Genomic DNA, 66,184 nt, shown 5'->3' with positions numbered 1-66,184 from the left:
CTGAACTACTCTACTTACTCTGTACACTGTTATGCGGTGATCCTCGACATCACCAGTCGTTATTGGATAATTACTCACCTGGCGTAAAAGTCACTTCGTAACAGTCGGGACTTTGAGTGTAATTACCAATATTCCACGGCATCAAAAGTAAATTGTACAAGTAATTTTAGTTTTATATACATTTCTTATTCACTTTTTTTTAATGCTATACAGAATTTTATATATACATATTTTGTTGATATTTATTACAAAAAATAAAGTATTCACAGAGTTGCCAGGTTAATTCCAAAAAAGAATACGAAAGTGAACCAAGTTGGTACGTATGTATTTCATTGCTATTGTAATTGACATATCGCCGCCTTAGCTCCATAAAGTATCAAGTTGAAAACCAGTCGGGACCATAAAACATATATATAACCGAACTCGAGTTCAAAGACAAATAAACCGTTACAACGCATGTAACCACGGGGTGAAAGAAATGTGTCATACGTCAAAGTGAAAATCATATTATGTTCGAAAATTTGTTAAAATTGACACTTTTGACGTGTTTTCGACGTCCGTGTCTGAGATGTGTCAAATTTAACAGTTGACAACCCTTATGTGACCTTTCGTGACCTATGAGGTCTAAATGGAGGTCACCATTGAATTCGGGGTTAAATTTCCTGCTAAATTGACATAGATATGCCCCATGACTTTTAGATGAGGTCAAAATAAAGGTCACCATTGAAATCAGCGTCAAATTTCCTCTTAAATTTACATATATATGCCCTATGACTTTTAGATGACCTCGGAGGTCAAAATAAAGGTCACCATTGAAATCAGCGTCAAATTTCCTCTTAAATTTACATATAAAGGGTGTTAATAAAGTCCGATCCCATTTTTCCTATAAAAAAGTGAAGGCTAGTATAAAAAAAACTACCCGTGATACTTACAAAAAATGTTCGACATATTTACCTTAGTATTTGGTCTTGTTACCATTTACTTTAACCATGCCCTCAACTCTTTGTTTAAGGCTCTGTGCTAATTTTTCCAATGTGTCTGTGGGAATCGAATTCCATACATCTTGAACTTTTTTTACTAGCTCTTCCCTCGTCCGGGGTTGTGGTTCTTTGTATACATTTTCCTTAAGTATGGACCACAGGTTCTCCAGGGGATTCAAATCTGGGCTGTTTCCGGGCCACACCCCCTTGCTCCAGACCGTTGAAACTTGCGTCTTGATGAGACTCAAACTCGCTTTTGCTGTATGGGCTGTAGCACCATCCTGCATGAAAACTATTTTTCTTTCATTCGGAAATATTTCCTTGTTCCCCATGCTATCGAAATAGATAGGTAATATTTTTTCCATATAATACTTTGCATTGACTGTTTGGCCTTTTGGTATGATATGTAGAGGAGTCACGCCACGTGCACAAAATCCACCCGCTACCATAACTTTAAGCCCGAATTTTGGGACTGCTCTTGATGGTACATCCGATTTGTTTTCTGTCCTGTAACGAACATTTTGTTGGTTCAATTTTGGATATAGCTCAATAATAGATTCGTCAGTCCAAAGGATGTGACTGCGCAATTCTTCACCAAGTCTTTTTTCACTCAAATGGCCACTTTTCTGAAGGAGTTCTCCAAATTTCAGACGGTCATCGATATTTTTTTGTGACATGAGAGGTTTTTTGGTTAGTTTGTAAGCTGTGTGACCCCACCTCGTAGATTTCACAAATTTTTGCACGGTCACATAGTTAATTTGCTTCTTCTTCTCTTTATAGCGTTTTGAGTCATTTAACTCCCTTGCACAATTACGTAATGAACTACCGGTTTTCTTGTAAAGTCTGTTTTTAATCATTCTCTTTGTGGTAGGTGACACCTTTCTGGGTCGCCCGGGTCGCTTTTTGTCGTGGACAAAATTTTTGTTCTTCCATTTACAAACAGTTCTGCGGCTGCAGCCCAATTTTTGCACAATTTCTGCAGGTTTAAACCCCTGCTGATGCAATGTTTGTATCTTAACTCTAAGATGCTCATGACTTACACGTTTAGTTGTTCCTCCCATGGTAAAAATTTGAAATAAATAACTTCACTGGTTCAAAAGTTCCAGCTGAATTTGTAACAACCGCGCTCCAAAAAATTCATGGGATCGGACTTTATTAACACCCTTTATATGCCCTATGACTTTTTCATTACTTTTCGTCCCTGTGACGACGTCATCGTCACAGGTGACGATGTCAGAGTGTCCATCTTCGAAGTCGGCCTGTCCCTTGACGTTAGGAGTTAACGTTCAAAATTTCAAGTCTCTATTTCATTCCCTTCAAAAGTTATCGAAATTTGTTTGAACTAGCCACAAAATCATACGAAACCCCCCAAAAACCAACAAAAACTCCATTCATGAGGGGTTTTCCGGGATTTGATACCCACAAAAAACCCACAGAAACCCCAAATACCCCAACCCACAAAAACCCTGGGTAGCGTACCATGTGAACGGGTGTGGAATTTTGGATATTGGAACAAGATAACACCTCTGCGATCGAAGCCAGTCTGCTGCCATATTTGGGTAAATGATCTACTCAATCATGGGATTTTGTAGTATTGGGAGTTTCAGACGCCAGCCAACCTGGGCATTTGTTGCGTCGTGATCGGCTCAATCTGGTGGGGAATTTTGGGTATTGGAACAACATTATATTTTATCTCGGCTGAAGCAATTACGAAATATATGTATATTTATTTATTTAGCTTTATTACTTTGTCGCGATGTTTGTTAAATAAATAGTTGACACCTGCACATATGCACCGTACCAACCATCCTCATGTGAAGAAATGTATACGGATGCATGGATTGCCGCGCGGCATTCGACGACCACACCAACGCGGGTCGCATCAGCGTAAACTTCAATATAAATCTACATATGTCAAAATGCATCGATCTGGGAAGAAGAATGTTTGCAAATCAATGGCTTATGCATACCGTAAAGACTCTATTTATAGCCGGGTGTTCAGCAAAAGTTTGAAAAATTTAATAAGCTTGTCCTTAATTATGGCATTCCTTTAATGTCCGTTTTTAGAGACTTCAAGTTATACATAACCCTAAATTAATGTACCCAGGTCTCTAGCTATACCCAGTTTAACATTGTACTCGGATTTGTATCGTCTTTAGACCCGGCTATAAATAGAGTCTTTACGGTATTTGTATTGCTCCTCTCAATATGCAAATATGTACCTACCCCCTTCATAGATTCCCATTTCAAGTTACACTTTTAAACCATAATGATGTAACTTTGAAAAAATTAACCTGGCTACGTGCTCTAGATCCGCAAGCAAAAATGCATGGTCTATATTTACTTTTAAACTTCAAACTCTAAAATCTACAGTGCGGCCTTCATTTAGCCCGAGTCGTGAAGTTATTTGACAAGTGCATGCAATATGTCTTCGTTTCGGTGCACTGCATTTATACAATTCCAACCTTGCATCTTAATATGTAAATATTACTACAAAAAGCCATGTAATATTAAGCATAATTGAAACGTATTTAATGCTCCTCAACGTATTATGATCACCAAACATATAGGGCCAACCCCTTACAAGTAATATAAGACACATACACTTTTACATACACTTTTCTAACTAAATCGTATGACGCAAAACTTTTCACTTTACCGATGTCAATCCCATCCACTTGGGTGTGACCGAACTGCGTTTTTGTCAATCGCATCGTAGAGTTTTACAATATTTTATTCGTTGGCGAAGCTGACTTTTGGCACACACATTTCAAAGCTCACAATGAATTTATGCTGTGAAAATCTAAACTTTTGAAGCGTACGTTCTCCGTATATGATTTTGTACACAACGAATATTTTTTACTGGTGAAAAACAAAGGCATTTGTCACCCTGCAGGGTCCCACCACCTGAAAATTTGTTAATTTTCCAATTCATATTCTTCCATTGGATGTCATTAGCAATCTACATGTCAAATTTTGGCTTTCTACGACAATTTTGAAAATCCAGTATAGGTTACCCCGTTGAGTTCTTCAAGATGATGAAAATGTTATCAATTTCACTTCATATTCTTCCATTAAGACCCAAAAGCAATCTCTCTACGAAATTGAAGCTCGATATGACGATTTTGAAAAATCAGTATGGGTGAACCCAAAGGGTCCCTCCAGATGACAATTTTTGCAATTCTACTTTCTATTCTTTCCTTCTAAACCATTATCGAGCTCCATGCCAAATTTCAGCTTCCTATGACAATTTTGATATTTTGGTGTACCATACCCACTCCGATGACCCCCACTGGACAGATTTCGCCCATCTTCGAACTTCACTGCTCATTTGACCCATTCTACACGTGTGCAAAATTTCAAGTCGATCGGATAAATTTAACGAGAGTATTGTGAATCAGACAGACAGACGGACAGACTGGTTCCATAAACCCTGACTCGCGCTAAAAAGGAATTACCGAAATAAAATATAGCTTGAAAAGTAAAAAGTTCTAAGGCGGGGAAACGCACTAAAAAGTCCTAGACAAGCGCCTCACAGCTCTGTCACCAACATTTTACTTCGCCTGGGCTGTCTATTGCATGCAAGAAATATCTATCAATATTAAAAATGAGATTATATATAACTAATATTCACCAAGACAAAAATGTAGGTACCTAGTAACATAGACTGCTAGACTGGATTAGCAAAAATTGGTGGGTTAACTGCATTATGCTTGAAGAATCAGTTTAAATTAATTCGCACAGGGAGTCACCCTACCAATCTGAAGCAATGGTTGTCATTGTCTACGATCCGTTTAAAACTTTATTGGCTTATCAGTACATCCTGAACATCCATCTACAACGAACGCGATGTCAAACTAGTTATAAAAATAATACCATATCGAAAAATGATTCTAAGTAGTAATACTCATAGCATCCAGAATGTAAAGTTGATTTAGATATTAACCAGTTCAAAAGTTAGCATTTACGAAGAAAATAATTCTAATCTTGATTTTCCTACGTGACACCAAAGCATTATTGCCTATATTGCTTGCACTCAATACACAGCCATCAATACAGTAGCCGTTGTTATATAAAAACTTGCACAGACGTGGCTGGCATTTTGTGCCTGTTCACACCACCGAGAAAACTTTTTTTTAATGTTTATGAATATTTAACTAGTTTTGCAAGGATGGCAATGAGCAAAGGCGTGCCTAGCATGACTTTCTTTTGTTTGAATAAAAATAAATGAGAAAGTCACACAATGTCTGTTGCAACGTAAAGTAGATATATGTAAATGATACATGATAGGGATTTCATGTCACGCAAGTTATTAAGGGGTGAAAGCCCTTTATAAGATCGTTATGTCCGTCTGTCCGTCTGTCCGTAGCTCCGATAACTTTTGAACGAAAAGACATAGAGACTTGAAATTTTGAACGTAAACTCCTAACGTCAAGGGACAGGACGAGTTCGAAGATGGACCCTGTGGGTCACACCCTTCAAGGTCAAAGGTCATGAAATGTCATTTTAAGGTCAATTTTACGTATATCACACTTCTTTCACCCCTTGCTTACAACATTCGTTGTAACGGTTTATTTATTTGAATACTCATGAAAGTGAGTACGTGACCGAAGTTTAGAGAATATTCGATAGCAAGTCAGCATCATCATCACCATCATCAACCTTTTTCTCTGTCGCAAGGACACGGAGAAGGCTGTCTGGAACTTTAAACAGTGAAGGTCTCGTTCACTCACTTGTCAGTTAGGCAATATTTCCTAAATATTTCGAGGCGAACTGATAGATTTAGAGTAATTGTTTTTATACGTATCTGTTTTAATAAAAGTACTTTAAGATATGCAGTCGGGTTTTTGCTTGTAGCTCAAATTCACAGGTTTAAATCCAAAGGGGATAAATTCAGAAGATAGTTGCCAAGGGGCGATGTCAGCGGATTGCACACTAAGTTTCGATGGGCAGGATATTCTTGATCACCTTTCGTTATCGCCATTCTGTACAAGATGAATAAATAACGGCGAGGGGTCTTGGAGGTCGAGGAAAATAAAACCCATGTGGGGACTTTGATGCTAAGAAATTAGTAGAGTATTACGAGGAGTCATCGGATAGTTACATCGGAAATTATTCATTGGAGCATCACCCCCCACAATACCGTTTGCACATATGTATACACATAATTTATATAATTGAAAAATACACTATGAGTAGGGTTTGAAAATTTGTAATGCATGACAGATAGATGTGCATGAAGATAATCGATTTCGCGAAGTATGCATGTATAAAGCATAAAGATTTTATGTATTTACTGTGAATCGATCGGTCTAGTAGCTATCGGTCTAACACTACATCAATCTTGCGTATTGTTTTTTTATGTTTTTATCTGAAAATTGCGGGACACTTGTTAACAGACTGAGGAAATCTCTTCACACAATGAATAAATTTATTTTGACTGGAGTAATCTAATGGATGATTGGAGTAATTTTGAGTAGAATTGAATCACCGAATCTGCACGATTTTCTACTCGGCGTACAGAACTTTGAATATTCTGATTTTCGCTAGTAATCTTTCCCATCGTGTTACTTATGAAAACCAGTCTTTCAGTAGTACTGATAAGGAATATCACGTTAATCAACGACGAACAAACAAACAAACAAACAAACTGCGATGTTCGAATCATCCATAACGACAACGGCAAGGCTCACCCGTCAAGTCTTCAACACAATCATTTTCTACCCACTACAGTTGTGAACGTCACACCTTGGCTGGGGCCGACTTATTATAGGCGACTTCATTCACACCTGCTGCTCGACGTGGTCAGAGTAAAATCACTAATTTGTAAATTGAGTTTTACGATTTTGGAAGAAAGGCTGGCAAATTTGTTTTCACCCTGGGACCTGTCGCACCTTGCAACACGGTTTTACAAAGCCTATATTCCCTCCTGGCATAATCGCAACTGGGAAGAACTGAAATCAACGAATAACTTGCGTCCTTTCGTATACTGTAAGTACTTGGAAACGTTGGAATTCCTAATCGAGCCGTTTCATCGTAACGACATTGAGTTCATGGGAAGAATATGGACAACCCGGATGAGATCAGGCAAGACACGAAATATTCTTTGCATTCCAATAAAACGTTTTCAACTAGTTTCAGTCCGGATAGAATATTTTATCGTCGGTGCAGAAAATAACCTCCTTCATCTTGTTCATAGCGTGATACAAGCTCCGAGGGAATGGAATACTCATCGACCAGATAACTGGTTTGGACTACCTCGAATATATTTGCGAGGGAAATATAAAAAACAAAATTTGGACTTGACTTCACATCTACAACTCCTGAATCCTTTCAATAAATCTTCATCTTCTGTCCAATCAATCAATCTGTATTTGCTTCTCACCGTGATGAGGAAGAATAACGCAACCCTGTACAATTCAAACTATTGGAATGCTTGGCCCGAGATCTCTTTAACAATCTTTAGCATTGGGAACTTGTCACCTTTCCTTCTAATTTCGAACATGGCGGTTACGGACTACAGTGGGTATTCCTTCATGAGCTGTTATTCTAAGGCGGCGATTTCATTTGAATTTTACATCACCCCATTTGACCCTGCAATTTAGTATGCTCTACTGACCGCATTTTTCCTCCTTGTCCTTATTCTTTGGCGATATCTGGTTCACGAGGGGTATGGGGGATCTTTGTGTCCCTGGATGTATGTACTGGGCACCCTATTGGAAGATGGTGTTCCATTCCCAGCAAGAATTGAAGGAAAAATCCCATTCCGATTGGTGTTCGGTCCATGGATCCTTATTTCTGTAATTCTGACAAATTGCTATAATGGATTAATGATTACTGGACTAAACTCTCCTCTCATTGCAAATCCAATCCAGAAATGGAGAGATTTGGTGTGTGACTACAAAGAATTTCAGTATACTATGGACCAGTTTCGTAATTTCAAGAAGAATTCGAGTCAACGCCAATCCAGTCAACACTATGAGGGCATCAATGATCAGTCCGTCAGCTTGCAAAATATGAAACGAGTTCTATCCGGGTTTTCCAGACCATCGCATTGTTTCGCCCTGTTCTCTTTCCCAATCGGAAGGCAAGACCATGGTCTCTCCAATCTGAGCAATTTCGGGCTGCCAGAATTTATGGGGTTTTTATTCGAACAATTTGAATCTTTTGATCACAACAAGGACCTACGACGACATGCTCTTTGGTTGAATCTATTTCATCCAAAACACCGGCATATTCCTAAAAAGGCGAAAGAAAACCTTTGGACTCTCTCGTATAACGAGTCAGTAACACGAGTGGAGGAGGAAGTTGTGGCATGTGGACGAACAGCATTAATTGCGTCACCAACTCGGCTGGAGGAGGAGATGGACTTTTTATCCTTACAGTATTACTGGATCAAGTTCTATAAAAGCAAGGATATTTTAATCAATCCATTTCCGGTCGGAGTGATGTTCGAAAGAGAGGGCAAGTCAAGGGTTCCGCACCACTATAAATGTCTCATCGAGTCCGGAATTTATGGGAGATTGATGAAGGAGAAGGACAGAAGGAGAAACTACCGGAGGCAACAGATAGTAAAGCATGCATCGCAGAATACGAATAAAATGACGATGGATAGCTGCATTCTTACGTTGTTCGTACTTTGGGGCACGATTGCCGGGTTAGGTTTTTTCTGTTGGGTTGGTGAATGCAGGAAAATGTTGTGGCTATTTGGTTGCACAATTATACGAATATTGGCGAGTAAATTGACCTACAAGAGAACAATTGCACTGATTTGTTACAAGTTGAAGTCGAGGTGGATACATAAATAGGCTAGATATGAAAAAGCAGGAATTATTTATCAACTAGAGAAGTCAAGTTGTGACCTTTTTCTGTAGCTAGGCACTTACCTCTAGAAAGGTAGATGATTCCATAAATATGCCTACATTGTTAATTGTATACACGATACTCCTGTAATTCTTCTGCAAAGTTTTGTGCACGTTCCTTGTTAATAAATGAGCAGATTGCGTTCAACTGATACGTGTGCCTTAATTAATTTAAGCAGAAGATTAGGAATTGAAATGTATTGTAAATAATAATTACTACATAGCCTACATACACAACAATTTCGTGCAACCTAAACCGGCTAAACTAAATCAAACCCCATCAAATGGGAATTACTTAACTTTATACATTTCACAACATTTCATGCTTTATAGTACATAGTACTTCGTCACATACCAAAATAATATAATTCAGTCCAACTTGATTAATTGGTTATAATTTTAACATATAATCTTTCAGCTCCTGCTTAAAACTAACATAACGCATCTCGTTCCTTAGCTCATCAACTTAAACACAGGTAGCCATAGAAAGACAAACGCAATAATTCCTAAAAGCAAATTAAAGTTGTGTTTTAGACAATCTAACAATGCATCATGCAACACAAAATAAGCATCAATGCCACCCTCGATTATAGTGCCTTGATTATCTTGCATGCATATGTGGAGGTAGGTTCCGTGTATAACTTCTGGTTTTATCAATCCGATAAAAAAGATAAGAGCAATAATGTCAATACTTTTACACTGGAAAGGTTTCCCTAACCCAGATCTGACACTTACGTTCGTAACTTATCATGCATTAGTGTATGTATGCCTTTGAAACTAATTTCGTATAAAATCGTGTCACCAGTTGCTTTTTTAGCAATTTGGATTTTAACCCGTGACTTTGAAACATCATCCGACCTGATAAATGAAACCAAGCACTTTATATAATTCAGTAAACCTGAAGTAAAAATTTATTATTTATTAATCGGCTGTTGTACTGTAATGAAGTCAAATTAACTATAAATTTCGACAAATTGAATATCGAAATTAATAAAAATTACAAAATGGATGAGTTTTGCGGGTCACTCTTTTGGGTGAAATTGTATTTCTTATTTTGCATATAAAAGTGATGCGGTTGAATTTATTTAATTACCTTTTTAGGATCGGAATGTCACCTAGGACACGACGGACCCTTATTTTACCCCCTGCTTCGAAAACACAGTTCTCACCTGGCTCCCTGCAGGCTTTCTCGTTTCATTTTCCTTCTTCGATATAAACTTTTCAGGAAAAGGGAGGGCCTGCCTTGGAACCTGATTAACATTGGGAGATCCTTACTAACCACGTGTCTCCTCGTGGTGGGGGTGGTTCACTTAATTTTATTACAGAAATATGAGGAAACGAGCGCCGTTGAAAATGTGGCTGTGATTGTGAGATTAGTTTCTTATGTAAGTAATAGATAAAAATAATTTTAAAAAAATGGACAAATAATTTTGTATAATTTGAATATTTTGTGCATTTAGATTTTAGCATTATTTCTCCTAATTCTTGGCAAACTGAAGGGAATCCGGGCATCCGGGACGCAGTTCTTATTTTGGTTGTTAGTAGCACTTACCGAGGGGATTTTATTTAGAACGGCATTAAGAAAATATGACGATACAGTGGAGGAGGTGAGTAATTGAACGTTATTGTACTCACAAAATGGAGGTCTCCCAACGTATGCTCACAGATTTGGACCAAACCAGCGTCAATCGATCACAAATTTAATTAGAACGAAATTTCTATATTTGCATCCATTTGAGATATTTATTTGCATCAAAAGCGGAAAAAATGCGTAGCAAATTTGGAAAATGTAAAATTTGCCAGCCTTGGGGGTCCTTTTACTCCTATATTTGTGCAAATATCTTCGCTAAACTTGAGCATTGGCAAATATGTAGTGGCATTCGCTAATTTGATACGTTTGGACACCTCCATTGTCGGAGTTGTTCACGTGCATGTGACTTTTCTATTGTGAAATTATAATCGTCACTTGAAATGTTGGGTGCATTACATTTCCTTGTACGTTCACAGTCAATGCAACGTCACATATACCTCATGCGGTTTATTATCTTCGCATTGTGTGCGGGGCAGCTGATCCTCCACTGCTTTGCCGACAGAGATAAGACCTCTTGTGGAGTGGGGAAAAAGAGTCACATGCCGTTTGAAGTGAGTAATAAAAAAACTTATAAACGTTGTCATCATTCATTAAATGATACATTAATTTAAATTAAATGTATGCACATTATAAGGAAAAGGATTACTATTTAATTTGATTTTTTTTAGACGCCATGCCCTGAAAAAGAATCCTCTTTCATTTCCAAAATAACTTATTCTTGGTTCGATTCCATCGCCTGGACGGGGTACAAAAGACCTTTGAACTTTGAAGATTTGTGGGATTTGAATAAAGATGACAAAGCGGACGAGCAAGTTCCAATCTTTATGAAGTATTGGGATGCTGCCGTGGAAACAGCAAAGGCGTAAGATTTTAATGGATTGATCTAAAATACTAATTCTCTAAAAAAGCTCTGTCCGCTTTAGTTAGTTGTAACACCCAATTTATACAAATCCCTTTTTGCCCCGAATATATTAAAATATGCGCCAAACCGCACCTGGCAACACCACGTTGCTAGTTTATGAATATTTTCAAATACCATCTTTAAAAAATATATTTTTCTCAATATTTGTATAATCCTCGATCTGGCATTAATTCGAAAATTTTTAAATTCGAAAATCATTTTAATATGTAAATATATTTGCATTAAAATATATGCATGTCTACACTAACCCCTCCACTGGCCCCACTTACCCCATTTGGTGGGCTTAATGTGCACGCTTGTTTTATTTATTTTAAATAATTGATCAATATTACTTCCAATTATATTTTAAAACTATTTTGATCATAAACTAAAGTGAAATAATTAATTGATAATGCATGATGTTCAAAATAAGTATTTTTGACTCGCAGTCATTTTTGTTTCACTAAAGATCGTAGACCCGGAGAAAAAGTGGCCACACTAACCCGCACTGACCCTACTATGTTTAACAAAGATATATTTTTGCTGAATACTTGTATAATCCTCGCTCTGGCATAAGTATTTCGGAAAAAAAGTATTAATTATGGTCGGAAGTAGTGTTAAATTATGATCAATTAAATAGTACCCGTTTAGGTTACAACAAAATACGTTTACCACTCAAGTGTCAAAACTTTATCCCAACCTATTGCATTCGTACTCACAGCCCGGCCAGCCGGGCTCACTTACTAGTACATAAATAGTAAATTTAATTTTGTTAAATTCTAAATATAGGAAAAGTGCCAAAGCCGGGAAAGCCATACAAGTCTCAATTGTCTCCATTTTGTTCAAATGTTACTGGAAAACGTTGTGCGTGGCAGGACTCATGAAACTCTTACAAGATTTGCTACCTTTCATCTCTCCCGAATTAATGAAGTAAATCCAAAAAGAATATGCAGTAAAGTCCGTTTCACGTTACTTGATTTACCCGCCTTAAGTATATTAGCCGAGTGATCCGAATTATTTTATTATTTGACACCAATTATTTTTATTTTGGCGTTTAATTTATTCAATTTCGTATGGTTTCCGCTAAAATAAAATAAACTCGTGTTAAAGAATAAAATGCTGTTACGTTTCTCCGCCAAGGAATCTCACTGGCTGTTCAGCGGGGAAACGTTGCCTCCATTTTAGGGACACCCCCGGAAAGCAAAGAATTTGAAGAGGTGTACTGTTTGTAATTTATTTTTAACCTATTTTGACTTTTTTATGATTTCTTCGTTTTTTATTCAGGTTAGGATTTTTAATGCACGACTCCTCCTTTGGTCAGCTTTTCTGATGTGCAATTTATGTAATGTTTATGCAATAATAATAATAGAATAATTCGGCTAATATACTCAAGGCGGGTAAATCAAGTAACGTGAAACGGAGTTTAATCTGTGAAATATGTTAATTTATAGTAATTTTGAACTAAATTTTCCATAGATTTCTCGTCGCTCACGTCGCCCCTCAAAGCACCGAAGAATCCTGGAAAGGCTACCTGTACTCCGGCCTTCTCATCTTGAGCTCCATCCTCCAAACGATTTTCGGCGTGCAACACATGAAACGCATGATGCTTCTGGGCATGCGCATCCGCACCGTGCTATCCTCCGCCATCTACCGAAAATCCTTGATTATAACGTCCGCCTCGAAGCGGGACACAACCGCGGGGGAGATCGTGAACTTGATGAGTGTCGATACTCAAAGACTACTAGACTTGGCGGGCTTCTTCTTCATGGCGCTGACCGCCCCGATTCAAATCGGGCTGTCAATCTACTTCCTGTACAACACTTTGGGCGCGTCCGTCTTCGCCGGTTTGGCCGTAATGATCCTGCTCATCCCGTACACGGGATTTACTCAGTCTCGAGTCCGAAACTTGCAAATGAAACAGATGCTCATTAAGGATCAGCGGGTTAAACTAATCAACGAAATTTTGGCGGGAATGAAAGTTCTAAAACTTTACGGGTGGGAGCAGTCTTACGCGGATCAAATAACAAAATTGCGGGATCGCGAGATGATGCTGTTGCGGCGGGCGGCGCTGTACGGAACGAGTACGATGTTCTCATTTACCTGCGCCCCGTTTTTAGTTTCACTTTCAACCTTCGCGGTTTACGTGTTGACGGATGAAACGAATAATTTGAATGCGGAGAAAACCTTTGTTTCCTTGAGTTTGTTTAATATTTTGCGGATGCCGATGACCATGTTGCCAGCGGTGATTGCGATAATGATTCAAGCCATGGTGAGTGTGGAGAGGATCAATAGGTTTTTGAATGCGGAGGAGCTAGAGAAGAATTCGGTGACGAAGGAGAAGAATGAGGGTGAGTTAGTTAGGGTGGCATTGTGTGCGGGTTTTGAGGTTGAATTGTCGTGTCTCGGCTTTCCCCTGTTGCATATATTCAAATGGGGAGTTTGAAACCTATTTATCTCCATGGGTTTTTCCCAATTTGAAGATTTTGAAGCAGCTCGAAAAATCGATAATTTTTAGGTTTACACAGTTAGGAGTCTAGAATTTTGTTTTTTCTTCCATTAAAAAGTAAATATGAAGTAAATGAAGAATAACCAGTAAAAGCTAAATATTTTCTCAATGAAGAAAAAAATAAATATTCCAGATTCCTTGTGTAAACCTCAAAATTATCGATTTTTAGCTGCTTCAAAATCTTCAAATTAGTAAAAGCCTACGGAGATGAACAGATTTCAAAATCTCCATTTGAATATATGAAAGAAGGGAAAGTTGAGACACAACAATTCAACCTTAAAACCCGCATACACGCTGAATTGTCCGATTTCTATCAGCTGTGACGGATTAATTAATTTGATAATTTTTAGCTGAACCAGTTGTGATTAAAGACGCCTCATTTTCATGGACCGATGAAAGTGTGACTTTGACCGATATCAATTTTAGCGTTAAAAAAGGGTCGTTGACGGCTGTCGGTTAGTTAATTTGATAGAAAGGTTTATAATTTTTTATTATTGACATGTTCTTCAATTTTTAGTTGGAACTGTGGGCTCGGGGAAAACGTCTTTGCTCTCCGCCCTTCTTGGAGATTTAAAGAAACATAAGGGAACAGTAAATATCGACGGTTCAGTTTCCTACGTGGCACAAACGGCTTGGATTCAAAACGCGAGTTTACGAGAAAACGTCCTTTTCAAAGATGGTTTCCAGGAAGGGAAATATAAACGTGTGATTGACGCATGTGCGCTTGGTCCTGATCTGGAATTATTGGAAAATGGAGACCAAACTGAGATTGGGGAGAAGGGAATTAATCTAAGTGGTGGCCAAAAAGTATTTAAACTTAATTTTTAAATTTGCACTTTTTAATTAAAATTTCTAATTGAAATTGAAATTTTTATAGCAACGCGTTTCCATTGCCCGGGCAGCCTATAAGGAGAGCGACATCTATCTCTGGGATGATCCCCTTTCTGCCGTCGATGCCCACGTGGGAAAACACATCTTCGACAAACTCATCGGACAGCAAGGCCTCCTTAGCGGGAAGACTCGAATCCTTGTGACGCACGGGGTCTCCTTCTTACCAAAAGTTGACAATATCGTCGTCCTAAAAGATGGCAGGGTGAGCGAATCTGGAACATTTCAACAACTTCTAAAAAATCGGGGAAGTTTCGCCGAATTTTTAGCCCAGCACTTAGACACCGGGGAAGGCGAAGAAATCGACGAAAGTATGGTTGAAGAAATCGGAGAAATCGTTGGCATGGAGACACTACGACGAAACAGTTCCAAGATGGACACCCTAAAGAGGAGATCGACCCAGGAAAGTCTTCGAAGAAGTGGAAGTAGAGTGAAGGGAAATTTAGTAAAAGCGGAGGATGAAAAACCCAAATTGATTCAGGCTGAAACCACGGCCGAGGGGAATATTCAGGGCGGGATAGTTTTTGAATATTTCAAACAAGGCGGGTTTTTGATTTTCATGTTAGGGATTATGTTCAGTATCACGTCCAATGCTGCAGCGACGTATGCCAACATCTGGTTATCGCAATGGTCGAAGCAAGCTACGATCGATGAAATGGAGCGAAATGGAACGAACGATAGAGAAACGACGGACAAATATTTAGGAGTTTATGGCGGGCTAGGAGCCGCACAAGCTGTGACTGTTTTATTTGGAGCGGCAAGTATCGCCATGGCAACGCTGAATGCAGCGGAGAAGCTGCATTTTGGCATGTTGAGAAAGGTTGTTCGAGCACCGATGTGGTTCTTTGATACCACGCCATTGGGCCGATTGATAAATAAGTTTAGTAAGGATGTGGACACCGTGGATATCGTGTTACCCCAGAACTTGAGAGGGGGAAGTACGATTTTGTTTAATACCTTAAGTGCCATTGTCAGTATTGCGTACAGCACGCCGTTGTTTTTGACGTTTATTGCGCCTGTTGCGGTCTTCTATTTTTTCCTCCAGGTGAGTCATGTTTTTGATAAATTTGGACAAAAATAAAATAATTAAGTAAAATAAAAACGATACTAAAATAAACTTAAAATGAAATTAAAATGAAATTAAAATAAAATAAAAATAAAATAAATAAAAAATTAAATAAAAATTAAGTAAAAATTAAATTAAATTAAATTAACATCAAACAAAAATTAAATTAAATAAAAATTAAATTAAATTAATTTTAAATTTAAATAAAAATAAAAATAAAATTAAAATAAAATTAAAATAAAATAAAATAAAATAAAAATAAAATAAAAATATAAGATTTTGAATCATAAAGTCAGCCAAATTTGTTAATTTTTCCAGAGATTTTACGTTGCTACATCTCGCCAACTTAAAAGAATGGAGTCCGTGTCAAGATCTCCAATTTATTCCAAATTTGGCGAAACAATTTCCGGTTCCACGACAATACGGGCATTTGGGCTGCAAGACGATTTTATAGTGGAGAGCGATAAAAAGATTGATGACAACCAACAAGCCTATTATCCATTCATTGCTTCAAATTTGTAAGTAATAATTTAATTGTATCAATTAGCGATTGATTAGTGAAGTATTGATATCAGTAATCATACATGTTCACATTCATTTAATGAATGATGAATAAATTAAGTATTCATTCAATATTCAAAATTAGAATGAATAATGTATGAATATTTTTTTCTGATTTTTGACTAAATGAATATTGATATTCAATATTCAATATTCATTCAATATTCATTATTAATATTTATTCAATTCGTGTGAATGAATAATGGAAGAATATTTATTTCATCATTCATTTTTAACTCAATGCTTAATATGTATATTACTTTCCCTATGTATACATAGGGAAAGTTGAGAAATTCATGTAAGGAATAAGACTGAGAATTTTGAAGATAATGGATAATGGATAATGGATAATTGTAGATGATAAATAAATAAATCTTGAATAACTAATGAATATTTTTTTTTACAAATTATGCACGAATGAATAAGGAATGAATATATTTTTTTCAAGCCTTTGAATGAATGAATTTTGAATGAATACATATTTTTTAAACATGTAATGAATACCTGTTTAGATGGATAGCCACAAGGCTCGAAGCCATCGGAAGTTTAATCATATTTGCCGCCGCAATGTTTGCCGTCGCCTCAAGAGAGTCCATCGATCCCGAGATTGTCGGCCTTTCGATAAGCTCCGCCCTTCAAATCACGGCGCTGCTAAACTTTCTGGTGCGAACTGCTTCCGACTTGGAAACAAATATTGTTGCCGTGGAAAGGATTTCGGAGTTGAATTCGACACCACAAGAGGCCCCGTGGGAAACTGGGCTAAAACCTGCGAAAGAATGGCCGAGTGAGGGGAAAGTGGAATTTTCAAGGTATGAAACGCGGTACAGGGAAGGTCTCGACCTGGTTCTTAGAGGGATCAGTTGCACCTTTAAACCTGGGGAACGAATTGGGATTGGTAAATAACCATATACAGGGTGGTTTAAATGTCAGGTTACAATGGAAAATTTTTCAAGGGGAAAAATCGCAAATCTCCATTAGTTACCGAAATTTTGCCTCTAAAATTCAATATTTTAAGAATTTTGTCATCAGTGTTCCAGAAGTTTTGATAAAAATTAATAAAAATCTCATTTCCAAATCCGTAACAAAAGGAAAATTTACGAATTTTTCCCATTGAAAATTTTCCAGTGTAACCTGACCTTTAAACTACCTTGTACAAAAAGGTTTGGCGGGAGAGTTCAAAATTTATTATTTTTTGTCACTTTGCTTCTAGTTGGGCGAACAGGCGCGGGAAAATCGTCTTTAACACTTGCCCTCTTCCGTTTGATTGAACCAACTTCCGGAAAAATCTTTATTGACGATCAAGACATCGCGGAAATCGGGTTGCATGATCTGCGTAAAAAAATAACCATAATTCCCCAAGATCCCGTCTTATTTTCGGGTATTCTGCGCACAAATTTGGACCCGTTCTCTTCTCATACGGACCTTGAGATTTGGGACTGTTTGGAGTCTGCGCATTTGAAAAGTTATGTGGCCAGTTTGCCCCAAGGGTTGGAGTATGAGGTGGCGGAAGAAGGCCAGAATTTCAGTATGGGTCAGAGACAGCTGGTTTGTCTGGCTAGGGCACTTTTGAGGAAGACTAAAATCCTCGTGTTGGACGAAGGTAACCAATTAAAGATTTCGGAAGTAATTGGGACAGATTTAATTTAATTTCCGCTCGCCCACAATAAGGAAAAGGAAAACCCCGGGGGTGTGCTATTGAAAACCAATACCTATGGTTTTACCAGGGTTTTTTGGGTAGTCGGGGTAATCGGGGTTTTCGGGGTACACTGAGTCAGTGTTTCATGTATTAAAAATGATCTGTTTTTTCAGCAATTTCACAGCAAATGACTTATTCAAATTTAGTAACTTATTTAATTGTAGAATTGCTATAGTTAAGCTCTGTTACCAAACTTTACAAAATTAGAAAACCCAAACTATCCGAGGGTATTGCTCAAATTTTGCCACGCAAAAATCCCACCAAAACCCGAAAAAACCGAGCACCCCAAAAACCCAGGGTAGAATACCCTTCCCTCAATGTGAGTCAAATAAACACGTGATTTTGGCGCGTAGAAATTCTGTCCATTTTACATATTTACTTCCGAAGTGAGCAATGGTCTCGAATTTAGATTTTGTTGTGCTAAACCAATTTATTTGAAATTAGCAACGGCCGCCGTTGATTTGGAGACGGACGACTTAATCCAGAAAACAATAAGAGAGGAATTTGCAGAATCTACTGTGATAACGATAGCTCACAGATTAAATACTATAATGGATTCGACAAGGTATTACATAATTAACTATTTAAGTAGATATTTAATTACTTTTGTTGAAGATATGTAAATTGTTTTAATTTGATAGTAAATTTTTCGATTGAATGCTTTCGGTTTTAGAATTGTCGTGTTGGATAAAGGTCAAATTGTTGAGTTTGACGCCCCCGAGAATTTGATGAACGATAAAACCACAATCTTCTACAGTATGGCTAAAGATGCAGGACTAACTCAATAAGAAAATTAACAGTTACATATGAAGTTGTACAATAAATAGATTCTTTTAGTGTTTTATGTGAAAACTTGCTACACATACATATATTAGCTCCAATAAATATTGTACAAAATTGAATCATAGTTAGTTGTGACAGTCGAACAAAACACAAAGGAGATTACCGTACAAGGATACATTTTCCGGCCAATTACTTTTTTCGTTTTTCCACAGTGTTTTTTAGCGTAGAACACGATGGAGGGGTCAGTTTTCGATTACTAGCGCACAAGGCGCGCTAGAGGCGCTCAAAACGCGTCAAAACACAAATTACGCTTTATAAATGATTCTAAGGCTAACTTCAGCTATTTTTTGACGTGGAACACGATGGCGGGGTCACTTTGGCTGTAGCTGACGCACAACGCGTGCTAGAAGCGCTCAAACCGCTCCAAACGCGCGCTAGATGCGCTCAAACCGCTCCAAACCCTCGAAAAATCGACCTACGCAGTTTGAATGTTTATAAGATCAGTTTAAACTATTTTTGACGTAGAACGCGATGGCGGGGTCAGTTTGGCTGTTGCGACGCCCAATGTGACGTGGTGGATTTTGTCAACACTTATTTATTTCATATTAAATAATTCAATTGCAAATTCTATGTGCGCAGGTAATATAAGCTAACAGTTGTCCATCGATTTCGCATTGCACCGTTTCGCTATGGGCCAGGTATCCAAAAATGTGGCCATTAAGGCAGTATCTTGAATTGGCTATTCTCATATACCATTGTGTACTACATAACCAGCTGGTCCTCCGTGAATAATATTAAGCCAAAGGTTACACCCACTCAGGAGAACCAAGGGGGCAAACTTTTTCAAATACATTACGGAGATAGGGGAAATATATCAACTAGCATCTCCGCCCATCTCCGGGCTTAATTGACTCTCTATTGATGTCATTCGGTAACCAGTAGTATGGTAAGTATTCCCTGCTGCGTATAGCTGCGGTAACCAAAACCTGCTCTGACCACACCCACTCCAAGTTGTTGAAATCAAGAAATCAAATTCGAGCTAAATTGATATATTTTAACCAACTCAGAGTATTCTCAGGCAAGCGACATGCCTGAGGAGTGTCTGGCAGTCACAGGGACGTACTTTGATAGTCAGAAGCACACCCTCAAGGGGGTGTGGCCATCATTAGCATTTTTATTCTAGGTAAACATAGGCATGCGACACATCATTCTTCTTGGTTATATAAGGAGATTATTATGGAGAACGATAAATTTAACAATCACATCTCCACGGGGTGTGGCTATTGCACTGTGGGCCAGATTTTATGAATTCTGGCCAAAAATATATATAGGCCTCACTTAAAGGCATAAAAATAATTCTTTCCGTACAACTATGAAGTAAAGTATGGGCTAATAGAGTATCGAACTTGGCACTCCCCTAGAGGGTGTGGCCATCAACGCCTTTTTTCGTCTAAGTTAACCCAGGCATGCGACATGTCATTCTTCTTAACTACATAGGGGGATTAGGATGCAAAACACGCACACGTACGTGAAAAACACGAACACAAAAACCACACCCCCTCGAAATTAAAAGGTCGTCTCAAGGTCAAAGAAATTGAACAATATAATTTATGAATACCGTAGACTAAAAATCGAACTGCATGTCTACAATGTGGGCACTACCAGCAATGTTCAAATGGCCACATGCCACACCCCCAGTGGGTGTGACCCTCGGCGACTTTTCGATTTTAACGAAACCATGTTAGGTGATATATCATTTTTCTCAGCTCGACAAGGGGGTTTCGACGAAATACCTAAAATTGGGAAACCGCACCTACAGCGGGCGTGGTTCTACGCAAATTTCAATTTTAATAAAACAATGGAATTTGTTATGTCATGTTTCTCAGCTCGGCGAGCGGATCTCGATAGAAGTACGTGATTTTTGAAACCACGCCCCCAGTGTCGTTCAGCGACTGAAAGTTGTTTTCTCCAATTTTTAATTTCACCCACACCGAAATAGATACACCTTTATTTTTACATTTCCATGAATCTCGTGTCTTCGGTTGTGGCGATCGTGGCGTTTTGAGTGCATGTTCAACTCAAATTTAAAGGACACCTCCGAACTTCCCCCTTTTTTCGGCCCCTTAGAGACGATTTCGAGCCAAAATCCCCGGCCCCTTTATTTACGCTATTTTTCGAGTAGTTAAGTGTCGTAACTTGGTGATTGGCAGTTTAAATAATTAAATGCGCAAGCTAATTTCTCATGCATTTTTATAAATAAATCCATTATCATGCCGTTTGTGATGATGAAATGATGCAATTTAAGGAGCATATATTTTAGTAATTCACTTAATTATTAATTAGCTTAATTATATATAAAACAAAGACACAAGGAACATTATGAATTGTGGAAATAGGAGAATGGTTTATTACAACATGACACAAAACCGGAGAACACAAATTATTACATTATTTATTAAACCCACAAATAGTTTGAAAACTAATATTCCAATAAAATATTAGTATTGTGTGGCGCTTATGATCCTCACTTTAGCACCCCCATTTTTATGAGTGTGAGTCATCAAAAGTCTTGTAGTTATCATTTGATCATGACCATTATAATTTAATATTTTTTCAATTTACTAAGTATAATACCACATTAACTTTGATTGTCAAATCTCATCCAACTAAATAGTAATTAACACTAATGACGAGAAAATAATTGGAGTCTAATTAAATGCCAGTTTCACTACGACAGTTGAATAGCTAATTGGAATTAGTAATTTGTAAACTGCAAGCTAGGATGACTCACACCATTGACCAATGTTAACTTTACATATTCTCACTACTTAATCCTGCAATGTTTTAGTACAGTTTTTGATGCACCTTCAAATCGGGTACTTCACAATTGCGTGAAAAAGTAATAACAATATTAAAATTAACAAAGGTAAGGAACTACCAGTGTCACCTTTACAATTATTATCACTATACTGCCACGAAATGCACAAGTACCGCATTGAAGGTGCGTCCAAAACGGTACTAATGCATTGCATGATAGGATAATGATAATCATAAAAGTGACAAAGGTTTGGACTCCGGCAATTAATATAATCTGCCAAAAGTCGACTTCTGAGACAAACTCATGGTCAACTCCTGGCAGATTCATTAATTACCAGAGCCTAATAACCAAGTGTCTGGGGGTGCTAAAGTGAGGACCATATAAAGCGCACTTTACCCCAGACACTTGTCTTGACTCGATTAAATTGGAACTGCACGTTGTGTTTGAACATTTTTAAAACTGTTGAGGTTGGTGGCTTCGTAGCATCATGATATTTGGCGGCGAATTTTGAGTATCAGAACTATCTTGAGACTCTTGAACCATTCTCTCGGCCAAGGACGTCGACGGACCAGGAGCAGATTGACGTGACCTTCGATTGACATCCGCTGCGTCCAAAAACTCCAACACCCTTGGTTTTCTAACGTGTATATTCTCAGCTTGATGACGTTTGTATCCGACGAACCAAATTACCTGCGAATTATTTTGTGCATACACCACATAATATGTATGATTTATATAAAAAATGTTACTTACACAAGTGACATGAGCGCACATCCCCACTGTTCTCGCCCCGGCCCAGCAGTCACAGTAGTAGCCAGTAATAGCGTGGTGGTTTTGCAAAGTAGAGTTGTATTCGATCCAAAGCTGATGCGTCTTTGCCGACTTGAAGCGACTGTCCAACTTCGCTCGCAGAATTCCAGGAACTTCGTCATTAAGTTGAATATTAAACTCTGAATTTTCGTTTAAATGCTTCTTTGGACAATTGTCTTCTTCCCGTGGAATAATGGCGACAAATTTTTAGCAAGACTTCCTCCCAAATTAATCGATTTCTTATAAATTGGTTTTAAAGAGTTCAAAAGACTTAAAATAAAAAACTTACCCATTCCCGTCGCATCGAGATAAATTTGTTTGACCAATGCCATATTATTGATTAAGGTTAAATTTTCAGAAATTTTCATAAATTTGTCTTGAACCTCTTTGGTTAATAGGTGTTTCCTGATTTGCGTCATGGCGGAAGTAGTTCCGGAAACTTGCCAGACGCGTGGAAAGGAGGCAAACTCTTTGGTTGAAGTTTATCACAATATTGACTCTTTTCAGGTTTTCTAAGGTATTATAGGGTCGTCAGACACATGAACAAATTGTGGCTTCATATTTCTCAGTTTTTCGCTAACTTATTGATAAACGAGCTCTGCTGAACCGGAACTCAACTCACAATTGAACCTTTTTTCAAGCTACACCGGGATCCACTAGCGAGTTATGTCAAAACATTAAGCCGTGGGATTAATGTCGGTTAGCTCCAGTTGTAACAAAATTCTCCAATTTTCATAATTTTTGCCATGCTCGCGAAATTCAAAACGACGATTTTTTCGTGTGTCTGTGGACAAATAAAAATCCCAGCCGAATTTAGAGGTAAACATGGAAGTGTAATTATCGACTTCAACTTACCTTAGCTATTTTAAGTATTCATTTGCACGGGCTTGTACGCACTTATTAGACGTTGAGTAATTTAAAGCAGTAAAATACAGAGGGTGCACCACTAAAAAGTTACGGATAAAGAATCCTACATATTTACATATGTAATCCCGACACGAGGTTGTGTTTTGGCTATAAAATCGGTACACTCTAAGAAATCTGGTGACCGTTAAAATAATTTAAACCTCTAATTCTACCAGGATACTCTAATCGAGTATGGATTGATAAAGTTGGGGATAATAATTTTTTTACCTTACTTAATTCCATTAAAAATTTTCACATGGATTAACTATTAGTTACATCAAATATTTTGCAAGATTACTAATTAATTAATTCTTAATCCATTAATTGAGATTAATTAATCATGTGTGCACCTCTGCATGTGGGCCACATCACCTAGTGGGAACTTATTACCCAACCGTGATAATTTATCACCATTGCTTAAAATCCGGTATACTTAAATTATTTATTATCACATTTGCTACCTAGGGTGTCACAAGTAAATAAATAACTTTGTTAAGAAAAAACAACCCAACCACCGTTCTCAAAAACGAAAAAACTGTACTAAAAACGTGACCTGTACGTATTTATATCATACAAAAACGTTACCCCTACTGGTACAAAATTTCATGCCGAAACCCAATAAAATTCCCTTTTACTGGTGCAGCCCTTAGTGTGTATAAGAATTGAAACCTTGGAATATCGCTTTGCCCTAAATTTTTTACCAGCTCGTCTCAACTCCAGTGTCGAAAAGAAAGTCACGCAATTCACCCATTCATCTGTGCACAATGTCAATAATTTTCCTTATTCATTATTTCCATGAAGACAAGACACACACGTCCGTCCCGACTGCAACATTGCTTCCTTCCTGGCTAGACGACGTAGTTTGCGTGTCACGTATGTGTTGATTTTTTTTCGTACTTTACTTTTCCTTCTGTGCATACCCAACACACAATGTGGAGGAATTTACCTTAATAAATAATAATAAAAAATTGACCCATGGTCTTAAGTATGTTTCTAATTGCGTTGAATATGTATGTAAACAACAACCCATACGGAATTACAGGGAAAGGGAAATAAATCACATAAAAAATGAAGACTCTCCTATTTGCCAAGTTTTTTTTTGCACTTTGCTGCACAAAAAGTATGAAGGGGATTTAATTTTTTTATGAATTAAGCAAAGATATTTATTGAAATGAAGTGTTAATTTTTTAAAATCAAGTGATTATATATTTTGCTAAATCTGAACATTTTGTAAATAATCAATCACAGCGTGATCAACTCATCAATGTATGCGAGTAAATCTCGTCTTACATAATTGTTAAATCAAAGGACAGAACGCATTACATATTTTCTGGTAAATAGTAAATATTGAGTGAGCAATATTTACATAAGTACATACATACTAAGCAACCTGACCGAATGCATGATATGTATGTACATCATGTTAAATATAATACCACATTTTGCAAAAACAATTAGTTCCATGCAAATAAATATAAATGTGCAAAAATTTGCAAAAAGTAACCCATCCCACCCTTGAGTGAAGGACAAAACGCTATCCGATAATGTATGCACTTACGTAAACACATACACACTTAAATATGTACACTCTCAATAATTTTTTGACAAAATTGTTACCGGCGGAGGTACTATGCGACTCTACCGCGTGGTAACACTATAGTAACAAATTGTCTTCTGAGGGTAAGAAATTGCCTCCGGTATGGGTAACATTTTTATTACCTGAGCGTTGACATTGGGCGCTGAGCAGGATTTAGCCTCTTTATATATGCCACCCTTTGGTGATAAATTATTACCCGAGCGGTAGAATCACATAGTACCTCCGCCGGTAACAATATCGTCAAAAAATTATTGAGAGTGTAGGTCGATTTCACACCCCAGAACGCACAAAGATTTTTTTGGTCCTACCTGACCTCACTTCCGTGTTTACTTCCCGTTTTTTGTCTCCCTCACGACCTTCCCGTGCGATCCAAGATCCATTCGAATTTCCGTAAAGAAATTAAATATGTATGTAAATAAAATTAATTTAATTTCCTGTCTGTTTCCAGTCACGTTCTGTGGTTACATATGTATTTACATAAGTAAATACACTCATAAAAATAGTGTTACCCTTTTGAACAGTAACTCTTGCACGCTGAATTATAAATTAAGCAAACTGTACAAAATCCACAGTACATAACGTTGACACAGTAAAATTTACCTTGGATTTTGTATGCATCGTTTACATACATAAGTAATTTGTAATTCAAATTATGTATATTTATTTATTTACTTTAGAAAAGGGTAACATTGTTTTTAAGAGTGTGCGTATTTATGTATGTACACATGTCCCAGTATTCTTTCCCCGTCTTGCAATTTAATTGCAAGTTGCAAACGATGTGGCTACCATGTCAGCAGTGGCGGCGGAAGGGAAGCAGGGGGACATTGTCCTCCCAGAAATTCAGTAAAATCCTATCTCGGCCATGTTATGTGGCAAGTCCCTTCCTCCTCCTGTCCAATGTCCCCGCAACTTCCGCCGCCAATGCGTCAAATATAAATACTACACTACCGCAGACGCTAAAGTTTAACAAAACAGCGGTCTAGACGAATATTTATCTACATAACATAAATACTTGTGGTGAAGGATAATTTGGCCTCTTTAAGTAAAATAAGACCACAAGTCATACGAGGTCAATCTCAGCATGTGTTCTGAAGTGGAAATACATTAATTAAATATAGAATTAGGAAAAATTTATAACACTGCAAAACATGTATGGAATTCCAGCGCACAACGGTGAATATGGGTTGATGAAGGATGACATGTGTGTACATATGTATCCGTGATGATAATCAGTACATATTTAGATCATTGGGTATCACGTTCAAAATAATTGGATTAAATGGTGTAGGCAAATTTGTAAAATAAAGTGAATTCACAATTATGATGATGAAGAAATGATGTGATACATCATTTTTCTCAGGACAATGAGGACATTACAACTTGATACTTAAAATTTTAAAACCACACCCCCAGTGGGCGTGGTCCTCGGCGGCGTTTAGATTTAAAGGAAACCATGTCGTGTGATATATCATTCTTCTCTGCGCGATGAGGAGATTTGGACTGACTAACTAAAATTTTAAAACCGAACCCCTAGTGGGTGTGGTCTTCAGCGACTTTTCGCTTTTAACTAAACTATGTCATGTAACACATCGTTTTTCTCAGCTCGACAAGGGGAACTCGACAGTCCTATAAAAGATAAACAATTAAATAGTCTGTCACGTTGACCCGGAAAGTGTCAAAGGTGTAAAGTTCCACGCATGCAGAAGTAAAAACGACATTCGTTCGAAATATAAATTCAAAGCCAAGAAATATGTAGCTGGGAAGAAATACATACGTGACATTGATGGCGATCGACGAAAATATGAATGCCTCAAAGCCATAGATTTCCACCAAGGATATAAACTTTATTTTAAAGAGTGTATCGTTAGGAGATTGAACTATTAAACTTCTTAAAAAATGCCAATTATATTTTTGTCTTCAAGCCATTGAAATAAATTACAAAATTGAACAGAATTATTGAGACACATTAAATAATTTAAGAAAGAAACTCTTGTTGGAACGGAACTGTTTTCTTGTATCTAATAAACACTGTTTTTAACGATTAACATTTAATTTGAGCTTAATTTCGATTTACCCCATAATCAACCGCGGTATAAATGTGTCTAACATTTCCCTTATTTTTAACGACCCTTTTCCCCCTGAACTCTTGAACTTTCTTCATTGTCACCAAAGCTATCGGGAAACTCAATGCACGCACTATTATAATCGAGGCCAATGAAATGAAGCCCACCTGAAGGTAAAATCCTGTCATGGCCTCAGCTATATCTGGAAGGTTGGAAATTTCCTTCTCCAATATTTCAACCATTTTCCCATCCAGCATTCTGAGTGTGAACAAAAGTTCTGATGAGTTCTCAACTTCGTCTTTCCCCTCAATAATTAGGGTAAATTCTCCCCCCGCCAAAACATCTGTGACAATGATATCCTTCGTTCCCGACTTGTAAAGGGTTACTTCCCCCTTAGGTAATGACACTACGGTTTGGTTATCCAGGTCCAAAGGTGTCAAAACAACGAGTTGCTTTCCCTCTTGGATTTTCAAATCTCGTCGAACCAGCTCCCAATTTATTTCTGTTTTTTTGGACAGATTGTATCGACAATTCCAAACCGCGACTTGTAATTGGTCAAATAGGTTTGGACCATTGACAACAAAAATAGTAGAAAGGTCATTAATCTCTATCTTAAGGTTTTCTCCACTCAATGAAACAGTAGGGAGTTCCAACTCCGCACATGAGTTTGAATCTGGATCGTAGAATTCACTTAAATCCAAAATATTTTCTCCTAAATCTTTCATTTCTTTGATATAGATGTGCGTAATCTGAGACGATTTGAGGATAATGAAGACATTTTGGGTGGCATATTCATTCGTGGCGATTAAGTGGGTTGTAATTCCACCCAAGCTTTCCAGATAGTTTATGGTCTCATCTCCCCCAAAGATTAGAACTTTTTGGATTTTATCATCCCCTTCTTGACAGGAGAGCATTAAGATTCCTCCCATTTTTAAAGAGTATTCCGTATTCTCGTCAAGAATGTCTGGTATTGTGCATTCTTCTTCGGGAATATACTTTAGAATGATGGAAGTTCCGAGGCGATTCTGCATAATTAGGTAGCCGTCCTCCGTCTCCACGGAGAGTGATGATAGCGACACATTAAACTTATCGGGGCCATCTGATAATCCACGGGCTAAATGAAAGGAAAATATTTTCGAATGATGAATGACCTCGACCGTGCTGTCGTAGCGGAAGAGGAATTGAATATCCCGGAGTGACACCGTGTTTAACTTTATATTGTGCAGGTGCTCGGTGCAGGCGGATTCATCGCAGCACGTAAAGTAGAAGTCAAACATGTCTTGTTCCTCGTCCCTTAGAAAGGGTAGAGGGTTAAGGTCAAAATTGACGGAGGTATTTACAATAGAAATTGTTGTATTTAAATTTAATAAGATCGTGACGCCAAGGGCGGAATCCTTAATTGATATGGAGTCTCCTCCACCGCCCAAATTTAAATAGATGGGCGTAGTCTGCCCCGTTATTTCAATGGTTTCCAGGTTTTCTGCGCTTCCAACAATCTGCTCCAAGTTTTTAAAGGCATAGCCGAATTCTGAGGTGGGGCCAAAATTGGTGACACCAATACCCGCATTTAGTTGAATTTGGGCTTCAGGACTGGAAGATTGGGAAAGGTCCAAAGTTCCCCCGGATAATAGAGGGAGGGGTTTGTCCTCTGGGGGATCGAGAATGAGAAATGTGTCATTTGTTGAGCAAGCTACAATTTTTTCGGTTTCTTTTGAAACCTTGGAAATTAGGAATATATTTGTTAAGTAGGGATGGCATTTGATTTTCCTGTTTCCGATGGTTGAAAGTGAATGGAAGAGAGAGGGCTCTTTTCCGTTTAGGGCGAGTTGCACTCCATCTTCTGTATTAATGGTGGAATGTAAAGAAAATCCAGAAATTTCGAAGGATCCGGCTGATTTGAATGAAATCTTCAAGGTTTGGGAGGAATCGGTCCAAAGAACATTTTGAAATAAGTCGCTATCAAATTCAAAAGTGAAAATGTGGGTGGAGGTGGAATTCTGGAAAATTTCCACGCTAAGTCCACTAATAAGCGTGTGTTTGTTAAGAATGTAATGAAATTCTGAATCGGAGGAGTTTTCCGTGTTTACTATTTTAGTGTAGTTATTCAAAATAATGGTGGCATCCAGGGCCTCTTTGCACTCATTGCTTCTACTAAGAATGATTTGGTCGGGTGCGACGGAATTCCCCCCGCCCGAATTTAAAAGGAGGGAGCCACATTCAATAAAGTAGGTTTGAGAGGTCCCTGAACTTCCAATGAGTCCTAATTTTCCTTCATTTTTTAGGAAAAATCGGTGCGCCGATAATATTCCAGAGTTAAATGTAAAATTTGACATTTTATGCAGTGAAAGATCCACCATCCAAGAAATATTTTTCCCGCAGTTTAAATTGAATTTTGAGGGCACTTTGAGATTGGTAGGGATCAACCAATTTTCACGGGATTCCATACAGTCTCCTTTGATTTCTAACTCATCCTGATTTTCGTAGGTATAAATCACCATTTTAAAATTAGGGAAGGCCTGAATACTAGTATAAAGAGGCTCCCCGTTTTTCCCCAAATGGAATACTGAAGAGCGAATGTTGTCAAGAATAATTGTGGCTGGTGGCGATAGCCATTTGACCTCGGCTGTGTAAATTTCTAAATTATGGTCTGAATAATTTTTCTTAGTGCCGTTTAAATTTAAGGTGAGTAAGGTCAAGTTATCCTTTGATGACTGGAAAAGGATGCCATCATTATTTTCGATAATTCCTGGAATAGTTTTCAAGTATGTTAGCGGCATTAAAATCACGTGAAAGGCGTTCTGTTCCTTCGTCTTAATGTCGATGGTAGTGTTACCCTCGGCGGTAATGTTATAGGTGAAAGTTCCCTTAGTTAAAGGATGACAGTAAACAATTGAATTCCTTTTAAGATGAAGAACTAGTTTGTGCGGGCAATTTGTGTCATTGATTGTTATCATATCGGGTTCGGATACCCGTGGGCTTCCGCCCATTGAGACGTATTCCGTTCCGCAGCTGCAAATCACAAACTCTTGATGGTACTCGGAGCCGATAACCTTCTCGATATTTTTAATGTTGAAGATTTCCTTGTGAGCGCGCATAGTATTGTTTTGGAAATCTACTGTCACTTTATTTCCTAGCCCGCTAATATCTATAAGATCCGACCCATCATGCCCATTTAAGGTTCCGGTGGACATGCCGCCAACTATTTTGAAAACGTCGTCTACGTCACCTCCATGAAATTCTACGGTTGTTGGCCTATTCCCATTTCCAAATATGAATATATTTTCATTCGATTTATATCCGTAGGCTATGTCTTCCCTTTTTTTGACATGGTCTGTCTGCTGATTTTCTAACCTGTAGTCGAACAACGTTGCTTTCCTACCTTTGGGGAGGTATTCAACTCCAAACATTCCAAGGCAGTAATTATCCGTTTCAGGGTTGTACTTCTGGTCGGTATTCTGGCCATAACCTTTGTCCATAAAGGGTTTACAAAATAATTCGCCATCCGAAAGCGTTGGTAACCAGCGAGGCAAGAAATAATCTCCAAGAAGGTTGACACGTTCATGGTTAAGGATTACCCAGGTTTGAGGGAACTCGACCCATTCGCAATTAGTTTCTGAGTAAAACCCAATCACGAAAAAGATACCGCCAGAACTACAACTCATTTTGATATTTAGTGGGACCACAACGGCAGTTATGGTTTCGTAGCTAGCCTTCAAAAACTTCAGGATGTCATTGGCCGTCGCAGAATTTAAAATTTTCATGTCTTTTTCATGCACCAGGTCGACGGACATGCCTAACCCGACTGCTAGCCTGAACCATTCTCTCGTTCTTTCGGAGGAAGAGAGAGGAATGGTTTGCTCGAAAGCGTCCAACATTTTATCAGCTTGCGCAATGTTAAATGCAAAACCCAAAACCATCTGGGGTATCGCGGTAAGTGCTTGGCAGGGCCTGCATATTAGATTCACGTACCCAAGGATGGCATCACCACTGCTCTGAATCATTAGCAGGGTGGCATCCTTCCCTTCACAGATTTCGCTGGGAGGAACACAGATATTTTGATGGGTCGCATCTCCGCAATTGTGGTCGTTTTGTTGTTTCGCGGAGAGGCAGTCAGTCGTGGAAAATAAGGCTTTCATGTCAAAATAAAGACCTATAGCGTCTCCCGTTTTGTCAAATATTTTTCCTAAATTTCTAACACTTTTGTGGGTGCTTTTCTCTAAAATTTGAGAAGCTTTGGAGAGGCCTAGTAGGCTTGCGGTGGTGGCCACGGATTCGAAATCGCCTTTTATTAAGCCTTCCGCAATGTTTTTGTAGGCGAATGCTTTATTCAATTTTCCCGCGAGATGGTTTCCTCTGGCTAAAGTTGTTTTAGCGATTTTCTTTATGTTTTGCACATGGGGAGAAGGGGATTTTGTCTTTTTCAAACTATTTCTTAGCGTTTCTCCGCCAATTTGTACCTTTGTGAAGTCAATGTTCCTGTTTTCGTTGTTTAACAAGGATTCCAATTGGCCATCCTTGATTTTTTGCAGGATGAAAGTAGACTCGTCAAGAGGTTTGGGGAAGCTTAGAAAATTTGAAAACTTTGACTTTGGTTTTGGGTTTTCGAAATTTTTTTCTTTTTCGAAAGGATCTGTCTCATGAGTTAGCCTCGCTTCGTTTTCTCCGTCCTGTGCCACAGCTGACATCCAAGTAATTTACTAATTCATTATATTCTTTCCTAAGGTTAATCAAATTTTGTCGAACAGGGGTTAATTCGAATCTGAAATTTGGGTTTTCATTCAGGTTAAACGTATCTTTTAAAGTCGTGGTTTGTTCTTCGTTGATTAGTCCATTCTTTTGGTGTGTATCTAACCCGTCTGCGATGCCGGGCTTATACTTGCAAAATTCCTCTTCTCCATGTTTATTCGCCTGCAGGAGAAGTTCATCAAGGATAGGGTCTAGTACTTTTCCTTGATTAGATTTGATATCAGCGAGCAAAATTTTTGCCATGAATTCTTCAACAGTCTTCTTTTTATCCTTTGTTGGTAATGTGTTATATTTTGCCTTTGCCATGCTCTCCGCTACGGAGTGTTTTGCGTTAAAAATTTGCAGGGCATTTGAGGCCGCTTTTGAGTCTTTGAATATCTGATCTTTTAAACGTTTGTGTACCTCGGACTCGGTCAGTTTAATTTTATTTTCGTCAGACATTTTGTTATATTTTTTGTTGTCATTGATTTCTTCTTCAACTTTTTTTAAGATATCTGATTCCAACTTCTTATAATGGTCTAAGACTTGGTTTACTGTATCTACATCTCTGTAAGGTTCAAATTCAAGTTCGTATTTTTTAGTAAGTTCTGTCTGCAAGTAGTGACTTGTAAAAAGTTCTTTTAGCCCAATCTCGTAGCCTTTAATGGAAAGTGAGATTGCCTCCGCGTATTTGCCTTCATGGAATAATTTTCCAAGGTGCGAGTTAAAATGGTTGGATCTTTCGATCTGTTGTTTGTCCGGGTCCATCCAAACCTTGCTCAATTTATCTTCTGAAAGGTCTGCTAAACTTTTAACATACGAACCGCTAGTACTTACGAATTTTGCGTGGATATCTTCTGGGAGGACTAGAGCTGCTTTGGCAAGGTTTGAAAGTTTCTGGATTTTTTCGTCTTGGGCATACTTATAAATTGAACTTGGTGGCCAGTGATCGGAATTTACGCCAAGTTCCTTGTTTTTGTCGTCTGTTATGGAAACAGCGTTGACGAGGAATTCGTAGGTGCCGCCAAGGCCATAGGCGTGCTTAGCCTGGTCGAATAGTTTTTGGGTTTTTTCTTCTTCCGATATTGGGGCATTTTCATTTGGTGAGTCAAATATTGTGGTTTTAGTCTGTTTTAGTCTTTTAATGAAATCGTAAGCAGAGTCGACATGCAAATATTTTGCGAGAGGGCCGCCTAATTTTATAGGTTCTTCTGTGGCGGCTTGATTTTGGCCTTGGGAAGATGAAACACAAAATATAGTGAAGGCAAAAAGAATCCAATCTATTTCTCGCATCTTCATGATCTTCATAATTTAAAAAATAAATAAATTCTTAGATAAAGCCGGACCAAAACTATGGAAAAAATATATTTATATATCTAAACTGTATACGTACGTGTTAAATTAAACCTTATATTGAGCGTACTCACGTCAACCTTCGCATATTTCGCATATCTCGCAAATTGAGCATAGCAACATAACTTGCAAAGTTTTGCGAGATGATTTCGCAAAAATTTTGCTAGAAAACCATGGGATTTTTTTTCGCAAACTTACCCAGCAATTGGGCATGTTCTTATTTCGCAAAATTATTTCGCACACATACCCTCACCATCGCCAGCAAGAAAAATTAAAGAAATCTATGGAAACAATACCAAAATAGGTATTTTTCAATAGATTTGCGAGATTAGAGAGATTTGCGAAGTCATATTTTGCAAATCCCTTCACGACAGAAATATTTTGATCTTCGCAAGTTTGCTAAATGAGTTGGGATGCGAAATAAGAAGTTGTTGCGAGTACGCCCATTAATATTTGTATTCTCGACGTATTTATTACCTGCTGTGGTAAAAAGGTATGTTAAGATCTAACGAGGGAAACCTCTTTGGTGCCATGAGCTCTCAGCATAACCACTATATACATTAGACGCAGTTTTTAATACTAGTCCGATGATGTGACAAAATTTCCGTGTTAAAATGACATTTGGTCACGTGGTGACGATTTTAGTGACGCGCGGAACGGCCACTTTCGCCATGCTTTTAACAGCGTGGTACACTTTCACTACAAGCTCCTCGCTCATCTCGCTTAAGTCTCAACCCTTCACTCGCCGCGCACACGTTTAACTGTGTTTACAATATCATCACAATTTACTATTTATAGATTTTCATGAATCTTTCCGTTCGAGTTTAAAAATTATAAAATCGTAACGCGCATTTCACAATCTGTTAAGAAGAAATCCCTCCACTTTTTTAAAATCAAAAGAAGTTGTGTTATTTTTTTCTATATAATTTTTAAACTCGAACCGAAAATACATGAAAATCTATAAATTTATAGATTTTCATGAATTTTTCGGTTCGAGTTTAAAAATTATGTAGAAAAAAATAACACAACTTCTTTTGATTTTAAAAAAGTGGAGGGATTTCTTCTTAACAGATTGTGAATTGCATTGGTTAAGATAGACTCCGGTCTGCTGGAGTAATGGCTTAACGGGTTTTGATGTTGGATTTTGTTGGTATCTTATCTGTACAACAAATAAATGTAGGAGAGACTGAATATTTTACTGCAAAATATTATGTCCATATGTAGGTGTTTTTCGGACCGGGTATCACTACAATTTCCCAAGATTTAAAATATTTCTCGTTTTGTTACGTATAACTACAATTTTATAACTTCTAGTACATAATTTCTAAAATGACTAAAAAAAATACTTTGCCATAAATTTTGTTGGACTTTTGACATATTTAAATGCGAGCAACGGGATGTAAATTAGATTTCAAAATATTTATATTAGTGAACTATATATTACCTTTAATTTACTAACGAATAAATTTACCTGGAAAATTATAATTTTAACAGAGTGCACACCGAGTACAGGTATGTACATATGTACGACTGGAAGGGAAAATACTATATGGACGGATGATGTATAACTCTTTTTATCTATGCAGATAATTCTTTTTGGATTTATGACTAATGCGGATGTAATCCAGAAATGATATCATCCAGATAAGTTCAATTGACTTAACGCAAACTCTTTTTTCACTCTTTCATAAATACGTACAACACTTCAAGTTCAATAAAAATCCATGTATCGATTATTGCGAGTGTCAGGCTTAAATTTAATTTCACCCCACCTCCGATATTATTGAAATGGGGACATGCCTTTGACGTGTAAAAATCCTCGCACTCGCAATTCCAATTCCATAACCGGCAATAGCTCTAAAATGATCTAACAATGGAGACGCAAACCATGTTCAGCTCAGATAATTTTTTGACCATGTTAGCAAGTCTTTAGAAACAAGATTTGGTTCGGCAGTTGCGCAGATGCTCAAAACTCAGCACGTTACGCATGCGCCGCAAGTTCGCAAGATATTGGCACGATCCGGTGGTAGAAAGATTTGTAGTTTATGGGTTATGGAAAAAAAGTTGCCTCAACCATCCGCTATGGTCATTTTTGTGATTTTGGGAACGGGTCCGTAGTACAAAGATTTCTTCGTCATTTTTTGAGTTAGGAGCTGAAGTTTCGGATTCTACGCCGTCTTGAGTGTCTCTAGGCGGCATTTTTCGGCGTTTAGGTCTTAGGTCGAAAATGACCTTAAAATAGGTCACTTTTAGTCACCTCGATTTTCCCATGTTTTTATAAGTACAACATCAAGTCTCACATAGCCCCATAAATGGGGCATCGTTAGAAAGGTCTTGGCAAGTGGATTCAGAATATATATAAACTTTGTGAGGTCTGGCAAAATCACAAAAATGACCATAGCGGATGGTTGGGGCAACTTTTTTTCAAAATTGTCCTTCTATTACACTAATTTCATGGCCTAGGACCTATTTTTAATGGAAATTCAAAAATCAAAAATGCAGCTGCCGAAGCTTACCTATTTGGTACGGACACCATCATATTTAATATTAAATTTTAATGTGCCCTAAAGATTGTCAGCTTACAGAGTTAACTATTTGAATAAATTGCATAAATTTCTGATGATTTATTAACAACTTGAGGAAATTTAGAACTAAAATGAAGGAGCTTGACGCCTTCTTTCTTCGTAAACTATTTTAAGAGAAGTGTCACTATTTCTCATTATTTCGCAATTCTGTGAAAGCATATGCTTTCACAGAATTTTACATATGTAAATCCATTTATTATACCACGGCACCACGACCTTGCTACTAATCCTAAATAGTGCCTATACATGTACATAAGTATGTAGAAACATTTCAAGCAATGCAAATGTTAAATTGAGAAAGAGATTATTAAAGCCCACAGAATTTTCCATACGAGCAAAATAATGGGTTCATAGTTCTATGTATTGAAATACTTATATTGGAACGTTCATAAAACATGGTGGCTCACTTTAGGGGTCGAGCTGCAGCGGTAAAGGTCAACTTTCCCTATGCGTTAAAAAATGGGAATAACTTAATACATGGAGGGATGAAAGGGGTAAAAAATATCTGAAATGTTACCTTACATATTTTATGAAGGTTCCCTATTCCTATGTAATAAATACGTATGTATGTATAAAACTGCGACAACATTCCGGCTGCTTCGACCCTGGGAGAATTTCTTAAATATATGTAAATGTACATAAGGGTTATTTTTTCTAGGAAATCCATGCAACTTTTAGACAGGTAGAAAGTATAAAATTGGATCACACTGACCCTTTTACTACGCATTCCTTACCCTTTAACCAGCCAGACACGTACACAACTTCTGAGCTCAGTCGCATTTTAAACTTGTAGACAAACACGTGCAAGCTTCTCCATAAATATTTACATACCTTACTAAGTTTTTCTGCAAATATTTTAGCTAATTGAAACTATTAAAAGTCAAAATTTCAAGTTAAAAGTTTTCGCCTCAATTTTTTACAAATTCACTACAAAATTTTGTTACACAAATTTCTTACAACATGATCTCACAAATCTGTGTCGTAAAGTAAGTTTCGCATTTGCTTCAATTTTTTGAAAGAATTTAGGAAATTTTGAACTGTGCTAAAATCCTGAAGTAACTGAATAATTTAAACTAATTAATTTCTTTTCGTCATTATTTACATATTCCAGTCTTGATTACGAGAACACTCCAGCCGGACGGGGTTGGCTGGTCACGATTGACGGTTTGGACCACGTGCAAGTGAAGCATTTCCAGGACTACGTGACCTCCAATGCGTGGGAAACGGATGTCGTCATCTGCACCACGCTCACCATCGGGCCGGGCGAGGAGCCAAAGTTTCTGGGTGGGGATTTCCTCACCCATGACGCCATTCAGGCAAAGATTGACTCTTATTTCGAAATTTTGGACTTCCTTGGTGAGTAAATTAACCCATCTTGATCTATTTTCATAAGTAAATATTTATGATACTCAGGCAATTCACGCAACATTACAAAATCTGTAAATTCTTTAAAGCTACAAACTCTTTCAAAATTTTACACATACATATTTATTTCTGCCGGTAAATTAGCTAAGTTACCAATTATTGTAAACTTACTCAGATCAATGGCGTCTCTTTATTTTGTACAAGTTTGTAAAATTATTTACAAAACTTACACATTTTACAAATTATTCATTTTACAAGTTGAAGTTCTCAATGAATTTCCCTCAGTATTTATAACGGGTAAAATGTGGAAGTTGTTATAATAATTTTATAAAAACAACGCCCTTGAGAAGTATTCAAGTTACAGCAGTTTTTAAGCTAATTTTCCTCAGAAATATGCGCAAAATTTTGCGTGGAAGTTTGTAAGTCGACAAAATTTAGGGATTTTACCACATGGTGCCATTTAGGCTGCGGGAAGTGTCTCATCGTAATTAATAAAGCTAACTATTTAAATATGTATGTACAAGTTTTAAGACGTTTATTTAATTTTGTTTAGGATTTAAGCTGATCGGAGTGAACACGACGTCCCACCCGGAAAAGGGGAAGCGGTCCACGTGGACGATGAAACACGTGGCAATGTAGGTTAATGTAGTTATAATGCAGACTGGAGATAGATAAATATATAGCTCGAGCAAAATGAATAGGATTTTCCGTCTCTAAATACATTGATTTCCACATTAGCAAATATGTAGTACACTAAAAATAATTTGGTAATAAAATCATGGAAAGTCGGGTAATAAATATTTCTAGTTTCCCCCATGATTTCTGACCTTAGTAAATACATATGTGTGCAATAGTGTGCATGTGATGTAATTATGCATAAATACAAATTGTTCATTTACGTTTGACCACCATGAAAACCTAAACATTTTGGTTTATCATATGCATATTTTATCACATGCAAAATAACATGATCGCACCCACGCGTGCCGATAGGTACAGTGAAACTATTTGTGTGTGACACCTCATTTGCATAAATCTCACTGTGCCCATTTTCAGCGATACGGTCTTTCCATACTGAACAGACTCATCCTCAGTCTCTCGCCAAAATAAGCAAATGCGATGACTAGCACACCTATTCCATTTAAGTTCACTTATCAAATTTCCCAGGCATGAATATGAACTGTGTTCATGATTTTGAATATTTTGATAACTATGCAATTCAATTGTCACTATCATAGATATCGCGAAGACGTATGTATGTATATGGCGACCACTTACCTGGGGTAGATGAATTTGTATGTATGTAAATGTTTTCATATCTAAAAAATGCTAATTCTAACCATAAGTTTATGAATTAGACAATTTTAAACTATTAATTTCTTCAAAAGTTAGTTGATGAATAAATACATATTCCACATGTATAGATATTCTATTTCTGGTTGTTATTATTTTTAAGAGCAATCCCGTTGGTATTAAATATTTAGGTTTTAAAATTAAAAAGGGATATACATAAATTTGAAGTTGCATATTTTAAGAATTTTTTCATTATTCAATACATGTGTGGGACGACAGTCGATAATTAATGAATACTTGATTTCCACGTGTGTTTAGTGTACCCTAAAAAATATGGTATACAATACACCCGTAAATATTGATTTCTCAGTAATAAACCTGTTACCGTTCGATATTAAAATTATACCGGTCATTTAAAATTTACTGCCGATATGGTAAAACCTTTCTGCCAATTACATAGCTGTTCCTACACGGCATTACTTATCAATGCCACTTTGGCGGGTTCAAATATTAATTGGTACTATTTTGATACGTGATTTCTAAGTGTGTATACATAAATCCCCACCAAGATCTAGATATTTCTGCTTATGCATAATCCCTTTTAGTGCTGTAATACATATTTTGCCAAAATGTTTAGCGAATTATTCTCCCAAGAGTTTTCAAAAACGGAATTTTTTTTATGCATCACAAAATTCAATGGTAAATACATATTTGGATATTTACATACATTGCAAAAATGGATTAAGGAGTGTATATCAAGTTGAAATTATGAGACGTGAAACTTATTCTTGAGTAGCAATAATCTAAACCGGGATTTCGAAAGACAGACAAAAATTTGATTTTGATAAGATTTGCACCGTTTGTAGTGGTGATTTTTGTGACTGCAACGGTAACACCCTTTTAAAAATTTGAAATACGCGGAAATATTCAACCATCCCGAGAAAGTAACGAGGATAGGATTCATAAGTACGAAGCCGAGAGATCTCTCACAAACAGGGATTGAATTGGATTGGGGAGAAAGTTCAGAATTTGCAAAAGAGAAAGTAGAATTCGCCATTATTTTGCAGAGGTGCAAGAGAAAAATTAAAGTACTGCAATTTTAACCCAGTTTAAGAAAGTGGGAAAGTATGTCGAGTGGAGAAAGTGGTAAGGGAAAGTGAAAATCTGAAATCTACCCCTTCCCTTAAAATCTTACTGGTCCCGGTGCCATGCTTTCTCCTTAGTTTCATACATTCCCTGTTGCTGCTGCTTAGTTAGTTCTCATTCATCTCGGGATTCGTGCTCCTGAATTTTTAGCAGTATTTTTCACCAACTTAGCAAATACGAAGGTAAAAAAAAGGGAAGGGGATTCGATCAGAGTGTATTTTGTCAACTCTTTTTTCCACGACCGAGTTGTTCCAAATATCTAAATAGTCAAGTCAAGTCAAGTTAAGTCAAGTATTTATTGATATATGGCCGGTGGCCCTCATCAAATTCATGTACATATAATGGAATATTAAATAGAGTAGAGTAGAGTAGTCAGAGGAATAGTGGGAAAACCTAGCTATGGTGGAGAGTTAGGAAAACCACTATCACCTCTGGGAATGTGTCCCAGAGGTCCATTTGGCTCTGACTACATCACCCAGGCAGGACCAATGGATGGTAGAGATCATAGGCAGATTCCATTAGATAGTGGTGATATCCAAATGAGGACGGCGTCGCGAAGGCGGAAGCAAGACGAGTGAAGGTTGTTGGGCGGGGCATCCACGGACCACGAAATACCCTAACGCCCTTTCGGGCTCGGGCTACGTGTCCCTTACACGGTCATGCATTATGACCAGGGCCGAGCGACACTACCCACTTGCCCCTTCACTCCTCAAAGCACACCCGGGTCATGGGACCCCCGTAGCCCCGACTACGCTGCCCACCGCCATGCACGACCCCGTCCCCACTCTTCCACCACCACCCCCCACGGTCACTACCCCGACATACCAGACAATGACCTACCTGGGGGAGTCCTCCTGGCGTAGATCCTCCCGTGCACAGAGTCCGGCGAATCCGTCTTCGCCTGATGGCTCAGCTTGTCGTTGCTGGGACGGGTGTGGCAGGGGGTGTCACCAGGCACGCAGGTGGGGGGTGTGAGTGGACGAGGCTCACATGGCGATAAGGCCTTGGGACACACTTCACTTGCCCTGGCACACCCGCGACCCAGATGGAAGAGAGAGAATCCAGTTGCAGAGCGAGAGAGAGATACGTGGTGCACGGTTGGAAGCCAAAGAGGAACCCAAATATCTAAATAGACAATCAACTCACGTTGGAGAGGGTCTTACATACTTCCTTTTCCCCAACGGAAGCGTATTATGTATGTACATACTTACCTACTTACTTTCTTTCTTTCTTTCTTTCTTTCTTTCTTTCTTTCTTAACCAATTATGTATACCCGGGTAGAAATCGTTATGTCGAAATATGCATAACACGCTATTCCAACCTTGCACATTACATTGTGCATACCAATCTATGCATTGTTATGCATAAATATTATGGCGTTTAAAGTATGCATTTTACTTTGTGCACCTCTATGTCGAGCATTTATGTCGGTACCTATATGCGTGATTTAACATGCATAGTTTTGCCAGACAAATATGCATTTAAGTTTGTGGATATTCTTGTCTGCATAATTATGAATATAAACGCTAAAATAGACACCATCGCCTTAAGTAGCTCCACTAGTTGAGGAATGCTATTTGTCAGCACGGGTTTAATAATTAAGAACGTTTAAATTAATTTTAGGAAAACTCACATAATTTTATTCTAATTCAGAACAATTTAACAAACCTGTGACTACTGCAATATTTCTTGTTTTATCATATTGACATATGTATTTCGTATTTTCAACCAAATTAGCTAACACTATCTTCACTGACTGTCCAATTTGAAGAACTTTATATGAAGTCGTTGACAATTTATACTCAGTTACGCTTAAGCGTTTAACTAGGAGAACACCATCACCTTCATTAATACATACAATATGGAGAATTGCATATAAATTGGAACTAATTTTAACAATTGAGTTGATTTGTTTTTTAGTTTCCTTTTTACTGGTGTGAAACATCTTACCATTAATTACAACAGAGTTGTATGAAAATCCATCATTAGAATTGAATCCCATTTTTAATAACAGTTTCTTCTCATGATTGCTAAATATGTATAACTTTTTGGCACCGAGAAAAGTGCATACTTCAGTTTTAAATGATTTCTGATAATATTTCCGCCTTTCTGTCGTTGATAAATAATAGTTTTTTGCCATTAAATTTGTAAAAGAAACACTTGACAAAGCAAACATTCTCTGAGCAATAATTAATTTCTTTGCAATTTGTAGTCCGACCTCTGTCGTCCCAGAGAAGCTATTAGTTAAAACACCATTATAGTTTTCAAATTGGAACAACGAGTACGCCCAAAGGGGTCCCCAGTTCTTTACGCAATCAACCGAATGAGAGACTAGATGCACATTAAACGAACAGTATGAACTGTCATACAAATCTGGGAGAACTGCACAAAACTGCTTGATTAAATTATCTGACGTTTCTAAATCTGCTCGACTAATTACATCTTTGCAAAGAATAGTGGTAGCTGTAACGAAGTTCGAGAAATGTTTAAGATAAGGTTGGCTTAAGATTCCGTTTAGTAAAGGCACGGCTACTATCATCCAAATTTTCCACTCGTGAGCTTTCCAATATTTAATATCCTTAACTTCTCTCAAAATTCGTTGGCATTCTACTAGAAACTTGCACAAATTTATTCTACAATTGATTTCAACTTCTTGGTGCCCAACATAAAACGGGAAATTGTGATTTTTGCTATCCAACCATGCACACGTTAAAGTACGAACAACACCGAGCAAACAAGTATGCATGTAGTCGAACACAAATCCGTCGACAATGTTAAACTTTGGCAAGAGGATTAGTTTTGATGGGGCCTTAATTCCGAATACATTGGTTACGTTGTTACCATTGTGTAATAAATCCCGTAATTCGCGAAGATGTGATGTGAAATTTTCTTGAGCTCTTGATTGGTGAACCTTTTCAGTTGGGAATATCCATTTGTGCCTTCTTTCATCAATCCAGTACGTCTCCCCTTTAATCAGGCACCACGGGCAGCTGAATTCGCCATTATACTGATTTATACCTTGTAGTTGACATCTAGCTGGCGAGTCGGCCGCAACCATTGGAAAGTATACATTACTTTTAATCGATTTACCGTCAAAAGTCCAGCTAATACCGTGTGTAGCAAGGTCCTTTGACTGGTCCAAAAATGGTTGAAGAAAAACATCGAAATTCGGCTTCTTATCGCCGAACCATAGCCCAATTAATAATGTGTGCTTCCGGCGTAATTGGTAAGGTAACTCGTTAATGGACAGCAAGATTGGCCAAATAGAAAAACGGGACGAATTAAAGACGGAAATTCCATCCGAGTTAAAACAGCAAGTTATATCAAAATTGGCTAGACCCAGTTTCTTGTATGACGATCCATCCATAATGTCCCTGATCTGTGTTTCGTTTCTGTTTCCTCGTTCGATAAGACTTCTGTACAAAGCTTGTTTTATATCTGTATGCTGCAGGGTAGATTCAATTGTCTGCTTAACATCGAACGAAAGAAAATATTTTCCATCCTTGACAAATGGTTGAACGTTAAACTTGTCTCCACAAGTTTGGCAGGCTCCAGACATTAAAACGGCGCTACATTTCTCACAATAAAAAATTTTCTTTATGGCGCCGATATCCACCCCAAGTAATTTCTCAGCCAGATAAGGTGATGTTGGCATGCTGTCCCCCTTTGGTAAATGAAAATTAAGAAGAGTGAGCAAATCGGATAGAGCAGATTTTGATAACTGGTGGCGACTTGCAAATCCATACACCATGAGACAGCTTTCTACTGCAGAAATCTTCGCTCCATCAAATAACAAGGGAGAGTGCGTCGTTGTAGGAGTCTATACGCAAAAAAATATGACATGACAATTCTCAACTATTTATAATATCATATTTTAAACTAACAGAACGGGGAATTTCATCATCACTCAATTCCTCTTCGCTTGAGTCGATTGGCTGTTGAAATGCTTCCTGTTGATTAAATAGGTTGTCAAAAAATCATGATCATTTTTAAACCGTAATGATTCCATCATTATTACATTTCGATTAAGCTGCAAATCATCCACATCCTCTATTGACCTTGGGGATTGGCCCTCTTGAAGGGATGAAGGTACAGTTTTGTGTTGGCCGCACTGAATAATAAAGATAATTATTATTTTTAAATAGTTGTATATTATAAATAAAGTTTACCTTTTCCAAGATACGATGAGTTGTCCTACGGGGGAGTTTGAACCCCCCTTCTCCAGTAGGGGAACGAAAATAAGTTTTATAGCTTCTATTTTTTGACATTACTACTTATTTTACACATTTGATCTCAAATCCTGAATCTCTTTTAGCCCCTCAACTGAACCGCCTACACTGAAACAAGGAACTCGTGCCAAATATTAGTTTACCACTCATCTTTGTCGACCACAATAAATTCACAAAATATTGAAAATTTAATTGAAATGGAGTTCCTTCTTGTTGAGTGGGTAGAGGAGGCAAAGACCTACTCAGTTGTGTCAAAGGACAGACTGGTCGACGGTACACTACGTGCTTTATCAGAGGAATTGGTCGGAAAAGTAGCTGGGATCTTGTGGAGAGGAAAGAAGGTCTTCATGTGTAAAATTTTAGAAATAGGTAAACTTGCTCACACTGTTATCAAGACAATATTTAATGTATTTAAATGTACCCAACACTTAATTTGCGGTTTTAGGTGAAACTGAAGGAGAATTGACTAGAAAGGCTGATGAACTAGCATCAATTGCGGAAATGGATTCCAAAATTCAGAATGCACCAAAATCAGGTAATTAATATTGAATTAAAGGGAGTTTGTGAATTGGTTTTGGTGGAATTTGCAACTTAGTTTTTTGGTATATTTGTCTTCCAGTGAGCGGATCCTCCATCAAACAAAAATCAAAGGGCCGACCACGTAAAACGGCTGCCGCAGATACCGTTAGTGCTCTTGATGAAGTACTCGGTCAACTCGATCAAGTAGATGCTGATTTTCAGGATCAGGACGCGGATACTTCAGAAAATCAGCCAATTCTGAACACTGAACAACAAGGTCAAGGTGGTAAAGACTACGAAGGTACGATATACGATGATTTTACGATGATTTTATCACAGCATTAACCAATTTTATAAATGTTTAATATAGAAAAATACCGAGCTCTCAAACGTAAATACAAAGACCTGAAGAAGACGTACAAATCTTTACAACAGTTAACTAGCGCCGAGGCAGAGGTAAATAAACGCAACTTATACTCATTTGTTTCACCTTAATATTTCCCCAATTAATTAAGTTCCCTCAATCTCCAGATCGAAATTTATCCGGGCAGTGGTGTTACAATGAATGCAGGAGAATTAGCCTCAATTAAATTAGTGTCCAATGAACCCACTGTTACTGCTCGTAATTTGTTTCGTCGACTCTTTACCGTGGAGGAACTTTCGACGCATTCACTGTTTGGGAAAAAGTGTAACGCTAACAAGGATGCAGTTCCTCTTCCCCGAATTGATCAAGTGCGGTCAAATGCTGTAATCGGTAGGAAAAAATAAAATACGAACGACTAAGTTTTATTGCATATTTTTAAATACTTGCAATTGATTATAGGTTATATCTTCAACGAAGCTGGACTAGATGGACCTCCGCCTGCTGATTTAACTGCATCAGAGCAAAAAAGTTACTCAAAAAAGAAGAAATCCCTTCGAAGAGAAGTTATCAAATCTCTTTCAGAATTTCTCCGTGCGGAGGCTCGTAAAATTAGTCTTGATTTCTTTAGAATTAATTGTTGGCATATTTATTTTTGCAGAAGATTGATAATAAACAAGAAATAGCTTCGAATAAAATACGAAAAGACTTTTTTCAATATTTATGCATAACTAAACAGCATTCAACTGCATTGACATTTGTGCAGAACCGAATGTGTATAAAATGTGGGCATAGAGTAGTATGCATAAAGGAGTATGCATTCAAAAATTGTGCATGTCGGATTGTGCATAAAATTGGGCCAATTTGCGACATAAGTTTTATGCATAAGTCGGCATATACTTTATGCATAAATAAGTTGGATATTTTCACCAGGGATGTTTACAAGTTCTCAGAGTTTTGCGAAAACTAATTTGAAAACCTCATTAATGATAATGCAAACCACCAAGCTTGATGTTAGGCATCGCAAGATACGTCTGGCCATCACCGTTTAATAAGAAATTCGATGATTACAAAGGCAATTTCGCTGAAGCCCACCATCATATACCTGCATTGAAATGGGTTTACGTAGTCCAAATTTTTTATTACGTGTTTTAATATTTGTGTGATATGTACAATGGTCGGAAGTTGATACAAAGAGAACGATTCACCTAAAACATGTAATTAGATCCTAGATATTACATTGTTCGATCGATCTGTTAAAGCATTAAAGCATTCGGTTAAAGCATTTTTTAGTATTTCCATATCCAGCCGTAAGTTAGATATACATATTTGTGCACTTCTGAATTATATATGTAGCTTTGGGAATGTACCTCTGGGGAACCTCAAAACTTTCGCGATTCAGTTTGCTTAATTTACTGGTACATATATCGCTGAAGAATTATAAGCACACCATGCCACAAGTGCTAAGGAAGATCATACCCTATTTCATATTCTTATATGGAATCACAGTTCTTCCACGTTCGAGAACGTCAGATACCGATAACTTCCCTGAAACGGTTCAATTTCACAAATTACTAGAAAACATTCAAAATTGCCATGTAGTCATTGGACATGGAGGAGGTTTATCATCCAAGAGCCTGCAATCCACATATCCAATCGCAATTATCCTTTTGTATGTGCCGTCATTCGCCAAATTTAACTTCCTCATCTCAAACCCGTTTCAAATAAATGTTCTAAAAATGCGGCCTTTCACGTGTAAATTAATCCTGATTCACTATCCTAAGAAGGAGATTGGAAGAGACGAAATACTTAAAGAAGAACAAAAGTTGTCATATTGGATCTTTCTGTTCAAGACGTCACATTTCTATTTTCTCAAGGAATTTGGACACTATCAGGGTTACGGGATATACAGAGAATACATTTCTTTTCTGGCGTCCTTCTAAATCGTGTACACTGCCGTGCTGGTCAAAAATTGTAAGAAATACCACCTCGAATCTCACAGACAAAACGTGGTATTCGACTTCTTGATGCCGTGGAACCCGGAAAATTTTGCAGTACTGTTTCCAATTGATGGAGTGACCTACGACCTGTGTACACTGGCGGGGGGAAGATCTCCCCAGCCTTCCACAATGGTTTGTGGTATAATCTCGAAGCTACATATTCAGCACTTAGTTCAAACAACGCCACCACAGTCGTGGGAAGATAAACGGATGTTTTTTCGATATGAAAGATATCGCTTACCGCCGACGGTTAATCCGTTCGAACGATCTGCTGGTGTCTCGATATACAATTACTTGACTCAATTAGTGTTCCGAAAGGCAAATTCTAGCATGCAAATCCGAAATGGAGACGCAGAGTTTCTTCTAGCCTCAATTTCTGATTTAGAGGACCCATTCTTAAAGATTGAAAGCATGAATATTGTACCTACCAGTTTTAGTGGTTTTTAGTTTCTTACTTGCTATTCACCAAAGTCTTTCGATTTTATGTTTTACTTCAAGCCATTTCAACCCTCACTCTGGTTAACGATCGGGGTGGCATTGGTACTGATGGGTTGTATTACTTCATTATTTGTTAAGTATTACATAAGCGGGAAAAAAATCACGTTCTCCTGTTGGGTCTACCTTGCCGCAACCTGCTTCGAAGAAACATCTTCGGTGCCTTCTGTCGTTGCAAATAAGTACTACTTTCGGCTAACCCTTGGAGTTTGGGCATTGGTTTCTACTTTCCTCACGAATTGCTACAGCGGTCTTATGATAACGGATTTGAATTCCCCGCTGCCTGGCGCTATATTCGAAAGTTTCGAAGATCTTCAATGTTCTTACCATGGTGAACAGAAGTTGCCAACGCCAATCAACCGAGTCTGGATGGAAAAATACAAGGGCAATCATACCCAATTGCGGAAAACTAACTTTGAAATCCTTGACTGGTGGTTTGAAAGAGTTCAGAAAAATCGAAGCCATGCAAGAGAGAACCCATTACAAGCTTTGGAGTGTTTTCAGTTTCTCAGTCCTATCGAGATCGGAGATTTTGGAGTTCACCTAAGTTTTCTTGCATTATTGCTAACAGAGTACCGAAGGTTTAGGGATGAGGTTAAAACCTATTTTGGAACGTATCTGCTATCCCGTGAGTCTAGACTACTGCTGCAACTATTCAACCCCAAACATGGAATATTCCCCACCGGTATGAAACGCCATAAGGCGGTAAACCTTATCAAATATCAGCACCTTGTCGAGGCCGACGTGGTTAACTGTAGAAGCAAGACGGTCTTTGTTGCACGGTCCCCACTATTGGAAGAAGAGTACCGATACCTGTCGAAAACGTATTTCTGGTTGGACTTTCGTAAAGGGAAACATGTTTTGTATGCTATGCCGCAAGGTTATGCTTTCCAAAATGAGGGAAAGTCCAAAGTCCCACTATATTTTCGGTCAATCTTTGAAAGTGGGATATACAATCGACTTCTAATAGAGGATGCTGCCAACAGAGTAAGCTCGAGAAGGCGAGAAGATGAAAGTCTACCAGATCTTTCAATCGCACAAACTTTAAATGGCAGCCTTGCCACGTTGTTTGTTGTATATGGGGGTTTAATACTTCTGGGGGTGGTTGCGTTTGCGGTGGAATCACAACAACTGATACCCCATCTATATAGAATGGTGAGAATTGGGTTGATGAAAAAATCTCAAAGAGTTTGATTTATGTACATTTATATCATAATATATTTGTAAATGAATGACGTTAGCTCTTATTTATTTCTTACATCTTGGAAGAGGTGAAGCGATTATTCCAAAAATTTAGCTTGGTGAGTACTTGGCAACATTGAAGGTAAGTAGGGAGGTCACATTCACGTAACAGAGCCCGGACCTAGTTTGCATTAGATATTTTCTATTTTTTCAGAAAATATAATCAACGACCAGTCACTCCTTATAATTTAGAAAGAGGGTTTGAAAGATTTGATTATTGCCGTTGGATCGTGCTCGAGTTTTGCATGCAATTCATAAGTTAAAAACTGGAGAAGTGTATCTACATGTTTTTTTTTGTACCCTACTCGTTTTCGAAATTTGAAGTCCTTTTCTGAACATTTAATAGCTGATATCGTGTAATTAGTACTTAGGGAGAACTTATGCAAATATGGGGATTGCATAATTATAAATAAAAATTAATATTTTAATATTTATTGCAATCTGAATATGTATTTATTTTCAATGGTTTTTCCAAGAAATATTTTTATCCAATAATCTCACTAGGTATTTGGTAAATAGCGCATTTGGTTTCACCCTCAAACTTATTATTTATGTACATGCATATGTTTTACTGCACGTAGGTATCTAAATGTGGATTAACGTTAAGTTTATTCTTTTCCAAGTACATGCGTTGCAAAACAACCTTGCCAAACCCTTATTACTTTCCTATCTGAACGACCAATGTTGCTTAATTATTGTATGTAAGAATATTTATAATAGAATGAATTACAAAAGTGGACATTTCGATTTATGTAAGTAGTAGGGATTACAGTCGAATACATAAATTCTAAAGCCCTTTGGAGAAACAAATAGTGGTCAGAATTCAAGAATTACAAGCGGAACTTTTGAAGTATATTATTCACACATATCTACGAAAAATCCTCAATACACCAAATTGTAGTTTAAAATAATAACGTAATAACGTCCGCAAAATAAATTCCCAAACACAAAGTTCCAAATGTCTACTAAGATAAAGCTCGCTTTGTACTTCTTAATTTTATGCAGCAATTATAAATCATTAAAAGCCAATGGTAAAGATAAAAATACAGGCAATGGAATAACCGAAAGCTGGGCATCATTTATAAATACATTGAACCACTGCACAATCCAAATATTTTACAAACGCTTACCCCACGAACACTGGGACGTACCTTATAAACAACTTCAAATCTTAAATATCCCACTAAAGTTTAATTTTGTCATTGAATTATTAAACGATTCCGGCAACAGATATGTTACAACCAATAGTTTACTCCGGGATAGTCGTGGAATTATTCAAAATTTTCCATTCGCGGAAAATCGTTTTTCTCTGATCTACTCAAATTGTCATGTTGCCCTTCTTTTTGTGCCTGCCGTCAATCCACTGCAACAAATATGGGGAATGGTGGCCTTCGAAGAAGACCCAGATTATTTAGTAATGATTGACCTCTACCCTGGCTATGTACATCGGCAATTTAATCATTATTTCCTTACAAGTGCCGACTTCAGAGTGACGTCAATCATTTTGCACTGCAACATGACGTCAAATATCTTATCAATTGTGTGCCATACTTGCACTCGGCCGCAAAACATACCAGATCAGAATGATAGGAGCGTTATACTAAAAAAAATGTTTCCTCTTAAAGACTGGGATGTACCAGAATTCTACAAAAGATTGATGACCAATATGAATCGACATCCTGTTCAATTTATCACGTACCGAACATTTTGGAAAATACCATGCAGTTTAAGATATTGTGGGCTGAATACGCCTCGGACATCGTGTCCAGTTACCGAACTTATACTAAGATTAAACTTTACACCTAACGATTCATTTCAAAACGCCATAGGACATGTTCTTTCAAATCAGATGTACAGAGAGAGCGAATTGGAAGAACGATTTTACACTCCAGGCGTGCTCGTTAGAGATATCTGGGTCAAGTATGGGACTGAATATAAGAAATATAGGTACACAATATTTGCCCTGCCAGCTGAGCTAGATGGGACATCTTTATTAAAGATTTTTGATTTTTTATCTTGTTCCATACTAATATTTTTGGGAGGTTGTTCCAGTCTAATAATGAATAAAAGTAAGGAATTTGTATTCGCCCCGTGCATGTGGACTATCAGCATTTTCCTGCAACAAGGCACAAATATTCTTATCAAGAAAGAGGAGGTTAAGGTTATCAGATTCCGTATATTTCTAACTTATTGTATCATTCTAATTTGGCTATTTAATGCCTTCACTGTGGGAAGTATATTTAGTGGGGAATTCTTTTCCTTGTTTGCGTCAAACCGGATTCCACCATTGCCCAAAACCTTAAAGGAACTAGTCCAAGCAAGTGAGATTCCAATATTTTCCTTCTCATCGGCTATAAATAAAGACGTAACGGGACCTGGCAATCCCACAGACGTTAGCACAATTAAAGAATTCATAATACCTGGAATGCTTAAAAAACGGGCCAAGCGCTCACCCGAGTATGTCCAAATATTAAAAAACCTCATAGCAAAAGTAATGTGGTTAGGTAATTCCAATAGCTTTGGGTTTGCCTTAAGTCTATCATTAAATAAACCGTTACCATCTAACAAAATGCCAAGACCCACGATTTTTGCTGCGATTGACGGCGAATTAATACTGCAAAATATGGAAGCCTTCTTTGGTATGTTTAAAAAGTATTTTATAGTCCATAATGCCAAGGAGGAGGACTTAGACGCAGAGATTTTACCTTGGGTAACTGGAAGAACCCCGTTTGGCAAAATATTCGAAGAAAACATTGGTTTCTTGGCAGAAAGTGGGATTTTGCATTATTGGGGGAAGAACTTTCAAAAATTTAACTTTCTTAACGAAATTAAAGTGCTTCATGATTTTAGAGCGAGACTTGGCATCCCAGAGAAGAATCATACAGCCTATTTCCAGAAAGCGGTTATTACCGGAAAAGAAAGTAACTCTGTGGAACTTGCAAAGGAAGGTGAGCCCATTGGGGTGGGCAAACTGAGAATGCTATTTGTTCTCTATGGAATATGCCTTGGTATTTCTGCACTTGGTTTCTTAATAGAGAAGCATGTACATATATATACCTAAAATTGTATCCTATTTTTCGAAAACTATGTATCTATGATAAACACAAACATTTGAATAAATTGGACAAATTCAATTTTTGAGTACTTATTAACCATCATCTTTCCTCAGTGACCTCCGGGGGCGATGGCTTGACATAAGTTTCACGACTAATTGAGCCTTACCTGTAAGACGAGAAATTGATCGTAATTTTCTGATCACCTGAACCCGAATGAGGTCACTCATGTTAATTTATTCGCTTGTATATAATTGTACCTTCATGGGCCCGTAAGCGGCCTCAAAAGGATTGTAATAAATAAATTCATTCATTCATTCATTCATTCATTCAATATTCGGAATTTAAATTGTATTGCCTAAAGATAAACTAGTTACTTCCGGTTATGCGCCTTCAGTGCTTTAATTCTGATTTGAAACTTCAGATCGACACTTTTTTTAAATGGGTATAAAATTTTTTTACGCATTTTGCAAACTTTCAAATAAAAAGTGATTCAAAGAAAATCTGCTGCCGGCTTTAAAAGCCGGGATTTTTGGAAATGATAACTTCATTCGTCATGAGAAAGGATTGCGGAATACGATGAGATCATTTAAAATAGCCACCTATAGATATTTCGACCAATAATTAATGGTTTTCGACAAGTTCTTTAATCTCGCCTAACCTTCAGTAATTGGTAATTGGCAAGAAAATATTTTGTCTATTTAATTAATGGGTAATTAGTAATTAAACGGAGGTTGCTAATTAAAGCAATGAATTAGTTAATTATGTAAATGGAATATTTACCAATTAATTGAGAATTTTTAGTGATTTTATAATTAATCAGCCATTAGTATTATGTAGCTTCGGTAGTATTTACTAACTAAGGTAAACTGGCAATTGATAATTAGTTCAAATATGCAAGTTAATTCGATAATTAATTAGAAAGCCTGGAATCCAAGTAATTTGATTCCTCCTGAGGAAACTGTTAATCACTGGTGGGACAAATCTGATGCAAGCCACACCGATTTACTCATGAATTATCACAACTATTTATACAAATACTCATTATGTTTGTGCTCTTATAGGTACATATAAATACACACATATGTAAATTATTCTACAACTTAATAGGGTAACGCATAATTATAACCATTGTAATCATCATTAACTAATAAGGTTAACTAATTAACCCACATTTCATTAATGATGCTTCAGTTCAGTACAAAATATAGCCGAGGAGGATTCCTCTCTGGGAAAATCTACTAACAACGAGGAGGTGTAAGGTGTTATCGCCGATATCCACGGGACTAATTTTAAATTGTCCACGCTCAAAAATAAGCGGACCCGTATTTTTTCATTTTCCTGAATGGGCATGTTTACGCACGTGATGAAATAAATAAATACAATTTCAGCCAAAATCATGAGTTTTAAGCTGATTTCAAAAAATAATTATCATTAAAACCAAATTTAGAATTTGATATTTTCACGCTATTAGAAACCCAAAACGATAATTTTGTGAAAGTTAAAAACTTTTTAAAAATGAATTTTTATATTTTCAGGGATACAATTCTGAACAAATTGGGTTTATTTTTTGAGATCTGGTTAAAATTCGAAAAGTTACAGCATTTTTAAAAATCCTGATTTTGGCTGAATTTTTTTTGAAAAGTTTTCAATGAAAACGTTGCGGCCTGCAGGAAAACGAAAAAACGGGTCGGCTTATTTCTAGGCCTGAGCAATTTAAAACTAATCCGGTCTCGATCGGTGATAACCACCTTACACTTCTCCATTTTGAGAATAATTATTTAATAAGGAATTTATCCCAAGTAGAAATCTACTTGTCGAATTCTGCAGAAATCGACAAAAACTTTGTGCATATTTTTTTTGCATAATCCTGCAGAAAATTTGTGTCGCTATTATTCTACAGAACCATACATACGTACATATGTATGGTCATAATTCTGCATAGGTTCCTGCAGAAATCTCTATGCGTGAAGCTTTTCTGCAGATAATTTGGCCAATTTTGTGCAGAATATTGAGCCAATTTCTGATAGCACGAAATCTGTTAAAATTTTTACTCGGGATAACTCCTTAATTTTTCGACGACGTAAAATCCCACATGGATAAATAACCATGGGTACTATTCAGAAGCAAGTATCCGCCAAGGTCCTCCTCTTTCTAGCCGTCGCTACAATTGTAACACTGTTGCGAATGAATATCAACTTTCCCCAGACAAATTTTACTCGGAAATTGATCTCAAGAAATGATACTGACGAGCCTTTGTATGTTTTTTTTATATATTTCTAAACGTTTTATTCTCAATTTCGTTCTCCTGCGTACATATTTGGTCAGATTTTATCTAGTTTTTGAGTGTCAACTACATAAACTGCACTGTAAATAATTTTGCACAGTCATATACATACATACGTTACGAATTTTGGTAAAGATTTTTACAACAGTTTATAACTTTTTACTACATATTAGTAAGAAATTATTACCAACATGGTTAAGATTTATTACCAAATCTTTACCAAACGTAATGTGCGTTATTACCGTATCTGCAGAGTCATACACGTTACGAATTCGGTAATAAATCACAATAATTATTACCAAATTATTTACAGTGTGGGTGTTAAATTCTACACCCTCATTACTAAATATGTGACTATGTACATCTACAGGTATTGATCTGGTAATAAAATAATCATGTACAGTATTAAGTTTCATACTAAATTTTTACCATGCAGTGCCAATCTACTACCACATCAATACCTACCTGTGGAGTTACATACATATCAATTCCGCGTTTATTCATCTTTTTAAGACTGTGCATACCACTTTGGTATTGGCGTCGACCCTTAAATCGTTTGACACCTCGGCAGTATCCCCTGTAAGCATGTATGTACCTTCCACGTCGTAAACTTGATACAAAATACAACCCACAAAAATGAACAACATTAATCGAATTAACTAAAACCTTCTGACAATTCGATTATGTGAAGTATAACCGTCCAAATTGGCTGGAATTTTAAAATTATGTGGTCCATATCAATATAACCAAGGTTTCTTGAGGCAGTTGTTGTGATGGTTGGAATTAGTCAAAATTTTTGAGGTCAAAGTTCAAAAAATGGTAAATTTTTCCCTTTGCTAGGAATGGAAGTGCAGTTTGCACGTTACCTCTTTCCTCCGCTTGGTAAAAATCGCCCATTTTTTTCAACTTTAACTTCCAATATTTTGAGTAACTCTTACCGTCGCACAAACTGCCTCAAGAAACGTTACTTGTATTGACTTGGGTCAGATAATTTCAAAATTTCAACCAAATCCGATCGTTACACTTCACCCCATCGCATTGTAAGTATCTACATAACTCTCGTCATTAATTACAGATTGACACCAACAGCGCGTTGCAATTCAGGAAACTACAAGAAATTGAACTCCGTAACCGACCCATCCCATTACTTCACACTAAAAAATACGTCAGACCACCCAATAAGACGTCGTGCAATCCTACTCAAAACCACGAACGGCCTGGGAAACCAATTATTCCAGTACGCCTGCCATTACGCCCTCGCTCGGAAACACGACCTCCCCCTGTACGTCAGGATACCCCATAATCTAACCCATTTGGCCCCGCCCCATTTTCATTCCGTTAAGGACCGTTCCTTTGCCCTCCACACGCTCAACGTGCCCCTCTTCGCATGGAATACGATTGACGAGTCGGCCAACGTCGGCAACATTACGTACATTTCGGATTCCGACCTTCTCTCCGGGTCGTACAATGTATCATCATCCTTTAACCTCTTCAGTCTCAGGAAAGGAGATTATTGTCAGTCGCAACATTACTTTGCCGAATATCGGTCCGAACTTAAGGAGCTATTTGGATTTCGGCGGGATCATAGCTTTAGCCAGGCGGTGAGATCGTGGGAAAAGTTTATTCTCGAGAAAAACAGCGGCGAGACCGTGGCACTTCACATCCGCCGAGGCGACTTTGTCCGGATAAATGCAACAATTCCGATGTCCTTTTATGTCTCGGCGATTTCAAATATTTTGTGGAAACTTGGAAACGTTCCCGTTACATTTTTCGTTTTTTCGGACGACTTGAATTTTATTCGGAACCAATTTCTTCCCAGGGCGGGGCCCGTCTTGGAACATAACGAGATTTACGTTGTGTCCGATCCCAACCGTTTGTCCGGTTTGGATGAGTTTTATCTTTTAACGAAGTGTAAGAATTTTATAATTCCCAATAGTTCTTTCGCCTGGTGGGCGGCGTATTTGGCCAGATATGAGGGGAAATTTGTCTATGCGGCCAAATTAAGACCTGCCTTTGTGGATTGGTTATACCCCAAAGAGGAAAACGTAGAGAGACACATGTTTTATAGGTGGATGTACAATCACATTTATTACCCGAGTGGGTGGATCGCGATTAATCCACGGTGGGATGATGAATAACGAGTTGAGAATAAAATTTGTAATACTATTTAAGTTAAGGAATTAAATTAGTATATTAATTATTAATTATTAAGGTTATTTAAGGAAAGTTTAAGTGATTCGGTGTCAATGGTAAAAAATTCTTTAGCAAGATATAAAATTCCTTAGCAACATTAAACTCATTTCTTAGCAACGTCAAAACAATTCCTTCGCAACGTCGAATTCAATGGGGACCTCCATTTTGACCTCAGAGGTCATCCAAAGGTCATAGAGGATATTTATGTCAATCCAACAGGAAATTTGACGCTGATTTCAATTTTTGACCACAGAGGTCACGAACGGTCATATATGGGTTATCAACTGTTAAATTTGACACATCTGAGACACTAACGTCGAAAACAGGTCAGATGTGTAAATTTTATCTATCTATAGAAATCTAGAAAGTTCTATCTATACAAATCTGAATACAGAAGGTCGGCCGAGGTTGCTGGAACACTCTTGGTTTTTTATGTTTTGTGCTTGCTAAATTCAAACATTTGTAAGCGACATCATTGACTTTCTTAGCTCGCTATTGGTACCAGGTGGGATGGAAGCAATTTAATTGTTCTTGACAAATTTGTTGTTGGTCCGTTTTACAGTATGTTAATGGGTATTTTGCTTGAATTGATCCACGGTTTAATAAAACAAAACAACAAATACGGTCAGGCAAACTGGTGCCAGACAATTTAAAGGATTACGCAAAACGCGCCAAAATAGCAGAGTAATTTGAAGAAATAATTTTACAGTTTGGACTCAAAATTCTGCCAAAATTTTGACCATTCCATCTGCCCACTCTGTACCCTTGCTGCCAACTTTGATCAAAACTAAATATTATTACTTGGCAAGCTACTTCAACGGTGGCAACGGTGAAACAATTTTATTAACCAAATGAAATTTATTAAAAAATGGTTACTATTGACATGTTTTGTACTTATGAATTCGACACATTCGCAGTGGTCCCCGTTTGGGTACTGAGTTTTTTGCACGAATTTCTTTCCTTCTTCAGCACAACGGTTGGTGGTCTCAATTGCGATTTTTCTTCCGTTAACGCATCGATACGCCGTTTCCGCGGTAAATTTCGTAGGTTGGGTTAGCTCATGGCCACAGTACTCGAACCAGGTTTCGGTAGTGTTAACGTGGGGCGGACACATGCATTCCCCTACAGATTCTTTATCTCGAACTCTGTCCTGCGTCTTCAGGGCTTTAATCGTGTCTTCTGGATTTGCTGCAAGGATGCTTGCATGATGGTAAAAACGATGACGAAGGTTGAAAGGCTTATCATCCTGCCTAAGAGCCTGTGGTTTTGCAAAAGTAAATAGTATTATGAATAAATAGTATTATGATCATAAATATGCACTTCATGCTCTGTGCATGAAAATGTATAAAATATTTGGTAAAATTACCTGGTATTGTTCCTTTCGAAAATACCTATTTTACTGAATAGTTATGTTTCCACTTCTGTAGAGACGGATGGCAAAGTCAGAATAAGAAATAAGAATCGTGAAGTTCAATTGTGAACTTGATCATTAAATTTTTAATTGACGTGGAAGCCAATGTGTCTTTGTATTTACGACTTTCTTCCTTTCTTTCAGGGCCTTTTGGTTTATTGTAGTTATGATTTGTTGCGTCATTGTATATCTGATTATAAAAGAAGGCATTAGGAGAACAATGGGGCATCCACTTGTCGTGTCTACGGAAACAAACGAAGTTGCAATCGGGGATGTTGACTTCCCACAAGTTAAAGTCAGCCTAATACAGGCCAGAACTCTTGCTCGGAAATATTTTTGAAAGGCGTTAAACTATTAATTGTTGTCCAGGTGAATAACATGGGAAAGTCGGTGGTGTGGAAATTGAACAGTTCTGTTGCAGCGGGATCATTGTCAGTCCACTTTTGATAAAAATTACAATGTAGGACGTTTGACTGGCTTAAGCTATTGTCTAATATGTAAACGAAAAAGTACAATAGGAATTTCATTTTTGACTTTGGCCCTCTTTGGGTCAATCAGTATTAGACCCTTTCTACAAAACGTTAGAGAGTATATGTAGTTTGTATAACTGATGGTTCGTGACACTTGAATAAACTCTAGGAAACAGTAAACAGGACTATTTCTGTTTTAGCTGATAGACAAACTGCGCATGACTGAAATTATGGAATGTAGACGCTACGAGCAGATCAACCATGCGTATCGAAGACCAGAACTACTGAACTCTGATTCAGAGGTCAACGCCGACCAATTTGGCGGCGGCGGCGGCGCCAATTTTGGGGATTTTTCGGCGCGGCGCGGCGCGTCGCGGCGGCGCGGCGCGTCGCCTCAATGGTGAAGGGATAGGGAAATAGATTTATCGGCGGCGGCGGCGCGTAAAATTCTATCGGCGTATGGCGGCGCGGCGGCGTGAGATCGGCGGCGTTGACCTCTGCTCTGATTTACCAGTCTCAGCTTTTGCTTCCTTCAAACCCATTGTACATATATTTCACGTGGAGCTTAAAATGACTTCGGGTAGCTCTGACTATATAGGTTTTAATATGTGTCCTTTTGACACGATCTTGGCAACCTAATTACTTCTTGCAGCCTGTAAAAAGTTAAATTCTAGTTTTCATCGAATTATTAAGGCAAAAAGTCCTTTAAAGTAAGTAAATTTGATTAAAAATACAGAACAAGTTTGCTACGTTTTGTACTTTGAGCATTGGTAACTTTAGAGAATTGAACAGAGAACTGTAACACACATCACCTTGAAATAGTAAATATTGATTTCATTTTTCACATACGCGAAGTACTATAGATATTTCTAATGGACAGAAGATTTACTTAAATAAATTAACTTTTAAAGTTTTCCAATCCATTAGCCACTAACTTTATGTAAAAAGAAATCCTGTGGTGGACAAAACATAAATAGCAGGTGCGTGCCACAGAACTATACTATTATATCGCTACCCATCGCCGGGATCTGTATTGCAAGAAATGTTTGTCACTTGCTCGATTTTGTATTTATGTACTCCTACTGAAATTTAATTAATCGCATAAGGCTGACATATAATAATTAGATTTGTGTGGCAATTTTTGTCTTTATCATAGAATGTAGATCGAGGATCTGCCCATTTATAAGACGCGTTCGTTATTTTTATCTTGCATATGGGCGTAAATGTTGTCAAAAGTCTGCGTCGCTTCAGTCGAATACCAGTATTGTTGATACCGTTGGGCGTTAGATTTAATACTAAACTTTTAAGGGCAAATTATAAGTACAATCGTGGCTACTGCTATATGTAGGCGAAAACCACGTTTTACGAAAATTAGCCTCCAATTCAGGGTTGCAAGTGGTATATATCACCTAGTGAGATTTAATGAGATTTAATGATTTATATCAATCATCTCAGTTGGGGCTGAGTGAGAAATATGAGAAATAATGAGATAAACCTGTAGTTCATGACCCCGTCCGCTAGGTGGCGCGAGTGCATGACTCACAAATCTCACTATATCTCATATTTCTCATATCTCACTATTTCTCATTATATCTCAGTGAGATGAGATTTATGAAGGTGAGGTGAGATTTCTGCAACCCTGCTCCAATTCCTCCAGCTTTTCGAAACTTTATTTACTATTCTGCTCAGATACAATTATGCAAAATGGTAAGTTATTTATCATATTATTTTCCACTTTTTTCGAAAATTTATAAAATTAACTTAAATTAATTCAATAATCGCAATGCATTATTTAATTTTGACAGAGCTGTAAACTACTAATCCCCAGGATTCCTCACGTCCAGCGCTACCGGAAGTCGATTAAGACCCAAGAACTCATTTATCCTGTCAGTAAACCAGTTTCCCAGATGATCCTAAAGGAATGCAAAAAAATTACTACCGATTTTAGTATAATGATTAAGATTAATTAAAATTACGATTAAAAATTAAAGCAGTATATTTAGAAGGACACAAAGATTTATAAAGTCTCATAGGTTATAATTTTATGAATAAATACACTGGTAACAATAATTTTCTCAAAATTGTAATGTAGGTTATGTCTCAGAACGTCGAGTAAAATTATACGAGGTCAACTTACAAAGTTTACTCATTCATCACTATTCTAGGAATAGCTCTCATTTCTTCAATCCTGAATAGATTTTCTTCATATTTGGTACAAACTGATCTGAATGGATTGTGTTTTCATATTTGTCAAAAATTTTGAATGAAGTCTCACATAACCCCATAAGTGGGGTATCGTTAGAAGAGGTCTTGGCGGGAGGATTCAAAAAAAAATATTCAAGAATTTAAAAAGGTGCAGGGAACACTTCTGAATAGAACTAATGTAGAGAATTAAACTAATCAAGAAACACTTACTCGCAGTAATTGTTTCTTGATTACTTTAATTAGCCAACGGTGCATCCTTCGTTTATGAAAATTTAGCAGTTTGACTCTAAAGGAAATGGAAACTTAACGAAAGCAATTAGGGTAATGAGGCAATTAGTATTTATTTTTAGTCAACTAATTAAACATACTCGTTTCCCAACTTGTCTCACTTTACACACGAACGAGGACTTCTCCAATTCAATCGTGTTCTCTTCGGAAATAAGAAATAAAATTAATTATTATCATGCACAATAGAAAATTATTTATTGTTTTGACCATTACGTTTGTCTCGGTTTATCTCCTTTTTAAGGCATTTCCTGGAGACGGGGAAAATGAGGGTAGAACACAGGAAATCGTGAAAATTACAAATACCCTGGGTAAATCATGGATACTCCCAGATGAAGATACAATTATGATGGAACCTCTAAATTCGACCCGGGTATTTGTCCAAATTATTAAGGATATGACACTACTCAGTGTCCCCTATGCACTCGAACATTTACAGTAAGGACTTCCAACTTTGTGAAAAATTATTTTTTTGCTCTTTTTTCAAAACACTTTTTTCTCAATTCCGATGCGATTTTGTTCTTTGTTTACTGTTTTTGTCCAAAAATAAAATTATCGTAACCTTGATTTTATTTTTAAGCAAAAATATTGGAAAAAATTTCGAAATCGCATGCGAAATTGAGAAAAAAGCGATTTTTTACAAAGTTGGAACTCCTTATTAATTTTCTGAGACATGTCTGATCAATGAAAAATATGATGTTTAATTGAAAATTTAAGGCTACGAACCAGCACAAGGAATCGAATTATATTAATTTGTTGCGAAATGAGAACCAAAAATCGTGCGCAAGTACAAAATAGGATTTGCCATGGTTCTCACTGTAACATTTTCTTAATTCATTCATATGTATCTTTTGCAAGGGTTTGAAAAATTTTCAACCGGTTTGTCTATTGCAAAATTAATTAATTTCATAGATAACATTTAGATTTGTCGACCTAAAAAGGCTGAAAATTATCCACTCTAAATGTCCGACGAATCGATGGGTACATCGAAATCGATGGATGGGACGTAGAGAAGACCGAATTCTCTGCTACTGATTCGGCGGACATTTCGCGCTGCATTCGTGGAGAATTTTTAGCGATGTAAGCTCGAAAAATCGAAATTTTGTCTGGGTTTGAGTGAATTTCTTCAAAGGTGAAAAAATACACTTATATTTCCGATGTCGGAAATATTAATTTTTACACCATTGGCAACTCCAATTTTCTACCTTTGGATTTGTTATTCTTAAATATTTTGGAACCAATTCGGTTTCATGATTCTTCAGATTAATTGAAATTTCTAATACAAAATAATATTTTTCAAGGCTCAGACATGTCTCAGAAAATTTATGGAAAGGTTTGAGCAGACACTTTCAATAGGAAAAAGTCCTTATATGGATTTTTTATTGGTATATTTCTTAATTAAAATAAAATATTTACAATTTAATTTTACTATGTAAGGGTACGCCACCACCATACATGTTGGTAATGGTTATCACTTCACCTGCAAATCAGAAACGTAGATCTTTATTAAGAAATCAGTTCCAAACATGGGAAAACATGGCAAAAAATTGGAATATAACTATAAAGTTTTTATTTTTCCTTGGGGGCTCAAACGAGGATGAAACTTCAATGGTGGGTTTGATTGAACTCTTTCTGAATTTTGTTTATGAAGTAACTATTTAACAATGCGATGGTGTCAGGTGTAACCCTAGGATTTGGTTTAAATTTTGAAAATATGTGGTCCAAGTCAATACAACAAACTTTTCTTCACGCAGTTTGTGCGATGGGTGGAATTAGGCAAAATATTTAAGGTCAAACTTTAAAAATGGGCAATTTTCCAATTGATGTTAATGCGAGTGGAGTTTACTTCCTCTGCCTGATAAAAATTGTAATTTTTTTCAAAAGTTGGCCTTAAATACTTTGCCAAATTTCACCCATCGCACAAACTGCGTGAAGAAAAGTTTGTTGTATTGACTTGGACCACATATTTTCAAAATTTAAACCAAATCGGAGCGTTACACTTGACACCATCGTATCGTAAGTTGACCTTAATTCAATTTCTATTTAATTTTACATACAAATCTCCTCAGGACAAGTTATTTCAAGAAGGATCCCAACACCGAGACCTTGTCATCGACGATTTTCACGAAACTTATCTCAATCTAACCTTAAAATCTTGCCGCATGTTGAAATGGGTTAACCTCCGATATCCCTCCGTCCCCCTCCTGGCCAAGTTGGATGACGACGTTTACATCAATTGGGACCTAATTTTCGGCTTTCTCCGGAATAAAGATGCTCCCAATCTGATTGCGGGTTCCCCCTTTTCCTCCGCTTATCCAGTGGCGGACCCAACCTCAAAATTTTATACGCCACCGATCGTCTGGGAAACTGGGACGGGTTATCCCACGTATGCCTGCGGAGTTTTTTACATTTTGGGAAAAAGGGTTCGACAAGAGTTGTACAAGGGCGCCCTGTCAACCAGGCTTTTTCATATGGAGGACATGTTTCTGACGGGGATCGTCCGAGAGAGATTTCTTCCGGACGTGGGAATCCAGGAGATTAAAGAGTATATTAGCACCCTACATCTGGAGGGGAATCCATGGTCCATCTTGTACTCGGGGTGGGGTCCTTGCCAGTTCTATGAGGGTGTGGCAGTAGCTCATTCCTTGAGTGTGAAGCGACTCCAATGTTTTTTTAGGATTGGATATTTTTGTAAGAATGGTTTTGTCCATGCGGTTAAGATCCTTTGTCCAAAGGAATAAAGTGCTATGCACTGTTTATGTATCAGATTATGTATCGTCGTACTAATTCATAAAAGACCTAAGTGTAGTGGATGATTAATTCAGAAAAGACCTAACTGTATAGAAAAAAAAGTAAAAAACGACCTATGTGCAATCATGTATTTACTTATGGCTATATCTTGCCAAAATGATTCTTCATATATCGCGCGATTTAGCCATAAGTAAAAACATACTTGTGCATAGGTTTTTTTACCTTTTTTGTAAACTTTCTTTCCTGAATTAATCACCGGGTGCACTTAGGTCTTTCCTGAATTAAGCACCGGGTGCACTTAGGTCTTTTATGAATTAGTACGACGTTATGTAAGTTTTTATGGAAATTAACATATTTTTTATTTTAAGTTGATTTGAAACTGATGTATCACGGATTATTTACATAATTAAACGAAATAAACATTATTGGTTGGAGTTAAAAAAAACTTAAGCAAAACGTGGTGAACATGGTTTGCCGAAATTCTTGCTTAAACTGAAGTACCTATCTTTACTTTTAGCGGATATTACTTATGTATGGACCCCAAACTATAAAATATCGTCATTGAGCAATTTTAGCATTGTGTTTAGAGACTTCTGCATTTCCCTGCTTTTGAAAGAAAATTGAAAACCGATTTCCATTTGTTGTTATAATTTGACCATTGCTAGGCCAAATTATAACAAAAGCATGTTTCTCAAAAACGCTTCCATGCATTTTTTGGTATAAAATACCAAAATGTTCATATGTGGTGTTTGTCAAGTACAAAAATGTTTAAATGAGTTGTCACTTATGAAGGCCGAGTGAACACGAACTGGTTTTATGCATATGTAGATTAGTTACTCAATGTAATGTATAAAATGTACACTTACTAGGAAAAGTAACAAGTCGATCGGACGGTTAAAAGTTTATCATAAGCACATTTAAGTATTCCAATTTGGAATTAATTAAGCTGGTGGAATTCCTGATCATTAATTACTAAAGTAATTGTGTTTCATTGTAAATGCTCAAATATTTTTAAAAATGACCGTTTACGTTATGAGTTGTTAAGTTGTGAGTATTGACACTGACAAGCGTGAAAATCACCAAAAACCAACCGGACAATTATAATAAATTTATTGGATAATTAATGAAGTGAAGAACAGTTCTAATTACTAATTGTGAGAAATAATATATAAGTGAAATAAAATTCAATCCCAAAAATGGATTATTGTCCAGTTGAGCCGAATCCTTTATCACCGCGCGGCTCGCGGGATAAGAACTCACTTCTTTGAACGCCGTGTTCCTCGTTTTTCTTGGTTCCTTCGACGTATCGTACCGGTCCATTGTACATTGGAATTACTGCAAGCTGCCCGAGGCGTGACGCCGCTTTGTAAGCGAAGTTCTCGCTCGAGTTGTTGTGCAAGATAATCTTCATCGTCCCAGTATAATCATGGTCGATTATGCCACCTTAAATAAATTTTATAAATTTCTAACTATTCAATTTGTAACAATAATATAATAACAAACCTGCTGTAGATATCATTGTTGCTGCGGCCAATCCTGACCTCCCTTTAATCAAACCAAAGTGGTTGAGGGGCAGTATAACCTGGATCCCCGTCTCCACCACACCGACACCGCCACCACTGATTTCGCCAGAGTTTTGAGAAAATAGATCATATGCTGCTGATCCAGGCGTAGCCTTCCTCAGGAACATTGCCCGTCTATGACGACGAACAAAGATAAGTCCGTCAACTGTGTAAGAAATTAATAAACAACAATTTTAGTTAATTAATGAAGTATTGATATTTATTTATTTATTTTCAGAATTGATTTAGTGAGCTTAACATCAAATAAAGCTCTAAGCGTCCGGTTTTGCCGGGAGCATGCTACCAACGTCGTTGCGCATTTCTTCTAACGCTTTTACTAATGACCAATAGTGGTCGACAAGAATATTTGCGCCCACATTTTGATTTTTGCGTAAAGATAAATATGTTTTTGAGTTGTTATGCCATGTTTGGAGTCGGAGGTAGTATTCACCTCCTAGAAACCCCTCCCACCAAATTGAATTTTGCGAATCTTTCTTCTCCTCATAGGACGAGAAGTTTTTCTTAATGGTACCTGGCTGTTCACCTGCTCCACCGCCGCTGAAGTGAGGTTGTGGATCCTTCTTGGATGTCTTGCGCTTGGCGTCCTTCACGGCCGACTTGACTTGGTCCTTCACAGTCCTCTTTGCGGGCTTCTTATCGTCGTTGCCTGAAAGTGAGCAATTAATTAAATTAATGTTTTGCATTGAGTCTTTGAAAATGATCGAATTATATAAAATATTAATCTACTTCTCGAATGGGTTAAGGTAGGTGTTAATATTTAAAAAAGAATAAATAAATAAAATTACCAGCTTTTCGCTTGGTTCCAGATCCCGACCCCTGCCCAGGTCCTTCGTTAGACTTTTTCATGGGCTTCTTTTCCGCATCCTTAACTTCTTCTCGTCTACCTGCAAATAAAAGCAGAAGGCTACGTAAGCGTTATGTAATTTAAAAAATAAAAAATAAATGAGTAAAATAGAATGATAAATCTTACGGTCACTATCCTTATGTTTCTTCTCGGCTTCCTTTCTGCTCTTGTGGGTCTTGTTCTTGGGGTCTCTTCTCGGGGATCGGTCCGATTCCGAGTCGTCCGACCAAATAGCTTTCTTGCTCCTACCCTTTTTACCCTCATCGCTGCTGGCCGACGAACTGCGATGACTTGACCGTGACGAACTACTATCGCTGGAACTGCGGCTCGTGCTGCGAGTGGCGCTGCGGCTTCTGCGATTATCGTTTTCTGAAATAGAAATTAAATTGTAGATTCAAATATTTTTTTTCTATTTTCTTTACTTTTGATGCAATTTGCTTCAAAATATTTCTGAATATAATTTCTGAAATAAAAACTTACTTTTTGGCATGATGAAAAATTTCTTCTTGTTCACAATTCAAAGTTAACTCCTCGAAATTATTTCTTTGACTAATACGACTAAATGGAGATCGACGTCTTTTATATTGTGATTTAATCTCAAAATTGAACATGATGACGACAGTAAACAAGAATATAAAATAATACGATAACACGTGAATGCTTGCTTATTAATGGAATGATCTAATTAATTACTTTGTTATGACTATGCGTATTATCTTCTTTGTTTGAGTTATTTTCTTTGTAACAAGAGGTATTTAGTA

General features: G+C 37.3%; 3 protein-coding genes and 1 long non-coding RNA gene across 6 annotated transcripts; 3 read left to right on the top strand and 1 right to left on the bottom strand.

Annotated features, from left to right (window-relative positions):
• Positions 1-9,638: 9,638 nt before the first annotated feature.
• Positions 9,639-18,953, top strand: LOC110861251 (multidrug resistance-associated protein 1). The gene is made up of 14 exons (XM_035844588.1): positions 9,639-10,227; positions 10,303-10,449; positions 10,850-10,984; positions 11,102-11,295; positions 12,124-12,264; positions 12,811-13,682; positions 14,191-14,295; positions 14,358-14,647; positions 14,718-15,773; positions 16,113-16,312; positions 16,868-17,250; positions 17,566-17,955; positions 18,496-18,616; positions 18,725-18,953. Exons 3-14 carry the CDS (start codon positions 10,853-10,855, stop codon positions 18,837-18,839), a joined length of 3,999 nt encoding a protein of 1,332 aa, XP_035700481.1. The 5' UTR covers positions 9,639-10,227; positions 10,303-10,449; positions 10,850-10,852; the 3' UTR covers positions 18,840-18,953.
• Positions 18,954-21,218: 2,265 nt separating this feature from the next.
• LOC118433043 lies at positions 21,219-24,607 on the bottom strand. Of its 3 annotated transcripts, XR_004833152.1 has the most exons (5): positions 23,318-24,598; positions 23,044-23,246; positions 22,752-22,974; positions 22,406-22,678; positions 21,219-22,342 (listed from the first exon to the last, which is right to left on the bottom strand). It is a non-coding gene; the product is annotated as an uncharacterized LOC118433043 (long non-coding RNA). The 3 variants fall into 3 exon arrangements; XR_004833153.1 differs by having other exon boundaries at positions 22,406-22,682; positions 22,752-23,246; positions 23,318-24,607; XR_004833151.1 differs by having other exon boundaries at positions 22,752-23,246; positions 23,318-24,601.
• An 11,825-nt stretch (positions 24,608-36,432) lies between these two features.
• LOC110861291 lies at positions 36,433-37,875 on the top strand. The gene is made up of 3 exons (XM_022110395.2): positions 36,433-36,677; positions 36,803-37,047; positions 37,610-37,875. The coding sequence occupies exons 1-3, from the start codon at positions 36,652-36,654 to the stop codon at positions 37,693-37,695; spliced, it is 357 nt and encodes a 118-aa protein (XP_021966087.1). The 5' UTR covers positions 36,433-36,651; the 3' UTR covers positions 37,696-37,875.
• Positions 37,876-60,345: 22,470 nt separating this feature from the next.
• Positions 60,346-63,043, top strand: LOC110861250 (beta-1,3-galactosyltransferase 1). The gene is made up of 3 exons (XM_022110353.2): positions 60,346-60,618; positions 61,683-61,856; positions 62,315-63,043. Exons 1-3 carry the CDS (start codon positions 60,424-60,426, stop codon positions 62,984-62,986), a joined length of 1,041 nt encoding a protein of 346 aa, XP_021966045.2. The 5' UTR covers positions 60,346-60,423; the 3' UTR covers positions 62,987-63,043.
• Positions 63,044-66,184: the final 3,141 nt, after the last annotated feature.

This window comes from Folsomia candida, unplaced genomic scaffold (assembly GCF_002217175.1).
Source record: "Folsomia candida strain VU population unplaced genomic scaffold, ASM221717v1 Fcan01_Sc039, whole genome shotgun sequence".
Lineage (NCBI taxonomy): Eukaryota > Metazoa > Arthropoda > Collembola > Entomobryomorpha > Isotomidae > Folsomia > Folsomia candida.
This window is presented reverse-complemented; position numbering and strand designations above follow the sequence as displayed.

Bases quoted from the DNA above. Each gene is read 5' to 3' on its own strand.
- LOC110861291 (XM_022110395.2), top strand. From the start codon at position 36,652: ATGATCTCACAAATCTGTGTCGTAAA. The intron at 36,678-36,802 runs GTAAGTTTCGCA...TACATATTCCAG, and splicing joins TCACAAATCTGTGTCGTAAA to TCTTGATTACGAGAACACTC. The intron at 37,048-37,609 runs GTGAGTAAATTA...AATTTTGTTTAG, and splicing joins CGAAATTTTGGACTTCCTTG to GATTTAAGCTGATCGGAGTG.
- LOC110861250 (XM_022110353.2), top strand. From the start codon at position 60,424: ATGCACAATAGAAAATTATTTATTGTTTTGACCATTACGTTTGTCTCG. The intron at 60,619-61,682 runs GTATTTGTCCAA...TTACTATGTAAG, and splicing joins AACCTCTAAATTCGACCCGG to GGTACGCCACCACCATACAT. The intron at 61,857-62,314 runs GTGGGTTTGATT...AAATCTCCTCAG, and splicing joins ACGAGGATGAAACTTCAATG to GACAAGTTATTTCAAGAAGG.
- LOC110861251 (XM_035844588.1), top strand. From the start codon at position 10,853: ATGCAACGTCACATATACCTCATGCGGTTTATTATCTTCGCATTGTGT. The intron at 16,313-16,867 runs GTAAGTAATAAT...ATACCTGTTTAG, and splicing joins CCATTCATTGCTTCAAATTT to ATGGATAGCCACAAGGCTCG. The intron at 18,617-18,724 runs GTATTACATAAT...TTTCGGTTTTAG, and splicing joins ACTATAATGGATTCGACAAG to AATTGTCGTGTTGGATAAAG.